Source organism: Brachionichthys hirsutus, chromosome 24 (assembly GCF_040956055.1).
Source record: "Brachionichthys hirsutus isolate HB-005 chromosome 24, CSIRO-AGI_Bhir_v1, whole genome shotgun sequence".
Lineage (NCBI taxonomy): Eukaryota > Metazoa > Chordata > Actinopteri > Lophiiformes > Brachionichthyidae > Brachionichthys > Brachionichthys hirsutus.
Window position 1 is genome coordinate 1,789,398 of NC_090920.1, and position 67,563 is coordinate 1,856,960.

The following is a 67,563-nucleotide window of genomic DNA, read 5'->3' on the forward strand; positions in this document are numbered from 1 at the left end:
AGAACAACCCGCCTGGACGGATGAAAACGAGTAAAAAGAAAAACACTTGCAGGTCTACAGGTATATTCATTACTTTTATTGACGATACAATCCTTGACGTTTCCTGAAGGCAAAGATCAGAACTATTTTCCTCAACTGTAATTTTGACTGACCAAACTGACATTGTTTTTCATTGGCCAGTGATTCATCCAACTGCAAGGTGCTTTCTTGTATTTCACACAACGCTTACCAACGATGAAGGAAAACGACAATTGCAGAGGAAGAAGAGCCCAGATCAGACCCTTGGTGGGATCGTAAACCGACTCTGCAATCCCAACGACGAAGGCACCGCCAACCCAGGAGGCTGCAACAATGAAAATCCATATAAAAGTCATTAAAAGTTTCAGGATATTATTCAGTCTTTGTGACTTAAAACTCACCGGTCATTGTGAATATTCCCACCATCAAGCCGATGCTCCTGTTGGCCAAAAATGAAATCTCGACCTGCCGACTTTGTGCGTTCTTTCCCATTTTCTTAGACTTCACTGATGTCCAGATGCCGATTCCCAACACAAATATGTAGAAGATGACCATCATTATCAGACCTGCTACGTTGAGAGCCATCGTAAGCCAGCCGGATCCTTAAACCTCTGCGCTCCTTTAGCTGGTGTACACGAATGTGTTCGTACCGCATTGACAGTAGCGACTCACTCAAACTGGTTCTTAGTAATAGATTCTATGCAAAGTATGGGTGGAACCAAACTCTCATTTTGTACCCGCTGGACTGACGGCATTTCCATGATCCTATTTGTGCTAATGCGCTGGACTATTGGAATATCTTAGAGATGTTGGTCACAAAGAATGTGATCCAGAAAAAGACAAAAAGTAAAATAATTAAATTCTACTTACCAATTACAAAATCAGCATCTACTCTTGGTTTCTGTGTTACAATGAATGCCCTGCAATGACCCTGCTGTTAACTTACTGTTACAATATGAGTGCAAATAATGCTGGAACTTTCTTGAAGTGTGACAGCAGTATTTTGAACACCCTCATGCAATACAATAATGATTTGGCAAATAGCTGCATTAGAATAGTCAAAATAAACAGTTATTTTTCAGCGAAGCCTCTGCCAGTGGCACCTTTGGCTCAGTTCCTCCTCTTTTAGTTGTTGGTCTTTGCACATCCAGGGTAGGACGCCTGAGAAGCCTGAAAGACACATAAACGTAAAACACCATGGCAACAAGGACCCAAGTGCGAAGACCAACAACTAAAAGAGGAGGAACTGAGCCAAAGGTGCCACTGGCAGAGGCTTCGCTGAAAAATAACTGTTTATTTTGACTATTCTAATGCAGCTATTTGCCAAATCATTATTGTATTGCTTGAGGGTGTTCAAAATACTGCTGTCACACTTCAAGAAAGTTCCAGCATTATTTGCACTCATATTGTAACAGTAAGTTAACAGCAGGGTCATTGCAGGGCATTCATTGTAACACAGAAACCAAGAGTAGATGCTGATTTTGTAATTGGTAAGTAGAATTTAATTATTTTACTTTTTGTCTTTTTCTGGATCACATTCTTTGTGACCAACATCTCTAAGATATTCCAATAGTCCAGCGCATTATCACAAATAGGATCATGGAAATGCCGTTAGTCCAGCGGGTACAAAATGAGAGTTTGGTTCCACCCATACTTTGCATAGAAGCTATTATTAAGAACCAGTTTGAGTGAGTCGCCACCGCCAATGCGGTACGAACACATACGTGTACACCGGCTAAAGGAGCGCAGAGGTTTAAGGATCCGGCTGGCTTACGATGGCTCTCAACGTAGCAGGTCTGATAATGGTGGTCATCTTCTACATATTTGTGTTGGGAATCGGCATCTGGACATCAGTGAAGTCTATGAAAATGGAAAGTAACGCACAAAGTCGGCAGGTCGAGATTTCATTTTTGGCCAACAGGAGCATCGGCTTGATGGTGGGAATATTCACAATGACCGGTGAGTTTTAAGTCACAAAGACTGAATAATATCCTGAAACTTTTAATGACTTTTATATGGATTTTCATTGTTGCAGCCTCCTGGGTTGGCGGTGCCTTCGTCGTTGGGATTGCAGAGTCGGTTTACGATCCCACCAAGGGTCTGATCTGGGCTCTTCTTCCTCTGCAAGTGTCGTTTTCCTTCATCGTTGGTAAGCGTTGTGTGAAATACAAGAAAGCACCTTGCAGTTGGATGAATCACTGGCCAATGAAAAACAATGTCAGTTTGGTCAGTCAAAATTACAGTTGAGGAAAATAGTTCTGATCTTTGCCTTCAGGAAACGTCAAGGATTGTATCGTCAATAAAAGGAATAAATATACCTGTAGACCTGCAAGTGTTTTTCTTTTTACTCGTTTTCATCCGTCCAGGCGGGTTGTTCTTTGCAAAGCCAATGAGGGAGAAGAATTACATCAGTGTAATGGATCCATTCGAGAGAAAGTATGGGAAAGAACTGACTGCAGTTCTGGCCATCGTTTCTGTCCTGAGTGAAGTTATCTGCACACCTGGATTACTGACTGCTTTGGGTACAAATATTCACCGACACTAAAGCACATTCACTTCCTGACTTCCTCATATCGTTTCTTCATTCTGTGCTGTTTATATTTGACCCATCCAGGAGCGACCATGACGGTGGTTCTGGATCTGCCCTTCAGCGTTTGTGTCTGGATCTCTGCTGCGGTGGCCATCATCTACACTGTTCTCGGAGGTCTTTATTCAGTTGCTTACACTGACGTCATCCAGATGTCACTGATACTTATCAGCCTGGTGAGTTTCATCAAGCGAATGTTAACGTTTCAGCTGCAGTCTTCTTCATTTGGGCTTCTTCTCTTCGCAGTGGTTGTGCGTCCCGTTCGTTCTGACGTCTGGTATTTATACTGACCTCATTGAAACAGCCGTCAACAACACTTACCAGGCGCCATGGCTCGGTCGGCTTGAGTCACATGAGATTGGGAGATGGATTGATAATTTTCTATTGATGGTGAGTGACGGTACTGAAGACGTGTAATGAGTGTTGGCTGCATTTGTTCAACAAAGCTGGATGAGTAATTCAAGAACTTAACTTTCCCAAAATCAAAATCCATGTACACTTCGGACCTGAACTTCATCCGTGTCCATGGGGTAGCGTTGTTGGTGGTCGTGGGGTGCTGGGGGGGGGGGGGGCGCTGCCTTATTGGGCCCAGGGTGACAGCTCTTCCCTTTGGTGGAGGTTTCATGCGTGCCAGATCCACCACACCAGCACCGATCAAAACTCAATACAAGAGTTAACTCCTCCCCGCGGCCACTGAGTCAGTGGAGGTTGACCGTGCTTTTCTCTTATGATCTTCAAATAATGACTCCTGCTTTGATCACAAGATTTCCCATTTTAATCTCTCATTTGGTTCATTCCGTGTTTGCATCGTCATAATAAAGAATATTCTGTGGGGCTTTGAAAATCTGGAAAAATGCGTGAAAACTGTGGCGGTCAATAAGCTGAAATTTATTTTAGAAAGTCCTCTAGAGTCAGGCAACAAGCTGCATTAAAGAGCTTCCAAATTCTGACCCAACATTTCTTGCCTTTGTGTGAGCTTTATCTAAACAAGATGATCTTTCTGCTTTAAAATCTTTTCTTTAGAGTATTGGTAATGTGGCTATTCAGGACTTCCACCAGAGGACACTGTCCTCCACGTCCACGTCAACAGCCAGACTCATCTGCTTTTTAGCAGCAGGATGTGTCATTGTTGCTGGAATTCCACCCATACTGATTGGAGCTGTGGCGGCTTCAACAGGTTGGGAATCTCCCGTGGAGTCCAAAAAAATGTTTTCACAAATATTTGAGCAGCGTTTTGTGTTTTTATATTGCCTTTGAAAGACAGTTTGAAATGTTCTTGAATTTACCGATCAGAAATGTACACTACCGTACCGTCTTTTGATATCATTATTGAACTTGCCCTAATTTCCATGTACTTCAGACTGGAACTCCACCTCCTACGGCTCTCCGTCTCCATATGACCGAGGGGAGGGCGCCATGGTCTTGCCCATCACCGTTCAACATTTTACTCCTAGCTATATGAACTTTTTCATCATCTCAGCTGTTGCCGCTGCTGCAATGTCATCTGCTGACTCTTTACTTTTGTCTGCAACAACTGTCTTCACCACTAACATCTACCAGACCATCAGGAGTCAGGTACAAGACAATGGAGTGTGATCCAAAACTCTTCATCAAACATATTCCACATCCATTTGATGAAGTATTTTGTTCTCTGCTCCACAGGCTTCGGATAAAGAGCTGAAGTGGGTGATTCGTTGCTCTATAATAGTTGCAGGACTTGTGGGAACTTCCCTCACCTACCTGAGAAGTGGAATCTTGGTGTTCTGGATGCTAAGCTCAGATCTGACTTACGCTGTTAGTTTTCCCCAACTGATCTGCGTCCTCTTCACTGATGTCTCCAACGGTTACGGAGCGACCGCAGGCTTCCTGGTTGCGGTGGTGTTGAGGCTGTTGTGTGGAGAGCCTCTGATCGGCCTCCCTGTGATCCTGCACTTCCCTCATTGCATTTTAGAGGATGGCGTCTACGTCCAGACCTGGCCTTTCAAGACCATTTGCATGCTGATTACTCTGGTTTCCATTTTAGCCCTCTCATACGTGTTCTCAGTTCTGTTTCAAAAGGGAATCCTTCCAGAGAGGTGGGATGTGTTCAAGGTGAAAACACAGCGAGCATCACCAGCAGAGGTTCAGGGAGATGAAACCGTCTCTGAACCGATACTGCAGGAAATAAATTAAATGTTTTGGTATTATAGCGACGAGCTTGTCTTCAGTGATCACACTATTTTGAAAAGGGATTTTCATTATCATGTTTAAGTAGCGATATGTAATTGTAATTGTTACATGGTGATCTTTCTCTTTGTCTTGACATTATATTTGTTTCCTTTTTCAGAATTTTAATCACTAATATAAAAAAGATCAAAAAGTCACTGTTCACTGTTTCTTTCTACCATTAATGATTTAAACATTCACAAACATAACCAGTGCATTTACAAAATAGATAGGAATTTAATTAATGGACATAAATGCAAACCGATGTGCACAATAAAAAAACAATTTCACTTCCTTTTTTCTTCTTTGCTGTTTTCCTTCATTTCTGAATTACCACCAGCAGTTATGCTGGTATTGCTTAGTTTCAAAGGAGGTTGTGAGTTTGACGCCACTTGTTTGTTTGCTAGCAGGATTGCAGAAAAACTGCTGGATGGACCTTGATGAAGACAAATTTGAAGATGGTCTTCGTGTCACTTGGAGCCCATCAAATATTAAGAGCAATCCGGATACCAGTCTGGATACACACAAAAAATCTGGATTTTCTCATGTTTTTCAAAAAGTCTTCATTTCAAGTAAATTTCTTATAAAATATGCATTCAAGTCACTCACCAACAATCACAGCCATAAAGGGGTCCGATATGAACTATCATGCAAAATGTCTTCTCGATCTGATCCAGAATGAGGTCAGGAAACAAAGTAAAATGTCAACATTTAAAACAACATTTACCAATTCTTCCTGGATCCTTTGGATTTCCTATTGGACAATATCCCGGAGAGTTTTTCTCAGGATCAAAAATTCTAAAATAAATGTTTAAATGGACAGAATGTGAAGACAAGATAAAACAGCATAGACATGAGCATGCTGTTGTTTGTTGAAATAGGAACACCCTGAATCTGTAATTAGGTTTTGTTTTGCACAAGAGAACACATTTCCAAAAGGGAAGTCTTGTGATGAAAGCAGGAGTCATTATTTGACATCTGCATGGTGCCAGTCATTGTTTGAGCTTCATGCACTTTTAATTTATTTACCCCCTTTTATCCAACCACAATTCCAAGAGTCATACCTAAACACCAGAATCGCAAGAGTCTCAAGAGGAAACTCTGGATTGACAAGGTGTCAGGAGAATCAACGTCACGGGTGTTTGAGCAAACAAAGTGGCGTGGCCGATGTGGAGGGCAGACGCGCTTATGATGAGACCTGCTGCTGATGTCTTTAAAATGATGACACGACAAACGGGCGGTGATGCGTCATCTTGGCACGCCAGAGTGAAAAGGAGATGCGATTCTTTAACACTAGAACCACCAAGACCGTCATTTTGACTGCTTTCAAAATATAACTTGGTTTTAAAAAAAAACTTTGTACCAATGGGATCCTGACTTTTTTTGCACAGCATTTTTATCTCAAATCCGGCATCACGCAAATAAGCAAAGCAAATTGGCATCGCAACAGCAAGAGTGTCTTCAGCTGGCTGGCCGCCCCCTCACAGCATTTTGGAACGTTCGTTATAGTTAATAATTGTCATTGTTAAGGTCTAATTATGACTCCAACCTGTTTTGAAAGCAGGATACGTTGTAAGAAAAGAAAAAAGGACACTTGTGTCAAATGTCACAAGGTGGTGCGTGGGAGCTGCACAGAGGGGGGGGGGGGGGTAGCAGGTTACCTGTGTTCACTGTGAGTGATTGACAGCCTCGCAACAGCAGAGTGTCTTCAGCTGGCTGGCCGCCCCCTCACAGCATTCTGGAACGTTCTTTATAGTTAATAATTACCCTCGCCGAAGCGGAAGCGAGGGTATTGCAATTTGGTGCGTTTGTCTGTCTGTTTGTCTGTCCGAGCGCATAACTCAAAAACTAGTAACCCAATCGACTTGAAATTTTTACACAAGCAAGGTTCTGTCCGTGGCTCGGTCCTCCCCGAGAATGGCGTTGATCCGGATCTGGATCCAGATTCTAGAATTATTTTTACATCTGGAATGAGAGGGAGGGACACGAATGGCATGATGGGAAAAAGAGTCCAGAAGGAGTCTTGTAGTACTATTTTGTCAAAATAGCAAACAGATGCTTGCAGGACAGCGTCCGTCATTTCTGTCAAGGGGAGAGTGTCTCTACACACACACACACACACACACACACATGGCGCGATGACGGCAATAATCTCAGGACAAATAAAAAATATTTTGAATCATGAAGGCTTTATTTTACACTTCTCCCTCATCTTCTTGTCACACCGAGACAAACATCTTACAGATCTGAACTAATACGGCGTGTGTGTTTTTTTTAATACAAAAAAACAACTTAACTCATTTCCTGCAGCATCGGTTCAGAGACGGTTTCATCTCCCTTAACCTCTGCTGGTGATGCTCGCTGTGTTTTCACCTTGAACACATCCCACCTCTCTGGAAGGATTCCCTTTTGAAACAGAACTGAGAACACGTATGAGAGGGCTAAAATGGAAACCAGAGTAATCAGCATGCAAATGGTCTTGAAAGGCCAGGTCTGGACGTAGACGCCATCCTCTAAAATGCAATGAGGGAAGTGCAGGATCACAGGGAGGCCGATCAGAGGCTCTCCACACAACAGCCTCAACACCACTGCAACCAGGAAGCCCGCGGTCGCTCCGTAACCGTTGGAGACATCAGTAAAGAGGGCGCAGACCAGTTGGGGGAATATAATAGTATAATTCAGGTCTGAGCCGAGGATCCAGAACACCAAGATTCCACTTCTCAGGTAGGTGAGGGAAGTTCCCACAAGTCCTGCAACTATTATCGAGCAACGGATCACCCACTTCAGCTCTTTATCCGATGCCTGTGGAGCACAAAACAAAATACTTTAGTAAATAGTCATTAAAGAATTTTAGATTAAATCATCATTATCAATTGCAGGTAATTTAAATATTAATCCTGAACTAGTGTAAGAGATCATAACTCTTTCTGTGTTAAAGGTTGTGGGCTACCCAACTTAAGTCAGGACCTGTCCGAGGTTTCTTCCTATTACGATGCAAGACCAGCATCAAAGAGTTTTTTTTTAAACGTGTATTGAGATAAATCTCATTATGGTTAGCGTTAGGGCTGTACAGAAACAACTACGAATATAATTTCAATGGTCCTGTTCAACGCAGTGCACCTGACTCCTGATGGTCTGGTAGATGTTGGTGGTGAAGATGGTGGTTGCAGAAAGAAGAAAGGAGTCAGCAGATGACATCGCTGCAGCAGCAACACCTCCAATGGCAAGGGCAAAAATGAAAGTTGGGGTTGATTGGGAAAGGGTGATGGGCAACGCCATGGCCGATTCTCCACGCTCATATGGAGAGGGGGAGCCGTAGGAAGTGGAATTCCAGTCTGAAATAAAGGAACAATAATTATGAACGGTCTCCAACACCAGAACCAAATGTGTGTTCCCCAAGAATGGCTAATAAATCCATCAGCATGTGTCCACTGGGAAACTCGTGAAACTGATTGTCATCAAATACTTCTTTAGCATTGCATGACTAATTCTTAAATTCACTGCGCCTCCCAATCACACACAAGTAAGTCCCAACCTGTCGAAGCCGCCACGGCTCCAATCAGCATGGATGGGATTGCGGATATGATGACGCCTCCTGCCGCGATGAAGCAGATGAGCCTGGCTGTGGAAGTGGAGGTGGAGGAGAGTGTCCTCTGGTGGAAGTCCTGAATAGCCAGATTACCCAAGCTCTGAAAAGATTAAGAGCAAATCCCATCAAGACGCTGCCCTTGCATTAACAACAGGTTCAGTTTGCCATGTTTATTTGTTAATCTTGTGAAAGAGCACAAGTTCAGGGACTGAACCCTTGATATTTATCCTGGCAAGAGAAAAAATTTAGCACCAATAGTGTTATTAATCTTACCATCAATAGAAAATGATCAATCCATCTCCCAATCTCATGTGACTCAAGCCGACCGAGCCATGGCGCCTGGTAAGTGTTGTTGACGGCTGTTTCAATGAGGTCAGTATAAATACCAGACGTCAGAACGAACGGGACGCACAACCACTGCGAAGAGAAGAAGCCCAAATGAAGAAGACTGCAGCTGAAACGTTAACATTCGCTTGATGAAACTCACCAGGCTGATAAGTATCAGTGACAGCTGGATGACGTCAGTGTAAGCAACTGAATAAAGACCTCCGAGAACAGTGTAGATGATGGCCACCGCAGCAGAGATCCAGACACAAAAGCTGAAGGGCAGACCCAGAACCACCGTCATGGTCGCTCCTGGATCGCTCAAATATAAACAGCACAGAATGAATAAACGATATGAGGAAGTCAGGAAGTGAATGTTCTTTAGTGTCAGTGAATATTTTGTACCCAAAGCAGTCAATAATGAAGGAATCCAGATAACTTCACTCAGGACAGGAACAATGGACAGAACTGCAGTCAGTTCTTTCCCATACTTTCTCTCGAATGGATCCATTACACTGATGTAATTCTTCTCCCTCATTGGCTTTGCAAAGAACAACCCGCCTGGACGGATGAAAACGAGTAAAAAGAAAAACACTTACAGGTCTACAGGTATATTCATTACTTTTATTGACGATACAATCCTTGACGTTTCCTGAAGGCAAAGATCAGAACTATTTTCCTCAACTGTAATTTTGACTGACCAAACTGACATTGTTTTTCATTGGCCAGTGATTCATCCAACTGCAAGGTGCTTTCTTGTATTTCACACAACGCTTACCAACGATGAAGGAAAACGACACTTGCAGAGGAAGAAGAGCCCAGATCAGACCCTTGGTGGGATCGTAAACCGACTCTGCAATCCCAACGACGAAGGCACCGCCAACCCAGGAGGCTGCAACAATGAAAATCCATATAAAAGTCATTAAAAGTTTCAGGATATTATTCAGTCTTTGTGACTTAAAACTCACCGGTCATTGTGAATATTCCCACCATCAAGCCGATGCTCCTGTTGGCCAAAAATGAAATCTCGACCTGCCGACTTTGTGCGTTCGTTTCCATTTTCTTAGACTTCACTGACGTCCAGACGCCGATTCCCAACACAAATATGTAGAAGATGACCATCATTATCAGACCTGCTACGTTGAGAGCCATCGTAAGCCAGCCGGATCCTTAAACCTCTGCGCTCCTTTAGCTGGTGTACACGAATGTGTTCGTACCGCATTGACAGTGGCGACTCACTCAAACTGGTTCTTAGTAATAGCTTCTATGCAAAGTATGCGTGGAACCAAACTCTCACTTTGTACCCGCTGGACTAACGGCATTTCCATGATCCTATTTGTGCTAATGCGCTGGACTATTGGAATATCTTAGAGATGTTGGTCACGAAGAATGTGATCCAGAAAAAGACAACAAGTAATGGCTAAAAATAATTAAATTCTACTTACCAATTACAAAATCAGCATCTACTCTTGGTTTCTGTGTTACAATGAATGCCCTGCAATGACCCTGCTGTTAACTTACTGTTACAATATGAGTGCAAATAATGCTGGAACTTTCTTGAAGTGTGACAGCAGTATTTTGAATACCCTCATGCAATACAATAATGATTTGGCAAATAGCTGCATTAGAATAGTCAAAATAAACAGTTATTTTTCAGCAAAGCCTCTGCCAGTGGCACCTTTGGCTCAGTTCCTCCTCTTTTAGTTGTTGGTCTTTGCACATCCAGGGTAGGACGCCTGAGAAGCCTGAAAGACACATAAACGTAAAACACCATGGCAACAAGGACCCAAGTGCGAAGACCAACAACTAAAAGAGGAGGAACTGAGCCAAAGGTGCCACTGGCAGAGGCTTCGCTGGAAAATTATTTTGACTATTCTAATGCAGCTATTTGCCAAATCATTATTGTATTGCTTGAGGGTGTTCAAAATACTGCTGTCACACTTCAAGAAAGTTCCAGCATTATTTGCACTCATATTGTAACAGTAAGTTAACAGCAGGGTCGTTGCAGGGCATTCATTGTAACACAGAAACCAAGAGTAGATGCTGATTTTGTAATTGGTAAGTAGAATTTAATTATTTTTAGCCATTACGTTTTGTCTTTTTCTGGATCACATTCTTCGTGACCAACATCTCTAAGATATTCCAATAGTCCAGCGCATTAGCACAAATAGGATCATGGAAATGCCGTTAGTCCAGCGGGTACAAAGTGAGAGTTTGGTTCCACGCATACTTTGCATAGAATCTATTACTAAGAACCAGTTTGAGTGAGTCGCCACTGTCAATGCGACACGAACACATTCGTGTACACCGGCTAAAGGAACGCAGAGGTTTAAGGATCCGGCTGGCTTACGATGGCTCTCAACATAGCAGGTCTGATAATGATGGTCATCTTCTACGCGTTCGTGTTGGGAATCGGCATCTGGACATCAGTGAAGTCTAAGAAAATGGAAACGAACGCACAAAGTCGGCAGGTCGAGATTTCATTTTTGGCCAACAGGAGCATCGGCTTGATGGTGGGAATATTCACAATGACCGGTGAGTTTTAAGTCACGAAGACTGAATAATATCCTGAAACTTTTAATGACTTTTATATGGATTTTCATTGTTGCAGCCACCTGGGTTGGCGGTGCCTTCGTCGTTGGGATCGCAGAGTCGGTTTCCGATCCCACCAAGGGTCTGATCTGGGCTCTTATTCCTCTGCAAGTGTCGTTTTCCTTCATCGTTGGTAAGCGTTGTGTGAAATACAAGAAAGCACCTTGCAGTTGGATGAATCACTGGCCAATGAAAAACAATGTCAGTTTGGTCAGTCAAAATTACAGTTGAGGAAAATAGTTCTGATCTTTGCCTTCAGGAAACGTCAAGGATTGTATCGTCAATAAAAGGAATAAATATACCTGTAGACCTGCAAGTGTTTTTCTTTTTACTCGTTTTCATCCGTCCAGGCGGGTTGTTCTTTGCAAAGCCAATGAGGGAGAAGAATTACATCAGTTTAATGGATCCATTCGAGAGAAAGTATGGGAAAGAACTGACTGCAGTTCTGGCAGTTTTTCAGATCATAAGTGAAGTCATCTGCACACCTGGATTACTCACTGCTTTGGGTACAAATATTCACCGACACTAAAGCACATTCACTTCCTGACTTCCTCATATCGTTTCTTCATTCTGTGCTGTTTATATTTGAGCGATCCAGGAGCGACCATGACGGTGGTTCTGGATCTGCCCTTCAGCGTTTGTGTCTGGATCTCTGCTGCGGTGGCCATCATCTACACTGTTCTCGGAGGTCTTTATTCAGTTGCTTACACTGACGTCATCCAGATGTCACTGATACTTATCAGCCTGGTGAGTTTCATCAAGCGAATGTTAACGTTTCAGCTGCAGTCTTCTTCATTTGGGCTTCTTCTCTTCGCAGTGGTTGTGCGTCCCGTTCGTTCTGACGTCTGGTATTTATACTGACCTCATTGAAACAGCCGTCAACAACACTTACCAGGCGCCATGGCTCGGTCGGCTTGAGTCACATGAGATTGGGAGATGGATTGATAATTTTCTATTGATGGTGAGTGACGGTACTGAAGATGTGTAATGAGTGTTGGCTGCGTTTGTTCAACAAAGCTGGATGAGTAATTCAAGAACTTAACTTTCCCAAAATCAAAATCCATGTACACTTCGGACCTGAACTTCATCCGTGTCCATGGGGTAGCGTTGTTGGTGGTCGTGGGGTGCTGGGGGGGGCGCTGCCTTATCGGGCCCAGGGTGACAGCTCTTCCCTTTGGTGGAGGTTTCATGCGTGCCAGATCCACCACACCAGCACCGATCGAAACTCAATACAAGAGTTAACTCCTCCCCGCGGCCACTGAGTCAGTGGAGGTTGACCGTGCTTTTCTCTTATGATCTTCAAATAATGACTCCTGCTTTGATCACAAGATTTCCCATTTTAATCTCTCATTTGGTTCATTCCGTGTTTGCATCGTCATAATAAAGAATATTCTGTGGGGCTTTGAAAATCTGGAAAAATGCGTGAAAACTGTGGCAGTCAATAAGCTGAAATTTATTTTAGAAAGTCCTCTAGAGTCAGGCAACAAGCTGCATTAAAGAGCTTCCAAATTCTGACCCAACATTTCTTGCCTTTGTGTGAGCTTTATCTAAACAAGATGATCTTTCTGCTTTAAAATCTTTTCTTTAGAGTATTGGTAATGTGGCTATTCAGGACTTCCACCAGAGGACACTGTCCTCCACGTCCACGTCAACAGCCAGACTCATCTGCTTTTTAGCAGCAGGATGTGTCATTGTTGCTGGAATTCCACCCATACTGATTGGAGCTGTGGCGGCTTCAACAGGTTGGGAATCTCCCGTGGAGTCCAAAAAAATGTTTTCACAAATATTTGAGCAGCGTTTTGTGTTTTTATATTGCCTTTGAAAGACAGTTTGAAATGTTCTTGAATTTACCGATCAGAAATGTACACTACCGTACCGTCTTTTGATATCATTATTGAACTTGCCCTAATTTCCATGTACTTCAGACTGGAACTCCACCTCCTACGGCTCTCCGTCTCCATATGACCGAGGGGAGGGCGCCATGGTCTTGCCCATCACCGTTCAACATTTTACTCCTAGCTATATGAACTTTTTCATTATCTCAGCTGTTGCCGCTGCTGCAATGTCATCTGCTGACTCTTTACTTTTGTCTGCAACAACTGTCTTCACCACTAACATCTACCAGACCATCAGGAGTCAGGTACAAGACAATGGAGTGTGATCCAAAACTCTTCATCAAACATATTCCACATCCATTTGATGAAGTATTTTGTTCTCTGCTCCACAGGCTTCGGATAAAGAGCTGAAGTGGGTGATTCGTTGCTCTATAATAGTTGCAGGACTTGTGGGAACTTCCCTCACCTACCTGAGAAGTGGAATCTTGGTGTTCTGGATGCTAAGCTCAGATCTGACTTACGCTGTTAGTTTTCCCCAACTGATCTGCGTCCTCTTCACTGATGTCTCCAACGGTTACGGAGCGACCGCAGGCTTCCTGGTTGCGGTGGTGTTGAGGCTGTTGTGTGGAGAGCCTCTGATCGGCCTCCCTGTGATCCTGCACTTCCCTCATTGCATTTTAGAGGATGGCGTCTACGTCCAGACCTGGCCTTTCAAGACCATTTGCATGCTGATTACTCTGGTTTCCATTTTAGCCCTCTCATACGTGTTCTCAGTTCTGTTTCAAAAGGGAATCCTTCCAGAGAGGTGGGATGTGTTCAAGGTGAAAACACAGCGAGCATCACCAGCAGAGGTTCAGGGAGATGAAACCGTCTCTGAACCGATACTGCAGGAAATAAATTAAATGTTTTGGTATTATAGCGACGAGCTTGTCTTCAGTGATCACACTATTTTGAAAAGGGATTTTCATTATCATGTTTAAGTAGCGATATGTAATTGTAATTGTTACATGGTGATCTTTCTCTTTGTCTTGACATTATATTTGTTTCCTTTTTCAGAATTTTAATCACTAATATAAAAAAGATCAAAAAGTCACTGTTCACTGTTTCTTTCTACCATTAATGATTTAAACACTCACAAACATAACCAGTGCATTTACAAAATAGATAGGAATTTAATTAATGGACATAAATGCAAACAGATGTTCACAATAAAAAACAATTTCACTTCCTTTTTTCTTCTTTGTTGTTTTCCTTCATTTCTGAATTACCACCAGCAGTTATGCTGGTATTGCTTAGTTTCAAAGGAGGTTGTGAGTTTGACGCCACTTGTTTGTTTGCTAGCAGGATTGCAGAAAAACTGCTGGATGGACCTTGATGAAGACAAATTTGAAGATGGTCTTCGTGTCACTTGGAGCCCATCAAATATTAAGAGCAATCCGGATACCAGTCTGGATACACACAAAAAATCTGGATTTTCTCATGTTTTTCAAAAAGTCTTCATTTCAAGTAAATTTCTTATAAAATATGCATTCAAGTCACTCACCAACAATCACAGCCATAAAGGGGTCCGATATGAACTATCATGCAAAATGTCTTCTCGATCTGATCCAGAATGAGGTCAGGAAACAAAGTAAAATGTCAACATTTAAAACAACATTTACCAATTCTTCCTGGATCCTTTGGATTTCCTATTGGACAATATCCCGGAGAGTTTTTCTCAGGATCAAAAATTCTAAAATAAATGTTTAAATGGACAGAATGTGAAGACAAGATAAAACAGCATAGACATGAGCATGCTGTTGTTTGTTGAAATAGGAACACCCTGAATCTGTAATTAGGTTTTGTTTTGCACAAGAGAACACATTTCCAAAAGGGAAGTCTTGTGATGAAAGCAGGAGTCATTATTTGACATCTGCATGGTGCCAGTCATTGTTTGAGCTTCATGCACTTTTAATTTATTTACCCCCTTTTATCCAACCACAATTCCAAGAGTCATACCTAAACACCAGAATCGCAAGAGTCTCAAGAGGAAAGTCTGGATTGACAAGGTGTCAGGAGAATCAACGTCACGGGTGTTTGAGCAAACAAAGTGGCGTGGCCGATGTGGAGGGCAGACGCGCTTATGATGAGACCTGCTGCTGATGTCTTTAAAATGATGACACGACAAACGGGCGGTGATGCGTCATCTCGGCACGCCAGAGTGAAAAGGAGATGCGATTCTTTAACACTAGAACCACCAAGACCGTCATTTTGACTGCTTTCAAAATATAACTTGGTTTTAAAAAAAAACTTTGTACCAATGGGATCCTGACTTTTTTTGCACAGCATTTTTATCTCAAATCCGGCATCACGCAAATAAGCAAAGCAAATTGGCATCGCAACAGCAAGAGTGTCTTCAGCTGGCTGGCCGCCCCCTCACAGCATTTTGGAACGTTCGTTATAGTTAATAATTGTCATTGTTAAGGTCTAATTATGACTCCAACCTGTTTTGAAAGCAGGATACATTGTAAGAAAAGAAAAAAGGACACTTGTGTCAAATGTCACAAGGTGGTGCGTGGGAGCTGCACAGAGGGGGGGGGGGGGGTGGGGTAGCAGGTTACCTGTGTTCACTGTGAGTGATTGACAGCCTCGCAACAGCAGAGTGTCTTCAGCTGGCTGGCCGCCCCCTCACAGCATTCTGGAACGTTCTTTATAGTTAATAATTACCCTCGCCGAAGCGGAAGCGAGGGTATTGCAATTTGGTGCGTTTGTCTGTCTGTTTGTCTGTCCGAGCGCATAACTCAAAAACTAGTAACCCAATCGACTTGAAATTTTTACAAAAGCAAGGTTCTGTCCGTGGCTCGGTCCTCCCCGAGAATGGCGTTGATCCGGATCTGGATCCAGATTCTAGAATTATTTTTACATCTGGAATGAGAGGGAGGGACACGAATGGCATGATGGGAAAAAGAGTCCAGAAGGAGTCTTGTAGTACTATTTTGTCAAAATAGCAAACAGATGCTTGCAGGACAGCGTCCGTCATTTCTGTCAAGGGGAGAGTGTCTCTACACACACACACACACACACACACATGGCGCGATGACGGCAATAATCTCAGGACAAATAAAAAATATTTTGAATCATGAAGGCTTTATTTTACACTTCTCCCTCATCTTCTTGTCACACCGAGACAAACATCTTACAGATCTGAACTAATACGGCGTGTGTGGTTTTTTTAATACAAAAAAACAACTTAACTCATTTCCTGCAGCATCGGTTCAGAGACGGTTTCATCTCCCTTAACCTCTGCTGGTGATGCTCGCTGTGTTTTCACCTTGAACACATCCCACCTCTCTGGAAGGATTCCCTTTTGAAACAGAACTGAGAACACGTATGAGAACGCTAAAATGGAAACCAGAGTAATCAGCATGCAAATGGTCTTGAAAGGCCAGGTCTGGACGTAGACTCCATCCTCTAAAATGCAATGAGGGAAGTGCAGGATCACAGGGAGGCCGATCAGAGGCTCTCCACACAACAGCCTCAACACCACTGCAACCAGGAAGCCCGCGGTCGCTCCGTAACCGTTGGAGACATCACTAAAGAGGGCGCAGACCAGTTGGGGGAATATAATAGTATAATTCAGGTCTGAGCCGAGGATCCAGAACACCAAGATTCCACTTCTCAGGTAGGTGAGGGAAGTTCCCACAAGTCCTGCAACTATTATCGAGCAACGGATCACCCACTTCAGCTCTTTATCCGATGCCTGTGGAGCACAAAACAAAATACTTTAGTAAATAGTCATTAAACAATTTTAGATTAAATCAACATTATCAATTGCAGGTAATTTAAATATAAATCCTGAACTAGTGTAAGAGATCGTAACTCTTTCTGTGTTAAAGGTTGTGGGCTACCCAACTTAAGTCAGGACCTGTCCGAGGTTTCTTCCTATTACGATGCAAGACCAGCATCAAAGAGTTTTTTTTTTAAACGTGTCTTGAGATAAATCTCATTATGGTTAGCGTTAGGGCTGTACAGAAACAACTACGAATATAATTTCAATGGTCCTGTTCAACGCAGTGCACCTGACTCCTGATGGTCTGGTAGATGTTGGTGGTGAAGATGGTGGTTGCAGACAGAAGAAAGGAGTCAGCAGATGACATCGCTGCAGCAGCAACACCTCCAATGGCAAGGGCAAAAATGAAAGTTGGGGTTGATTGGGAAAGGGTGATGGGCAACGCCATGGCCGATTCTCCACGCTCATATGGAGAGGGGGAGCCGTAGGAAGTGGAATTCCAGTCTGAAATAAAGGAACAATAATTATGAACGGTCTCCAACACCAGAACCAAATGTGTGTTCCCCAAGAATGGCTAATAAATCCCTCAGCATGTGTCCACTGGGAAACTCGTGAAACTGATTGTCATCAAATACTTCTTTAGCATTGCATGACTAATTCTTAAATTCACTGCGCCTCCCAATCACACACAAGAAAGTCCCAACCTGTCGAAGCCGCCACGGCTCCAATCAGCATGGATGGGATTGCGGATATGATGACGCCTCCTGCCGCGATGAAGCAGATGAGCCTGGCTGTGGAAGTGGAGGTGGAGGAGAGTGTCCTCTGGTGGAAGTCCTGAATAGCCAGATTACCCAAGCTCTGAAAAGATTAAGAGCGAATCCCATCAAGACGCTGCCCTTGCATTAACAACAGGTTCAGTTTGCCATGTTTCTTTGTTAATCTTGTGAAAGAGCACAAGTTCAGTGACTGAACCCTTGATATTTATCCTGCAAGAGAAATAATTTAGCAGCAATAGTGTTATTAATCTTACCATCAATAGAAAATTATCAATCCATCTCCCAATCTCATGTGACTCAAGCCGACCGAGCCATGGCGCCTGGTAAGTGTTGTTGACGGCTGTTTCAATGAGGTCAGTATAAATACCAGACGTCAGAACGAACGGGACGCACAACCACTGCGAAGAGAAGAAGCCCAAATGAAGAAGACTGCAGCTGAAACGTTAACATTCGCTTGATGAAACTCACCAGGCTGATAAGTATCAGTGACATCTGGATGACGTCAGTGTAAGCAACTGAATAAAGACCTCCGAGAACAGTGTAGATGATGGCCACCGCAGCAGAGATCCAGACACAAACGCTGAAGGGCAGATCCAGAACCACCGTCATGGTCGCTCCTGGATCGCTCAAATATAAACAGCACAGAATGAAGAAACGATATGAGGAAGTCAGGAAGTGAATGTTCTTTAGTGTCTGTGAATATTTTGTACCCAAAGCAGTCAATAATGAAGGAATCCAGATAACTTCACTCAGGACAGAAACGATGGCCAGAACTGCAGTCAGTTCTTTCCCATACTTTCTCTGGAATGGATCCATTACACTGATGTAATTCTTCTCCCTCATTGGCTTTGCAAAGAACAACCCGCCTGGACGGATGAAAACGAGTAAAAAGAAAAACACTTGCAGGTCTACAGGTATATTTATTCCTTTTATTGAAGATACAATCCTTGACGTTTCCTGAAGGCAAAGATCAGAACTATTTTCCTCAACTGTAATTTTGACTGACCAAACTGACATTGTTTTTCATTGGCCAGTGATTCATCCAACTGCAAGGTGCTTTCTTGTATTTCACACAACGCTTACCAACGATGAAGGAAAATGATACTTGCAGAGGAAGAAGAGCCCAGATCAGACCCTTGGTGGGATCGTAAACCGACTCTGCGATCCCAACGACGAAGGCACCGCCAACCCAGGAGGCTGCAACAATGAAAATCCATATAAAAGTCATTAAAAGTTTCAGGATATTATTCAGTCTTTGTGACTTAAAACTCACCGGTCATTGTGAATATTCCCACCATCAAGCCGATGCTCCTGTTGGCCAAAAATGAAATCTCGACCTGCCGACTTTGTGCGTTCTTTCCCATTTTCTTAGACTTCACTGATGTCCAGATGCCGATTCCCAACACGAATATGTAGAAGATGACCATCATTATCAGACCTACTATGTTGAGAGCCATCGTAAGCCAGCCGGATCCTTAAACCTCTGCGTTCCTTTAGCTGATGTACACGAATGTGTTCGTACCGCATAGGCGGTGGCGACTCACTCAAACTGGTTCTTAATAATAGCTTCTATGCAAAGTATGGGTGGAACTAAACTCATTTTGTACCCGCTGGACTGACGGCACTTCCGTGATCCTATTTGTGATAATGCGCTTGACTATTGGAATATCTTAGAGATGTTGGTCACAAAGAATGTGATCCGTAAGAATTCTTGAAGAAGACAAAAAGTAAAATTTGCTTATTCACTTTGATGACATAATTCAAGCAGGAATCTGTACATTATTGTTTTTATTTAAATATATTTATATATAAACTACTGCTATCCTATCGTATGTCTTCTTATCAAGTTTTGTCAAATATATATATAAAGGAGTCAAATATGGTCTCTAGATATAAAGTCTACCCTTTGTTCAACTAACTACCCCGAAGCTGTGCAATTATGTTTTGACTCAGATGTGCAAGCTCATCATTGCGATCAGAATTTTTCATTTCCTATGTTCTCTTATTTTGTTTAAGAGTTTTACAGTCAATAATGAGTCAGGCTTATACAACGAATCCCGTTTACTGAGCGTTTTCAGTCGTTACAAAGTTCAACCTACGCCCCATTAACCTGCTTATCCTCCTGAGACCCAGCCCAACTAGCATGTCCTCTGTAGTGGACATTTGTCCACTACAGAGGACGCATGTTAGCGGGCTGGGTCTCAGGAGGATATTCCTGCTTAGAATAGACACACGAAGGAACACCATTATCTGGAATCGTGCCTTTTCCTTTGTCAGTGGGGCTGACGTCATGCAAAAAGCAACCAAGGAAAAGGAATGAGGAAAGATCGTCTCTTTCAGAACCGCTATACTCACAATTAGGGTCCAATTGTGAAATAGCTAGAAAAGCACTCAGAGAGCGCAGACCTCCGCCAAGCAGCTCGTTCCCCTCCTAACTGGATTTACACCGTCCACATGGTGATCTCGATCTGGATCACCACCAAAAGGTTCTAGATTGTTCTTGTTATCTTCACACACCAACCATGAAAAGTCAAAGTGAATCAGAGTTGATGAGTATTTTTCACTGATGTTTGGATCCTGATCCAGATGGAATTCGGTGGCGAGATGGAGCCTGTTAGAGTTATTGTTGTATTTTCATTGTTTCATTGTAGAGTTTTTAAGATGGAGGTGACCACGAGTGTTTCTCTAGGTAGAGATCCCTTTGTCTCTAGTTTCATCGAAGGGGGTAGGGATCTATGTAAATACCTGAGACCACCTACTTTCACCGTGTTAATAAAAGGACCGTGAGGTCCCGGGGGGGAGGTCTTTTGGTCGCAGCCGCTGGGCGAGCAAGGTCCCTCCTTACCGGTAAAGTATCAAAGTTTGTCTGCCTGATTCATTTTGTGTGCGTTTAATTATTTCTTACACAGTGTGTCAGGGAAAAACCCCGACAGAGCCCCACCCTACATTACATGTGTCAAATTCCATTAACGTCGGCCAATAATCGACCGGCAGAAATGTTGCAGAAAATGTCAAACTGATCCAGAATTCAGGATCTCTTCTGGGTCATCACCAAAATGTAATCGTCGGTTCCTGGCAACATTCCCAACATTTCCTGGAAATTTCCTCAGGAACCTTTTGAGTTATCTTGCTAACAGGCAAACCAATCAATGCCCCAGATGCCGCTCACCTGTGACACCGCCTCCAGCTGGTGGCGATCAGCCTCGTCGAGAGGTCACATAAGGCGGTGGACGCTCCTGTGCTCTGTTTGGATCTTCAGGCTGCGGCCTTTTTTTTTTGTTAGGTCCAATTTACGAAGCAAATTCTCATTTTCACTAGAAGCGACAGGAGGCATTCGGAGCAGTGTGCATAATATTCCGTTTATTTAGACGTTTCCTGAAATGTTCTGACAAAGAGCGTGGTTTCATCAAACATTGCACAAAGACACGTCACAGTTAAATGGAACGTCGGCAGTTAAATAGGCTGCTGACAAAAAAAACACACACACACACACGCACGGACCTGAACGCACACAAGTTAAAAGACACAGTCTGTGGTCACAAATCAAATGTTCTGAGACAACGCGAATACAATGAACGGGATGCATGTGCAGTTCTACTGAAATACCCCACCGAATATATTAAAAGATAAGACGGCAATGTAGCTTTAGCGATCAAATTGCACACGGAACTCCAACAACGTCCCACCCGAGTGTGCTCCTTGCTGCTCCGCAAAGCTAGTTAGCTTTAGCAAGAGTTTTAGTTTCAACAAAATTCGATTTGATTGAAAGTCTTGAGAGACATTGAGAGACAATTCGAGTAAATGAAACCCTGAAAAATAAATGTGCTGCAACATAAAACGTAATTCCTTGCCGCTGGCCCTTGTGATCACATGATTATATTTGTATTAAAATAGTTTCACAAACATTTATTGTACATTTGCTGTATATTCATCAAATAAAATGGCACCCATTGGTTTAGAATGGCTCTTAATAGACCGATTGTACTTTATATAGATCTCTGTGATATAGACATGTTTTACATTTAGATGTGGCTTTAATTAGTTAAATATCAATGCTTTAAATGTTAGATCTGAGGGTGAACGCCCATCTCTTGGGGGGGGGGGGGGTATGCAGCCATAAAATCAGCTAAATGCTTCCCATGTCGAGATTCAATACTTAAAGGGAATGGTTTGGGAAATGGAAATTCTCCTGTCTCTACATTCCCGGTATCACACATGGGACTCGTCCAGGTCCAGGTCCACGGGGGAGATGGGCAGGGCTGACCGGCGGGGTGAGGGAGGAGACAGCAGCGGGGTGAGGAGGGGGTTCTCTGTGCCGCCGTCGTCACTGAGCTGCAGCAGGGTGTCGCTGCGCGGCAGGAGCGCTGTTGTGTCCTCATCGCCGGGACTTTCTCTGATCCTGGTTGGACCCGGGGCCGGAGGTGGGGGATGCGACGGTGGCAGCGGGGGAGGTGGCGGGGGGCCTGGGGCCGGCGCTGTGCCCAGCACAGGGAGTGGTGGTGGTAGAGGAGAGGAGGTGCGGGAGAGTGGGAGAGGGGAACAGGTGCGGGAGAGGGGGAGTGACGAGCAGATGCAGGATGGAGGCGTTGGGGTGGAGGGGTGGGAGAGGGAATGGGGAGGGGAGAGGCTGCTGCGGAGGCCCCACTGCTCCCTCTTCTCCTTGCTGCTTATGGTCGGAGGGACCTGAGTGGGAAGACACTTATCATATTAAACACCAATATCTTTAGAGCAGGAGTGTCAAACTCATTTTCTACAAGGGCCACATTAGCATTATGTTTGCCCTCCAAAGGCCAAATGCAAACCGCAACACAGTAAAAATTGTGTACAATAAAATATTCAGTTTTTATATCACTTTTTTAAAAGGTTGTAACTTAAAAAATGTGAGAGATAAAGCCATACTGTAAATGAGAAATCACAAGTATGAACCAAAGTTTGTGATGGGAATACATTAACACATCTAGTAATGTAGAAAGGTTCCACGGATCCCTTCCTGCCTCTGGTCCACTCCCCTCACCGCTGATCCTACCTGTGTCTTAGCTGGGCGGTGCAGGTCTGTAGTGACCGTGGGCGACGAGGCAGAGGGGACGTCCAGCGTTGGGGACTTTGACAGGGCAGGACTGGCCTTCCGGCCTTCAGCTGGAAGGTCGACAGCGCCGGCGGGGGACGGCTGCTTTCTTTGACTCTCCGTGAAGGTCACCGACCTCTTTTGGTCTCCGTGCGCTGTGGGTATGCACGCAATAGGCATGCGGTCAAAACGGAGACGGTGGCACCGGAAAAGGACGCGTCAGCACCAACAGAGAGAATGGAGGTAAGGATGGGAGAGGACAGGGGTAGAAAGGGACGCAAGACAGACATGCAGAGCACCCTATTGGATTGGATGAGGGTTGCAAATAAAGGGGCGGGCTGTTGCAGGGCGGAAAGGAAGGGGTTACGGGTTGTGTCTCACCTTCACAGTCCAATAAAGTTTCTTTATTGTGAAACAAAAGGCACGAGACAGAAGAGTGAGAGTCAGTTTGGTGACGGCAGCAAGACAAACAGCATTGGAACAAAGAGGCTACGAAAGGGAAGGAAGTGTCCGTCCAAAGTCGGCACACAAACGCAACCTTTTTCTTTTACTTTTTAAATCGGATTTTATTTCACTTTTATAGATTTGGTTTGTTGTGTGCGTAATCTGAAGCTGACGGTGCGTTCGGGCTGTGTCACCAGTGAAATCACTTATTTTCGGCAAACGTGCTTCCATTGACAATTTCCGACAAGCATTAATTTCCAATCATCGTCAGCATGAACACACACACACACACACACACACACACACACACAAATGAAGCCACCACGTTACCCATCGGCTTGTTCTTGGGCTGGTTGCTCCTACGGGTTGTAGAAAGCCTCGCTCCGGATCGACCACGCGGTTCGTTCTTTGGGATGGACAGCAGGGGGCGACGTAGCTGCGGGAAATGTAAGTGTTCGGGTTCGTCTTTTAGATGTGAGTTTTAACCCTTTTAACTCGAACGAGTGAGAGAAGATGAAGATGACGCTACCTGTCTGAGGCCTCTCTTTCTCCCTAGCGGAGGCTGGATGAGAAGGTTCTGCTGGCCCGGTTCACTCTGCACACTTGCCACCCTGGTGCAACCAAACGAGATGGACACATACAGAACACAAGAAAAGCATGACCACCAGAACCAAAAGGGCTCTTCATCTCCAGCCGTGCCCATCGACTGACCACGTCTTCGACCACGATGTCGTCGGTGCTAATCTACTCCCAATGCTCAGCTCACAACACACACGTTAATCACAAGACACCCAACCACGGAAGAAAACGAGGGCTGCAATGGTTCATAGGCTGAAAACACAGCGGGGTAGCTGGGACTGGGGTAGCAACACAGATGGATCGCAATCAAAACGTACACCTGAAATGGGCCTGGGTCAGATTTGGAGTTCTCCAAAGCAAACTTGGACAAAGAAGAGACTAGTGTCCCCTTCTATTAAATACGGTTGCCACCCCAGTGCCCCCCTTGCCCTGACAGATTGGTATCCAGGGTGGGACGCCCAATTTGAATAACGAGAAGCCTGAAAGGCACAAACATGAAACACCATGTCACCAATGACCCAAGTGCAAAGACCAATAACTAAAAGGGGAGGAACTGAGCCAAAGAGCCCTGACCCCCCCCCCCCCCCCCTGGGGCTGAGGCCTCTTATTGTTTGGTGGTGTCTGGTTAGGATGGCGCAGCGGATGAGCTGAGAAGATGAGGGTCAGTGTGAAGCTGTGGGGTTAGGGGACAGAAACAAGGCACACTGGACCCACACAGAAAGAGAGAGACAGGTAAGTGGGAGGGTGACGGGAAGTGCGACGAGCCAAGTCGATCTGACTGGATGTAAATGAGTGACCAAAAGCGAGCCGGCCAAATAGGGGAGGCCGTCCCGTACAGCGAAGCCTCTGCCACTGGCAGACGGATGCAAAGATGCACCGATGGGACACAGACAGAGAAAGGGCCACTGTACCTAGAGAGGTTACCCTCCTGCAGGAGGCCCTGGGATTCATCTAGCACATTGGGTTCACTGTAAAAAAAAGGGACGGGGGGGGGGGGGGGTGCGAAGGATTTAAGAAATGTCAATGAGATCCGTCAAGTCCCTGAGCCTCGAACAGCAGGTGGGAGGCCAGGGCTCTGACCGGTCTTACCAAGATACAGCCTTAGGTACTGTCCTGAGACTGATGAATAAAGAGTACAAATCAAGATATGCAGAAAGAAATGACTGGTTTTGGGACACGTTGGGTCTAAATATTACACAAGCAGAACATTTATTGGAAGCCTTGCTGCACTGGTTGAGTTTGTTGGGTACACAGTCAAAATATACTTCTAGCATGTTTGTACTTGTTTATTTCAGTGTGTATTCAAGTGTACGGTAATTTTACCTGTGGCTGGGCAGCATGGTGGTTCGAGGGACCTCCGGCTGCGAGGCGGCGTGGCTGGAGAACCGGCGCTGTGCCATCACTCTAGGCAAGAAGGGCTCGTGCTCGCTGACTACGCTGGGGATACTCATGGAGTCATCTGGGAGGGGAATGGAGATGGAGTTCAGTTGGGAATTCCCATTGCTAAAATAAGAAGGGAAACTGGACGCAAGACGGGAGTGTTTCTGACTCTCTTCATCATCCTCGTCGGTGCGGCTCAATGTGTCCTGGGAGGGCTGGCGTGACGGTTGGCTGTCCTGCTCCCAAACCGTGCCGGTGCCCGTGTTGGAGCGCGACATCGTGGCCAAACTGAGGCGATAGGCGGATGTAGATGTGCCCACTGTGCTGATGGATGTCTTGCCCTGGTAAGCTGCAGGAATTCAGGTTAAAAAAAAAAAAAGAAGAGTTAAAATCCTAGCTATTTGGCCACATGCGCGGTTTGTTCTCGCAATCTCCGGATGCAATCCAGCTGTGCATTTAAGCTAAGCGGCTAATGATCGAAGTAGCTTCAAAGAAAAGACGGATTTAAACGTCCGTGAATAGAGAATGTTTGTGCGTGTATCTGACCAGAGCCACTGTGCACTGCCTCCTTCAGGATTTTGAGTTCATTGTTAAACTCGGCAAAGAGGGAGCTCTTGCAAAGAGGTCTCGGGATGAAGCGTCGCTCCAGCTGGTCAGCGATGTGGTGCCGTGCCGTGATCTCCTCCTGGGAGTCGGCAGGCTGGGTCAGCAACTACGGAAAACACGAATCCGTAAAGTACAGACCGGTGAGGAAGGCAAAAGCGCACGAGGATCTTGTGCAGGCGTTTGCACGCACGCCTGAAAGAACAAAGTACCTTGCACTGTATGAATGGTCTCAGCAGGACAAAGATGGGGACGCGGGTGCGAACGATGAAATCAATAAAGTCCCAGAATGCCAAACCGCCGACCTTTCTCAGAGCCATTTCTTTCACTTGCAAGGTTAGCCGATACCACTGATTCCCCAACGAGCGCTCGAAGCAAACCAGCACCACCTTCAGAGCTGCACGAAAAAGGGGGGGGGGCATGAGGATTCAAAGACTACTCAAGGTTCCAAACATTCGTTCATACCCAGATACGCCGCCTGGCTGGTGGACTCCGCTAATCCCTCTCTCCTCAGATCCTTCCCGGTGTCGCCCGGGGTGGAGCAGTGAGCCGGGGAGGCGTCCAGCATGAAGTTCTTAGTGCGGGAGGTGGAGATGATCCGGGGAGGGAGGAGGATGTTGATGACCGTCTGGAGGAGCAGGAAAATCTCCGTCGGCTCCAGATGGGGACTGTCTGCCAAGGGACATAGAAGATATCAGTCGGCACTCGGATTGGCTGACTGCTACTGATTTGGAAATGATGAGTGCGACAAATCAGGGGTTTCTCTTTTTGAAATTAGCAAGTAATTACGCGATGGAGACAGCAGAGGTTTACCTTTGCTTCCTGAGCCCACTGTGAGCACGAAAGGGATTAGCAGGTTCAGTAGCATCCCCTCCCTCCTCTCCTGATTGGTGAAAGGTGAGATCACGTGGCTGAGGGGAAAATCCTCCTTCAAGGCCTAAATATATATAAAAAAAATAAAAAAAGGTGGCAATGAGAATTTTGAATTCAGTGTTGGACCGAGGAGTCTGAGCAACGGGGAGGACAACCTGTATTTGCAGAGCTACAAGTCGGACCACTGCCGTGCTGAAGGGTAGTGGAGGAGACAGATAGGGGCTAAGGTGGAGGAGAGGAAGACCATCGGCCACACTGGAGGGACCAACCACGCCCATCACCTGACGACACAAGCACAGAAATGCTAAAAAATAAAGAAAATCAAATCAAACGTAAGAGTGCGCGAGTCATTTTGCGTGGATTCCCGTACCAGGTTGACACAGACGTTGATCAGCGAGCGAAGGTGTGGGAGGAAAGAGATGATTGGCTGTCTCTGCAGCGTCAGGCAGATCCCCTCAATCAGACTGCTGGCCGCCTCCCACTCTACCTGTCTCCTGGAGAACATGCGCCCACAATACCACCAGCCATGCACACACATAAAATCATTGTCACAAATTTGTCTTTTTTTCTTTCTTTAAACGATGTCTCGTTTGCATGGCGTGGGATTAAAATGAAACGCCGCTAATCTTCCGTCCCGTCCCAAGTGACAGATTATCGCCCTTCGTGATTGGAAGGCAAGGACGTACTTACAGCAAAAGCTCACAGACGTAGCTAGCTAAACACTGCAGCGACACATCCTGGTGTCAAACACACACACACACACACACACACGCCCCGTGGCCAGTGTTCCTTCAGAGCCAGGCGGCCCCGCATCAGGAAGAAGATGTGGGGCCGCGCGTTGATTCGGTATCTTGACCAAGGAGGTTATTGTTTCACCCGTGTCAGGGTGCCATCACAGTTTATTTGCTGAATGCATTTGAATATTTTTATGTTATATTTAGTAGAAGAGACAGATATTCACCAACATTTTCATCAGCCGCCACCACCACCCCATCCACAGGAAAAACAATGTGATTGCCTAATTATCACGGGTCATGTGCTGCAATAAATTATTCACCCATATCGCCTCTTTTGGGGAAAAACCTTTCAATTAGCATTTTAGTTTTTAATTGGTTTCGGAAAAAAAAGAAAAAAGTTCCATGAATTTTTACGAATCTATGAAAGTTGATTTCTTTCTGTATTAAATCACTCTGTGTCTGCCGGCAATCAAATCTGTTCATCTTTTAGGAGGCGCTGGCTTAGTTGGAACACGGCTAGGAATACGTTGTTAGCACACGCACGCACACACACACACACACACACACACGCATCCTCGTACCCGCTTACGCCACAAAGCCACAGCAACACTTACGGTACATCACCCACGAAGGCAGCACGACAGTGGACAGCGCCGAGAAGCCGCCTATCTACTGTTCACATCGCGGCATCGGAACAGCACGAGACACTCGGCGACACGGCGAGGTAGGAAAAAGGGATTCAACAGACCTGGTGCACAATGCCTGTGGGCGAGCGCACCTGAGCGTGGGCATTTTGTGAATCTTGTTGAACATGCGGTCTAGCCTCTTCAAGATGAGGATGAGGGCGGGCCGGACAGCCTCGGAGGACCAGTCGGTGATGGGCAGCATCTCCATGATGTAGCGCCGCAGCCCTCGGCTCTCCATGGTGAGGGTGTCATAGGGCGCCAGCTTCAGAAGGGCGTGGGCGATCTCCGCCAGTCTGAGACGGAGACACGCCTTCAGTGCTATTCGGGGCATGTTGCTTCCGTGACGACTCGGCTGCTGCAACTGGGACACTTCAAATCAGAAACTCTCATCACCTCATGTGAGATTTGATGTCCAGCAGCTCCAGGGCTATGACCCGCGGTTCACCGGCAACATTCTGCAGGATTTTGAGCCGAGGTCCGCAGTGTTTGTAAAACTCGGTACAGATGTTCAACAGAGATTCGCGGGGCCGGCGGAACTCCTCCCTGGCGAGGCGCTCGTCCATCTCCTCCCTCGGCATGCCCTGGGCTTCCTCCAGGAGGTGGAGGTTGTCCCTGGACAAAGACGCAATCGTGCTAACCGTGGTCTTCCGGACTCGCATTCTACTTCTGACTTGCGACGGTCCTGACCTCGTGTTGGCCCCTCCTGACATGGTGTGGTTCGCTGCTGTGCCTCCTTTATGGCCCTGGTCGCAGCGGGACATCTGTGGGGCTGTCATGGGTCTGTAGACGGCAAAATGAAAGAGTTCGATCAGCTGAAAGACAAAAAAGAGGAGAACCCCCAGACCTGTTTCTTTGTTGCACGCGTCCCACCTGGTGAGGGTTTCTGAGCTATAGAGGAGGGCCTGCAAGGATGTGGCCAGAGCAGCAATGGCCGCAATCTCGTCCCTGGCAGCTGAGGCCGACTCCATCGTAACGGTGTTGCTCTTCAGCTTCTGGAGGTGGCAAGGCACTAAGGCCTCCAGCACCATCAGCATCTGGAGACTGGAGAGGGACGTTACAGGATAGGAGACGAGATTTCAACGAAAAAGATGAGTCTTCCGTACCTCCTAAAGGATTCCGGTGCATAGGCGACGACGGTCACGCACAGCTTGATGGCCTCGCTGATGGAAAAGGCCAAGTCTTCGTTGCCGTAGCAAAAATCTGCAAGGAAAAAGGGACACGTGTAAACACGGCATTGTTGCTGCTTCAAGAAACGGAAGACCCACAATGCATCGGCGAAAATGACCGAGAGAGCGCAAAGGTTTCTCGGCCTTGACCAGCTCCAGAGCATCCAGGGCGTCCTGGGTTTCACCCTCCAGAGAGACCAGCAGGTCAAACAGACACTGGGAGGACACGCCTTTAGACAGCCCAGTGCTGGTGTTCGTCTGAAATTTGAGACAAGCAGGTGAAATCTATTTAAGTTGTAGTATGTGTGTGTGTGTGTGTGTGTGAAAGAGGTGTCTTACTGTAAATTCCAGGAGTGGAGCCACGCTGGCAAACAGCTGCAGGATGAAGGGCTTGCGGTGAAGGATGTAGAACTGCCGGCAGGAGAACTCAATACCCTGCCTCAGCAAAGGGTCGCTCTCGTAGTCGGAATAGACCTGGTGCAAGAAGGCGGGCAAACGAAATCCTATTTGTGTTAATTGGCTGAGCCTCTCCGGCCGTCCCTGCCATTGGCTACCTGCAGCATGGTTGGCAGGATCCACTGATACCCGCTCAGGGAGAAGAGGTGGTTGAAGTGAACGGCGGTGTTGATGGCGGTGGCGGTGTACTGCCTGAGGAGGGAGCTGTCCTCCGGGTGAAGCAGCAGCGCCCCGTTGAAGACGTTGAGGAACAGCATCATCTCGTCCCCCCAGGGGTACTCGCTGGGCATGCCCAGAAACATCTCCTCCAGCAACTTGATCCACAGCACCTTGTGGAGGGTGTCCAAGCCAAACAGCTCCTTGCCTGGGAGAGAAGGGCGACGCTGGTCGGCTTCACGCCGCTTTTGATTCGCTCGTGGCCAATCTGGAGTCTCTCTCACCTTGCGGCTCATTGACCAGCGAGAACTCCGCGTCGATGGCCGTCCGCGGGAAGGACGGCAGGCGGAGGAGGTCTTCTTGCAGCAGCGAGACGTGGGATTGTTTGTGGACGGCTGGCATGTGTTGGGTGAGCGAGATGAGGAAGAGGACTCGGCCAACTTCCTCGAGTTTACGGGAAAACACCTCGAGGCGGAACGGAGAAGTAGAAAGTCGCGTCGGTCGCTTCTCTGGGGATTTTGATTTCATCGGGCCGGATTGTTGTACCTGTTTCTGGATGAGCTCCTGGCCTTTCTCAGGCAGCATGTGGACCAGGTTGAGCTGAGGAGAGACCGATCTCCGAAAGGGGTAGATATCTCTGACGTATGTCTGCATGAGAAAGATAGCAAAGCTCGTACTGGAGGGTGAGAAAAAAGCGCTACCTCAAAACGGTCATCGGGATTTTAGCCAACGCTACGTCTTGTTTCACTGAAAATTACCGCTAGCGGAGCGCTAACATTCGTCGCCAGCGCTAATTACCTTGCTGTAATGGATGAGGTTCCATCGTTTGTCCATGAGGAAGTAGTTTGCCGATCGGGCCTCGGGGATGTTGAAGAATTCCAGGCATTCCTGGAATGTACATTTCTTGCGTTTTTATTGACACAATTGGCTTTTGGCACCGTTCGGTGTTTCTCATACATCGGAGCCATCGTTACCTTGAGCAGGGCTTCGAACTGAGTGTCCTCGTGGACGGGAAGTTGTGTTGGGATGTCGCACTCGTTCTGCCCGTGCACCACGAGGGTCTTTGTCCCTGCGTCAACATTGCGCGAGAATATCCGGAAAGGTTTTTTCGGTGTATTTGACATCATGTACTTCTTAAACTTGGTCACACAGGCCTCCACTATAAAGGGTTTGTCGTCGATCACAATCGACTCGGCTCACCTGGCATGGACGCCGTGACCAGCAGTTTGACCTCACACTGCTCCTTCTTCATGGTCTGCTTGAGGTCTTTGAAGAAGAGTCCCTCCACGTAGCCGACCACCTCCCAGAGGAAGGTCAGCGTGGCAGAGATGGCGTCCATTCCCCATTCGCACGGGGTCCGCACGAAATACATGATCAGTCCCACCTAGAAGAGATTGGAGTTCGCGGACCGACTGCTAGCTGAGTTTAACAATTGAGGCGAAAGTCTTTGGCGCCCACCAGGTAGTTGAAGAGGATGTGAGACGTCTGCGCCGGGAGATCTCCGATGTTGAGCAGGAGCTTCCTCAGCATGTACATCAGCTCATCCTGGCACATCAGAACCAGGGAAGTCAACTCGCACTGCGTTTCGCATCCTATCCGTTTTCATTCTGGGTTTTTTTTTTTTTTAAAGAAGTCTCTCAAACCTGCCGGTTGCTCACTGTCAGTTTTTCCAGGAAATGGCGGAGAACAAGGGCCGGATCTTCAATCAGGCAGTTCCAGAGGATTTGCTGGGCGACGGCACTCACTTGGAGAAGCGTGGAAGAAAGCAAGGGTTTACGTCTATTATGCGAAGGCAACGCAAAATCCATCTGCAACTGGAGATGCCTACCAGCCACACCGTCCTCCCGGACCTCCCCGTCCTCCATGAGGTGCACGATCGGCAGGACGGCAGCGCAAATGCACGCCGGAAAGACGGCTTGGGGCGGCTGCAGCATGTGGTGCGTCGGGGTGTGATCCGTTGTGTTCTCTTCGTCTGGGGAAACAAAACCCAAACGCCCGCCTTTAAAGATGAGCTCGGGCGCCGCACGATTGCGGTTCTCGTTGCGGCTTCTGCATTTTTTGGCACCTTCGGCGCTGGCCAGCGAGCGGACGGACCACACGGAGCCCCGGCGGAAGGAGTAGTTCCTGTGGGAGTTACTGGAGGCGCAGGAGGGGCTGACGGACAGACGGCGGGACGCCAGGTTCACCACTTCTTCTGCTGGCATGGCAAACATGCAATCAGGCCTTCGCCACCTCCCTCACAAAACACGACCTTATGTTGAATTGGAACCCCCCCCCCCCCCCCACCTTCCTCCTCCTGCTCGGGCGGCGGGCTGCACGTGGGCTCGTAGCAGGCCTCCTGGGCCACGGGGGTGGCCGTGATGATGCTGGCCTCCCGGCCCAGTCGCCGCTTCTCCTCCTCCTGCTGCAGGTTCTTCAGGATGTGCTCGGCCCGCTGGTGGGAGCGCGACACCGCCCGCGCCGAGAAAGATTTCTGGAAAAGGGACCGGCGTCGACGAACAAAGACAGGTGAATCGATTCGACATCCTGTCACAATCGTGCTTTTTAACAACAACAACAAAAAAAGAACAAAGGAGACTCAGGCTTACAGACTGGTCTTCGTTGATCGGGTCCTGGACACTGCCTGTGTTCTGGGGCACCCAAGGTGGGTCAAATATGGGGACACAAGGCATGCCCAGTATCGGCGAGGGCAAGGTGAAGTTGATGCTGGGCGGAGGGATCTGAGGAAGCGGGATAACGTTTCAGGTAGACGCCGTGGAGATGGAATGTGCCCGCTCGATTTGAATACCTTAAAGATCTGCTGGGCGCCTTCCTCCATGCGAGGCCACACCTGGTAGCGGAAACGCCACAGCGTGTAGAACTTGAGGACGGAGTGGATGCGCTGGCACGCCTCCGGGTGGTGGAACTCCGCCATCATCATTTCGGTCACCGCATCGGGGACCTTGACGGCGCAGAGGAGGAACGTGGCAGCTGGAGGACGGGAGGCGGGAGAGGGATGAGGAGACACGGCGTGACGCAGGAGGACAAAATGAGACACCCACCGGCGGCGGCGGCCATGTGTTCGTCCACGCTGAGTAAGAGTTCCCAGGCTGCGGGCTGGATGTCTCCGTACATGTCTTCGGTCAGGATGGGGGCTGCCTTGATCAGCAGCGAGAGAGGAGCCGGCGACAGGCTCATTACCTGAAAGATGCACCGGCGATAAAAACGAATGACAAATAATTTAGCTTTCAGCTGCAGAAAAGTTCAAAACGAACGTTCGGTCGATCGCACATTCAAAAAAAAGAGGCTGCAATAAGCACAAAACATCACAAGAAATGTTTTTCACCTGGTTGCGAATGTACTTGAGCATCCCTGTATCCCTTTTCCCTTCTGTGTTGGAATCGGTGGGACGTCTCTTCATGGACGGCGTCCTCAGGCAGGACTTGTCTGGACACTGGCGACACAGGAAACACCACCCCCCCCCCCCACCGTCAACCAAACGGCTCACAGTTTGAAACGCACGTCGGCCGTCCGATCCCCACCTCTTTGCTCTTCTTGGGGCGGCCCGCCACGTTGCCCGAGGGGCCGCCGTCCTCCCTCAGGCTGTCCACCGTCTCGCCGTACACCAGCTTGACGGCGCGCACCAGGCGGGCGCAGGAGCGGCTGTGGTGCTGGTAGCAGCGTGGGTGGCAGAAGTCGATGTGGGTGCAGATGAAGCTCTGCTGGTTGCACAGCAGGATCATGATCTGCGGAGGAGAAGCCGGGGCGCGTTGTGAGGGGCACGCGCGCTCGCAAAAAAGTCGCGTTCGTGCGACGCTTCACGGCACGCACGTGCAGCCAGGACATGTTGCGGTGGTAGTTGTCCTCGGTCCCTCCTGAGCCCTGGCCGTCTGGTTCTATACTGGGCTCACTGGTGCTAAACGGACTTCCTAAAAAGGAGACGGCAAGAAAGTTTGGTTTGATCGGCCACGCCTTTATCGGAAACATCTGGATCGGGTCGGCGGCGTTCCCTACCGAAGTCGGTGACTGTGTCCCTGCTGTGCGTCTGCGACAGCAGCCCCTCTTCGTTCTCCGACTCGGAATCCTGCCGGGGCAGCTTGGTGCTCTTGAGGCTCCCCGCCCGCCGTACGGACGACAGGGAGCCCCCTTTCTTGACCCGAAAACTGCGAGCGCCTTTGATCTGCAGCAGCCGAGAGCCGCCGATGCGGATCTTGCGGATGGGCGCTGGGGAAGAGGGAAGCGGGGAGAGACCATCTAATTCATTTATATTAAAATGCAGGGCAGGGGGCGGCGACGAGCCAAATGGCGTTCTCCGGTTTGAATCCGGATCTCACCTTGCGCTTCCTGCGCCTTCTTTTCGTCGGCGGCGGTGTCCGACTTCAGCGTGTGGCTGCTGCTGTTGAGCGAGTCGTTTCCGTCCTCGTCGTCGAGGATGCCCGCGAAGCTGATCTTCCTCTCGTAGCGATGGCGTCCGAGCTCCGGGTCCAGGCGCAGGCGGCAGCTGTCCAGATCCTGCGGTGTTGAGACAAAACTTTGGTGAAAACCTTTCTGATGCTCTTGAAAGCCGGTAAAAGCGACACAAGAGACGACTGGCGTGGAGGTTTCACTACCGACCACAAGCGGTTCGGTGCGAGGGCGGGGCAAGCAAGGAAAGGTCTCCCGGAGGAAGGTCGTGATTTCCAACAGCAGCTGGCAGGCGGCCATTTTTAGAGCGAAGGGACAGCCGCACTTTGTAGGGTTGACTGTGTCTTTGCAGAGAGGATGGTTGAGCAAAAAAAACAAACAAAAAAAAACACGTTTAGCGTGTCTGCGCGAATCAGGAAGCACCGTCAATGCATTTCAATTCGCTGAACCTCCCCTTGTGACTCACTATCGTCCAAATAGTCCTCTTCCTCGTCCTCCTTCCTCATTCTCCGCTTGGTGTCCTCGTCGAATATGTAGCCCAGGATGTTTGCCGGGCTCTCGCTGTCCGAGTGGCAGAGTTCGCTGAGCCTCGTGCCGATGGCCTGAGCGTGAGAAATGCACGTTACGCTAAAGCAAAATGAAGACTTTTTTTTTTTAATCTGTCGCTCTTGGATGGATAATAAAGTTCCCTCACATCCCCCCACTCGCAAAAATGCTTGGCAGCGTTCCACTGGAGCTTCTGGTTCCTTTTGTTGCCCACGATAGGCGACCGGCCCCTGGACAGGCCCCTCTTGGTGATGTTGACATGGTGGCCCTTCATCCACTCCGGCCAGTTGCCTCGGTTGCAGCGGTGGACGAAACGGGCGCACTCCAGGAAGAGGGACGCCCGAGCCACGACCGGCGCCTCCTGGAACAGCCGGGAAAGTCGAGAGCTTTAGGGGAATGCGCGGAAGCGACGTTTGATTTGCCAAGCGCAACCAACCAGATCCAGGGCGGCGGCGAGGATGGAGGCGTCGGGTATGGTTCCCGGCTCGCAGCAGTTCAGCAGGAACTGGAAGCGTTTCATTCCCTGTCGTATGGCGCCCAGATTCACCACGTTCTTGTTCTTCATGGCCTCCTGGCTGGCTGCGAGCCGCTCCTGGAAACCGTGCGGACCTGAAGGGAAGCGTGATCGGATAGACGAGCAGGGCGTGACGAGAGAAGGGGCGTTTCTTCAAAGCAAGCATCAAAGCATCGCCATCGCCAGGACATGAAGCACAGAAGCGCCACTGACGCGCGAAGCAAGAGCAAGCGATGGACACGCCGCCATTAGCGGCGGCTACGCCGGGAATGTGAGCAGCGTGTGGACGTTCGGGGGAAAACGCCAGACATCGTCACGGAGGAGACGGAGTGAGCGCAGACCGAGGCGGCACAGGAGAAAGATGGTTTAGTCGATACAAGTTGTCCTCCGTCACGCGCTTTTCCTGCCCGACGTGGAGGAAAGCGGAGGGACGGGGGGGTGGGTGGGGGCTTGTGATTAGGCGAAAAGACCGTGAAAAGACTCGGAACACTCGTCGAATGACGAACCTTCAACCCTTCTGAAAGTCTAACTTTGTGAGGTCGTTGGACAATCGAATCACACGCGGGACGATTTGAGGACGAACGGATCCGTCCCGGCCGGATCCCGTTCTGACACGCCGGGCATGTGCGTTTGACAGACTGGCAGGCAGCGGCGGTGCAGACAATGGAGGGGATGGCTGAAGGGCGGGACTGGCAGGAGAGGAAAGACCACAACACCACGGGGACAAACAGGAAGTGAGACAGGAAGGAACAAAGGGTGATGGCGTGGGGCAAGGGGCACCCCGGGGTGGGGGAGGTCTACCATCTTTCTCTTCTGTGTGGTGAAGCTTGGATGGATTCCTCCTGCCAGACCTCCATTTACCGAGCCGCTTGAAGAAATTCTCCTCCTCGTCCCTGACGTACTCCGGCCCCACGGCGCCCCCTTCTGCCAGCTTCACCGCACTGGTGAACTTCACCTACGACAGCGACACCATATAAAAGCTCGGCCCCCCCCTCCCCGACAGACGGCAGGCAATGTGCACACAAATGTCTTCCCTGACCTTTGAACTCTGACGTATGAACGACAGCCGGTCCACCGAGCTGATGTCCAGCAGGTCCTCGACGCCGTCGGCCAATCCGGAGAGAGAGGAACGTTTCAGCCAGTTTCCTGGAGACACGGGATGAAAAAGAAATTTTACGTGGCGAGGCAACAATTGGGGGGGGGGGGGGGGGGGGGAGTGCACGTGAACACAAAGGACATTGGGAAGACTAGCATTCCTTCATTATCATTCAAACGATCGATCAAACTATCGGGTCTAGGAGGTCGTGCACGCCGGGGAAGGTGACCCACACAACGAGACAACGGTTTCGCGTCCACATACGTAAGACAGAGCGAGTGAGTGGAAGACGGACGGTCCCACGGCATGCTAAGGGGACACAAAGCAGACCCAAGAGATGACGTGGCCTCGGTCCGATGTCGGACAGAAAAAACATCGGCGCCGAATGTCAACGCCGTCGGCTGAAACACAAGACGCACGTTCCCGTCGTCCTCGAGGCTCGACTCGGTCTTACCGATCGGGAGCTTCAGCTTCTTGCGAAGCGAAATCCGCCGGGACCTGGAGCGGGAGCGCCGGTCGGTGGTGGTGCCGGAGTGAGCCGTGGTGCAGTCCGAGGTGTCCTGCTCCGATTGGCTGCTGGTGTCGCTGGCGGCGCTTTGGGACTTGAACATCTTCCTCCAGAAGTCCTTCCTGACCAGGAGAGCACCGGGGATTTGTTCATCGCTGAAGGTGTAGGGAAGGGGGTGGGGGTGGATGGATTTGAATGGATAGATGTCAATGCTCTCTTTTTTTTATTTTTTTACTTGGTGACTTCATAGGGGGGGGGGGGGGGGGCAGCGTTTGCACCAGCTTTCCTATTCCGAGCAGAGACATAGATGGTGCTACATGGAGATGCTTTGACACTCACTGTTCGGGGGTCTGGGGGGGTCTACTGGAGATGTAGCTGCGACACTCATCTGCAGCGCCGGACACCTGACCCTTCTCCCCGGACACACCCGTCTCTGACCTGCACACACCCCCAACACATGGACAAAGGACTCAAGCCCGGATTGGGGAGACCCCCCCCCCCCCCCCTCCCGACACACACGAGCCGCCTCCACCCCAGACCAGCCATGCGGTCCCACAACCTAAAAGTTCAAACTCAACCAATGACCTTTGGATCGACTCAAAGAGGTTTGCTGTTGCCGCTCTGGTATGGTCGGCCCAGTTGGCGGGGGGGGGAGGCGGCTCCTCGTTGGGGCGTGGCCGCCGCGCCACAGACATACAAGAATGGCGAGTCAAAAAAAAAAAATGCAGACACAGACGGGACGGAGGGAACTTAGGGAAATCAAAACAGCCAGCAGCGATGAGAAGCGGCGCTCCGACGTGTTGAGGAAGACGCTGTGATTGGATGTGGAATATTTGCTTTTCAAGTATACGTGGATGCAAAAAAAAAAGTTTCTCGTCGATCGAACTTCGATCCACCAGTACCTCCGAGGTCCAGACGGTCTGGCCTCTTCCTTCTCCTCGGGCTTCTTGGCGGTGGGCACCTTCTCGGCGCTGTCCAGGAGCGCGCTTAGTGCCACCCGGCGGAACACGTTCCCGTGGGCCTCCTTGATGAACTGCACCAGCTGGCGGATGTCACAGTACAGACCCTGGGAGGGGAAGAGCCGGGGGGGGGGGGCAAACGGAGCAAGATTGAGCGAAGGCGTGAGGGAAAGCTCGCCGTCGGAAGTCGCCTGACTGACGGGGCAAGCCCCGCCCACGCCGACGCCACTCACCAGGTTCTCGGGGCTGTGAAGCTCGTGCGTGGTGGAGGCGCAGCGGGTGATGAGGGACTTGAACATGCAACCCACCACGACCGCCTCCATGTTCTGCGCCAAGGACTTGTTGTCCCCCGTGGTGAAGTTGTTCCCGAAGCCCGCCTTGTCTGGAAGCAGCGGGGGGGGGAGATGACGGATCAAACGGGGAGGGGTGGTTAAGTGGGAAGTGGGGTGGGGTGGGGGGGGGGCATTATTGACAGCTGACCGGGTTGAGCATCGAAAAACATTGAGCCCGTACAACAGGAAGGAAAGAAGGTGGGACAAAAGGAAAAAGGGTCCATAAAGCATATGGAGGGGGGGGGGGGGGGGCATACTGAAAAGGATTCTGGGTAGGGAGTAAGGAAATACATGCAAGTGACTGAGGCCTGCTGTGAAAGACGGATGCTAAGGTCCAGTTTGGGGTCATCGGCTATGAAATAGAGGTCAATGTTGGTATTGCAGGCGAGTTTTGTCACTTTGGGAGGGAGTAATGGGTGCAGCGATGGAAGCGGTGCCGAGGGGAGGGTCTCATCTGGTGACGAGACTCTATTGATTGACTGTAATTGATTTATTGATCAATGTGTATCTACCGCTGTTTCTTTTTTTCGCCCTCCTGGACCTCTCACCTGCACTGCCGTACTCTGCAAGAGAAAAGAGGCGGGGGGGGGGGGGTGAATTTAAAAGACGCACACACACACACACACAAACACTCAAAAAACAAACGAGGTGCCCTGTTCACTTTCAGCTTTTAAAAGCGGTTCGGTAACTTGCCAAAGCGTACAGAATTTGTTCATTGCCGTGTCGGAAAAGCACGTGGAATTTCAGCGCAAAACTGAATTGGCGCGTAGAAATGTGTTTCTCAATGCTCGGCATCGAAGCCGCCGATTGGGCAGGAGCGTCGGATTGGCAAGTGTACAGAAAGGATGCCTCGAGTAAGGGAAGGTGGGGAGTCGGTAACAACGAAGCGGATGGAGATAAAGGAGGAAGAGGGAGGAGGAGGCGAGTGACAGCTCACCTACGCAAACGCGTCACTTACTGTCGGTGATGGGCTCCATGCAGAAGCCCAACAGTGCGTGCAGGAAGTCCACGATGTTGTTGAGAGAGTCCTTGTTGACGTAGTCGCGCATCGTCTGTCGAAACTGAACCTTGTCCAGCTTGTAAAGGCTGGTCAGGCAGTTCTGGGCCTGAAAGTCAAACACAAAAATAAAAACCGGCTGAACTCCCCGCTGTTACAATCCAGCAGAGGAGCAGAACCGAGCGCACGAAACGGTTCTGACCTGCATCCTAAGGCGGTCTCCAGACAGCCCGCGGTGTCCCTCGCCGCAGCCGTAGGCGCAGCCCAAAGACTTGACTATCTTTATCAGCATGGTCAGCGCCAGGCGGTGGGCGCCGAAGCCGGAGCCCTCTTCCTGTCCACGGCGACGGATGCAAACATCGACGTACACAGAGAGTTCACGTCGCTGCTTCCGGATGGACTTTACGAAAAACGCGACTTGCGGTCTTGAACGCACCTTTTTGTCATTGTCCTTGTTGTTCTTCACATCGTCCCGGCTCCCTTGGCCACTCCCTCCGCCGCTTCCGCCGCCGCCGCCTCCACCTCCGCTGCCTCCATCTCCTCCGCCTCCTGCCCCGGGGACGGCCCCTCCTCCGCCGAGGCCCTGGCACGCCGGATCTTTCGCCCGCGCCTCCTGGTTCTCCTTGTTGTCGGGCTTGGACAGCTTCTTGCCCATGCCGGGCACCACGCCCAGCTGCAGCAGGCAGTCGATGATGTTCAGGGCAACGTCGCAGATTCTGGAGCTAATGTCGTGGCTGAGGACGGCATAGAGAGCCCGCAAGATGGCCTGAAATACAAAGGGAGGGGGGGGGGGGGGGGGTGCTAAAAAAACAATGCTTGAACTACAAAATACGCAATGATTAGAGAGCAAAGAAGGAGATTTGGCGCTTCTACAAGAGCGCCAAACACTCACGGTGAGGTCCAGCATGCCGTTCTTCAGCACAAAGTTGTTTGTCCCCTCGATGTTGTCCCCCTCCTCCAGGAAGGAGTAGTTGATGCAGGAGTCGGTGAAGCTGCGGGGCAGGTTGGCGCACGCCAGGGGCTCCACGGGCATCTCCGGCACGGCGGCGGGGTTGCAGAGTTTCTTCATGTGCTCGGTGAAGAAGTCGGCGTAGCCCACGTTGAAGGACGCCACCGTCGTGTTGAACGCCGCCATGGTGATGGTGGAGATCTGAGACCGCACTGAGGGGGGGTAAACGCTCCGGTGGACGGGAGGCAGGCAGACGCGACTTTTGCACCCCCCCCGGAATCGGATTTAGCTTCCGTTCTCGCTCGGCTGCACGCTAACGATGCGGCGTGGAGAGGAATATGGCCGTTATATAACCCTGCCCTGATTCTGCTCGCCGCAGGAGCCGGCGGCGGCTGACATTTGTTGCCGCTGATGGCCAGGAATGTGATTAAACTTTAAAAGTGTGTGTTTTCATAAAAAAACGTGCACGCTTGATCTGACTCTCAGAGCCTCCCGGAGGTCTCTCGCCGTGGATCGGCTCTCTTCTGGGTTGCCGCCCCGCCCCCCCGGGCCCCGCCCGAGGCCTTACCCTCTTTGACGGTGTTGTCGCCGTGGCTGTTGCCGTGGTCCGGCATGTCTCTGAGCAGAGAGTGGTGGGAGTGGGAGTGCCCGGCGCTCAGGCTGTCGGCGTCCGCCGCCGTGTCGGTGCTGCCCCTCCGGGTGAATTTACCTGGGGGACGTGGCGCCACAGGTGAATTCGCGTGGCCGTCAAAGGCGCGGCGCCCCCTTCATGCTCTCGTCCGCCCCGCTCACCCATGATGGTGGCCTGCCAGCCCCCGCGGTCCAGCGGCCGCCGGTCGTCGCCGAGGCCGGAGAAGCTTCCGAAGGAGAAGGTGCTCTGGGTCGGCGAGACGTCCAGGTGGTCCTCGTGAAGCAGGAACGGAACCCCCATCCGACGCTGCCGCTTCTTCCCCGTGTAATGGAAGGGGATGGACCCCTTCCTTTCGCGGTCCTCTCGCCGGTTCTTAAACTGATGGAGGAAGCAAAAATGCTCGACGAACGCCTCCCGGTAAACGTTCACGTCGGGACGACTCCGGCTGGTATGTGGCTCTGACCTTCTTGAAGATGTTCATGCCCAGGTCGGACGCGAGGTCGGGCACCGCCTGGCGACGGAGATTGGTCAGGGAGACCTTTGCGAATGTCTCCGTGCTGAGAGACGTCTCCTCCTCGTTGCATTTCAGACTCATGTCCTGCAGGAAGGCGGCAGCGGCTTAGGAAGGGGCGGAGCATCCGCCGCAAAAAAAGCGACTTTCGCTTCTTCCTGGCGTCACCTGAGTCTTGTGGGTGTTGACCAGCGAAGGCGCGGCGGCCACCATGGAGCTGCTGCGGGGTCGCGGTAAAGGCGTAACCAAAGGCTCTGGGGGGCGCTCGGGCCGCTCCTCCAGGATCTGCCTCAGGCGCTGCAGGTAGTACATTAAGGACCAGTGCACGCCCTCCTCCGTCCAATGCGGCTGCAGCAGGCAGCGCAGCACCGCCACGTCAAAGTAGGTGGCGTAGCGGGCCCGCTGCGCCAGGGACACGGGCAGACCAGCCGGGGCTGATAACCTGGAGGGAGACGGGCGCGATGACAAGGACGCCATTTCCTGTTCTGTTACGCAACCAATGAGACGCGCGGCAAGCCAGCCCACGTCCGCAGCATCACCTCCCGTTAATGCATCAAAGGAAGGAGACAAGGGGCGGAGCCTCCTTCCGGCGGTTCTCGGGGAGAACCGGAGCTCGAGGGCAGCAGGGCGGGGGGGGGGGGGAGGCATTTAATCTCTGCAGCCGTGATAAACGGAGCAGGAAGGGATGGCCGATATTCCCATGAATCACTCAGAGGCGATCGTATTCCTCCTCTCTTGCCTGCTGCTGTTGTGTCAGGTTGCCACGGAGACCGAGTGACGCGTGGCGAGAGAGCCCGGGGGGGAGGGGGGGTTTCTATGGTAACTGCCTCGGCGTGTGTCAGCGTGTGACTGATGATAGAGCTGCGTGAAGCGGAGGATCTGAAACGGTGCAGCGAAGAATCAGAGGAGGAGGTGTAACCCCCCCCCCCCCCCCGGTGCTTCAGGGACACCGGCCTGAGAGTTGGGATTAAATCCCGCCCTGCATTCTCTGTCAGCCGCCGACACTTACAGTGATTGTGCAGCGGGAACAACGGGGATAAATCGCTCTCCTCATTAACCCCTCGGTGTCTGGTGTGTGAACACAGAACTCGCCTGGGGGGGGGGGGGGGGGGGATTTGCACCACTCTCCCAGCCTCCTGATTGGCCAATTTGGGACGATGACAGAGCAGCGAGGGATAATCTTAGCAGGGAACGCCCGCGCGCAAAATGCGTTTGACATGAATTTTCGACGAACGCTACCCGGAAATTCGGCGCGCCTCGGATGACATCATTCCTCCGTTCTCTCGGTATAAAACGATATCTGCTGCAGAAGCGCAGATTGAGCCCTCGACGGGCCAAACCGAGCCAGGCGGCGTCACGCCGGGCCGGACGCGCTTGCCAGCGTCTGACACGTTTGACACATTACTTCAGGATAATTAGCCTGGATTTGCAGGCCCGTGTCCGAACGGATCCAATTGGACAGCCCAGCGGGCTCGTCTTCAAACCGCGCGGCACCGACGAAGAGGACCTGCTCCCGCTTAGGCCGATCGACGCCGCTCACTTTTTCTTGGACGACCCCTCTGACCGGCGTGGGTTGCTGCGAGGGGCCGCCTTTCTCCACAGAGTTGCCACGGCGACAGCTCTGCTCTCCAGCGGTCGGCGAGGAGGGATCCGATTGGGCGGCTTCGCACACCACCTGGAAGCCCTGCGGGAGGGCGGGAGGGCGGGGGGGCAGATAGTGGAGATAAACTGGCAGGAAGCCGTAGCGAGGTTTGAGTCATGACCCCCCCCCCACCCCCACCCCCACTAACCCTGCTAATGCTCCCACACGGCTAGTGCTAATGACAGTGAGCAGACAGATTCAATCAACAAGGGAGGCAAAGTCGGAGCTAAAGATGTCACCTCACCATGGGACCCGGGTTGCCGGATCCACGGGGGCTGCACTGGTTGTTGACTGGGGAGTTCCTCTTTGCTGTTGGGACGCGCAAAGCAGATTACACGTCTGAATTATCAAGCAGAGGTTGTAATTACCACCCCCCCCCCCCCCCCCCCCCAGCCATCCACCTGTCACAATGCTTCTGACGGGCTTGATGAGCGCGGTGAAGGCAGAGATGTCCGGCTGGCGGTGCTCCCACATCGGCTGCCATATCGCCAGGCCGCTAGCCAATCGGAAGGTCAGATCCGACTCCTGAAAAGTCAAGTCGAAGCTCGTTAGTAAGGGAGCGCTGCATGAGAAACGGTCGGCGCCGCTTCTCATCCATCTACGCCGTCCGAGAGGGCCTCAGAATAGATTTCGTCGCGTCGCCAGATTCGCACGGGAAATGTTCCCGTTGGAAACGCGCCGCGATCCCACGAGGGCTGTAACCCGAGTCTGTTCGTGGCAAACGGATCAATAATCACGGGGGCAACCCTGGGAATGTGTGGTTGAGGGTTTAACTCTGGAGAACGAGCCGCCGCAGTCGACACGAGGTTAAACCGGATGGCGTCGCTCCGGGACATTCCCCTCCGGGTTCAGACCTTGATCCGATGAATCAGCGGCGCGAACAGGAACACGAACAGCTCCACGGTGGACATGCTCTTGTGGAACAGCTTGGTCCGGGTGTGCTCGTCCTCCTCCGGAAGGGAGCCGCTGTGCCGGGACCCCGAACCGCCGAGAGCCGAGCCGGAGCAGGAGCCGGGAGCCCCCGGGGACGACCCCTGGTTCCCGACGGGCTGGAGGAAGGCGCTGCTGCCGCTGCTGCCCGCGGACCAGCCGTGGCTGAGGCTGGGCTCGTGGTTGCATTCCTGGGCGGCCTCCAGGAGCATCCAGTGCAGCGTGTGGAGCAGCTTGGTCTCGGCCACGCCCAGCTTGTCTTGGTGGCCTGTCAAAGGTCAGGGGTTAACGCTGCGGTCTGAAGCCGTGGTGCTTTGCGTTTCCCGTTCGCTCTTACCCAGCTTGTTCCTGTTCGACAGCAGGATGGAGGTGCAGTGGAGCACGTGAGGCAGGGCCGCCTGGACCAGCTCCCAGCGGGAGATGCTCTGGATGGCTTCCGACAGGGCCGGCGACAGCCCGTGGAGCTTATTCTCCACCAGCACTCGCTCAAAGGACTGGGGAGGGAGCCAAAGAGGGGAAACGAGACATCAGACGGGGACTAAAGCTTCATTCTTCGGCTATGGAAATAGCCCACATTGCTCCAAGGGAGGCGATGCCTGTGAGCGGGACAGTGGAGACTCTGTTTGGATCCGGCAGGATCTGGAGAAACGTCATTACGGATGTGAGTGTCCACAGGAGGGCGCAAGGGGGGGGGGACTAATTTACTAAATGCAAAAACAAGCACCCAGTAGATTTACAGGTGAATTAAGGTAAGAACAGATTAGAGGGGAGGGATTTTCTCCCATCATGCATTGCATTTCGAATGAACTCACCACACAGGATGCTTCATACTGTTTCCCCAACTTCGGACGCAGAAATGCACTGAAAGAAGAAGAAAATGGAGAAAATGCTCATTTCTGGATTGCAGCGTTCAAAATGTCCCGCGTCACAGAAGGAGCATCTTCTGCGGACCCACGTGGTTCCACTGCAGCGGCAATGTGGCCCACTTTACAGGTGTGACATCACCGAATCTGCATCCGTCTCCGACCCCCCCCCCCCCCCCCCCTCCCCGACCCCCCCCCTCCCCCGATGCTGAAACGCACCTTCCTCCATTCAACACGATAAATTACCCAGAACGCTTCCACATCCACGAGTCGAATTTCAGTGAGGTTTTACACATTTTGACGCTTACTGCGCTAAAGACGCGCGCCGTGCGCACCGACGCGCAGCGGGTGGCGCCTCATCCGTCCTTATTTTCGCCCATGTCAAACACCTGTTATCGTTCCCCACGAACCTGGTCTGCCTCCATAGGAAGGTCTGGATGGGGAACGGGATGCCCTTCCCGCACTCCGGCTCGTTGTCGTCCAAGCTTTTCCTCTTCACCATCTTGGCCGGACCTTGCGCGCACACCCGCCCGGGGACGCGCGGCGGCCGCTGGCTCCAGGTGACCAGCGGAGCTCCTCTTATGACATTGATTGGGCGCTCGTCCTGCGTAAAATGGCTGCAAGTGTCGGTCAGCAAGCGAGAGGAGAGAGAGAGAAGAGAGGGGGGGGGCAAGGAGGAGAAGGAGGGAGCGCTTTTATTCCAGCGCCTCCCTCTCCGAGCAGCGACAGTTGATCGGCCCCCAAATTTATCAGTTTAAAGACGCAGCGCGCCGCCGAGCCGCGCGTCCTTCCAGGATGGCGCACTACCTATGAATAAAACACCGGATGCGGGAAAAGACGCGCCGGGTTCCATCCCGATGGCGCAAAAGCCGCGCCAGGGATAACAACAGGTTGTTTAATCAGCCGGTCAGCAGCAATAAAAGGAGCTCGGTGTTTCCAGTCCATGTTAGAATGACAGAGAACATCAGCTGTTCTAATAATGAGATCCAGGGTCAAAGGTCATCCCTGCCGCCCCCAGAACTGGTTTAAAAATCACACATGGCCGCATTCTGGAGGTCCACAACATTCCCACCTGCACACGGCGGTCAGTTTTCTGGCGCGGGGGGGGGGGGGGGGGGGGATAAATTCATTTTAGATGTGCGAGACAAAAGTGATTCAGGCCGGACGAAGACGAGTCATTTTTCATTTTCTTTATTCTCTGTTGTCAGCCTTGTTGGAGCCATTTGTCATCAGTACATGTCAAACATCGGGAAACGTATGTGCACACATTTACACGGACTTTTAAATACACTTACACAGGCAAAGATGGGGGAGGGGGGGGGGGGGGGGGCAACAGTCTAGGAAGCACAGAAAAACACCAGGACACAATATGCTAGATAGAACGCTTCTGTTGGGGGGGGGGTTCCTCTTGTTCTTCAGTTCATTGAGGCGCATGAAAGGGCAAGAGCAAGGAAATACTTTTAAAACACACTTTGGGCCCAGCGCCCGTTCAAACGGATCACCGCTCACTCAAAGGGGAAGGTCAGGAGAAGGTCAGGGGAAGGTCAAGGGAGCGTGGCGCCGTTGCTCGCCATTTGTTTTGTTTGCCATGCCTGCATCACAGAATTACAGCCGAATGCAAAAATCACAAAGCTACAGTAGAACCGAAAACCAGAACGTCTACACTGGAAAGCTACCGGTTCTATATAGAGCTCGAGCTGCGATGGTCGTCCGCGTTCAAGCCGGGGGGGGGGGGGGGGCAGCCGAAGGGAAAGGTGCAAAACCGCGACGACTTCCACCGTTTATGAAAAGAGAAAGCAAGACGAGAATATTCCCAACAATTCAATCAGGAAATGATCAAACCCACCAACAAGCAGAAAAAAAAGGTCACATTTTAGACGTCGGGTAGAGTTGTGTCTTTAAAGACTGGCCTCTAGCGTCTAGCATCCGTCGGCACCGTGTACATTTTGAATGGAGGCTTAATCCCCATCAAAGTTGGAACGGGATTGCTTTCCGAGACTAAAACAAAAATCGCTGCAGACTCGCCATAAACCTTCCTCGGGACGCTCGAGTCCGCTCGAGTCTGAGCATTCGGAACATCTAGAACGGGAAAAGAAAAGTCCATGGAAAATCAAAATCAGTCTTGTGCGGGTCAGAAGGACTCGGTGGCGATGCCGTGGAGGGCCTTGGGAGAACGCCGGTTGATGGTTGATGGGGGGGGAAAAGAGCCGTGATTGGTCGACTGATTTGTGTACTAGCGGAGGCGGCCTTCTCATAATCCCTGCTTGGCCAGGGCGGCGGTGACATCGTGGGCCAGCGTGGAGAGCTGGGGCGACTCCAGGAGGCTGATGCTGCCGGCGGAAGACAGGTGAGGGGAGGTCCCTCCCACCTCCACCCCGGGGGGGTGGGTGACGACGATTTCTGCACCGTGATCCACTCGCGCCTTGGCCGTTTCCCGGAACATGAGCTTATGGCTCTCGATCTGATGAGGCAAGAGATACAGAGTGAGGGTTTAGGTCCGGTTCTGTATATCTCTACATAAAAGACATCGTGGGGCGCCTCTTACCATGATGTTCCCGCCCCCGGGGGTGTGGCTGGTGTTGGACAGGGAGCCGACTTTGGCGTAGGCTTTGTCCTTAAAGTCCAGCTTGGTGTTGTCAATTCGCACGTTGCCTCCGCCTGAGGATGGAGAAGAAAGGAGTGAAACCCGTGGGGCACCGCTCGCCTGCAGGGCGGTGCTCGGGGCAAAGAAGCTCACACACACACACACACACACACACACAGCGGCTTTCTTTGTCATTACGCTTGAATGCCTTTTCTATTGGTAACATTTTTCAAGCCAGCTTTATATAATAGCTCCTCTAAAGAGCAGACGTGTGCAAAAAGTGAGCTAAATAGCGATTAAATAGCACCTGGTCTGTGGTGAATGTTGGACATGGAGCCACATTTGGCGGTGACGTGGCTCACATCGACCTTCTTGGTCTGGATCTGGACCTAAGAGCAGCACATATGTGAAGTGTGTTCACCGGAATAACCGGAGAAGGTCCTCGGGGGGGGGGGGGGATCTTTCACTCACGTTTCCTCCGCCTGCCGCGTACTGGATTTTGTCCAGGGAGCCACATTTAGCCTGAACGTGGCTGAAGTCCAATTTGACGCTGGGGATCATAACCTGGGAATGACAGCAAAAAAAAAAAAAAAAAAAACACTTGAGGGGCTTCCCAAACCGGATCGGCGAGGGGAGCGGGGGGGGGGGGTGCTTAAAGAAGCCGACTCTAAAGTCATCCCGTAAAAGCATCCTCATTTTAAATCCTTTTTATCGATGGAGGGATAAAGGCATTTTATCGGAGGGCTGAAGCTGCACTTTTAATGCTGTAATCCGTGGAGTCGTCGTTTCTGTCCCTTGTTTTGCGTGTTTTTAAAGAGCGCAACATCCTCTGGCACAAAGACAAATGAGATAAAAAGATGGAACTGAAGATGATGAAGCAGCATCGGATGGATGAGAATGGAGAAAGGGGAAAAGAGAGAGAGAGATGAGGCGTACATACATTTCTTCCTGTGGGCGTGTGCTTCAGATTATCCTTGGAGCCACACTTTGACTGAACATGACTGAAGTCCAGTTTCTCGTGCCTGATTTGAACCTTAAAAACAAAATGGAATGGGAAGGGGGAGAAAAAAAAAAAAAGCAAACACTATATGTGTCTTATTTGAATAAAGGTCGGTGCAAGGAGAGAGTTTATGCAACCAGACGGGGGGGGGGGGGGGGGGGCGATGAGGCAGCAACGACGCTCGAAGAGATTGATCGGAATGCCTGAGGGGGCGGAGGGAAACGCTGACCTGGAAATTTTTTTTTTTTTTTTTTTGAGAGGAGGAATTTGAGAGAGGTGAGGAGAAGGAAGACAAAGAGGAAGTCAGGGGAACGGGCCAAAGGCAGCTGATGATGAAGATGAGAGCGGACAGGAAGAGGAGGTAATTTAGAAGCAGGCAGGCAGCGATAGTGAAAATATGGGGGGAGGTATTTGGGTATTCTACATGACATTTTCAGAGATATGGGATCATACACGGATTTAGCATCTTGTGTGTAATTAGCGTCTGTGTTTCAGCCATGATGGGAAAAACCCACTTCCTTTTATCGAAGAGTGAAATTATACCATCACATGTTCAACCATGAAAGCAGGAGTCTTTCTTTATCGGTACTAAATAACAAGAGAAAAGAAAAACTCGAATTCTTTGTCCTTTTTCAGGTATTATTACTCAAATGCGCCCTTTGCTGCCCCCGTGTGGCAGGATTAGGTCAACAAATGGCCAACTGAAGCGCTTAATTACCCAGAAAACCTTAAGTTTGACATTAGTTGATGAACCCATGTCTTTTTCCATGCTGCTTTAAATAAACTTTGCATCTTGGAATGCATCTGTTTCTATGACTGTCCTTAAAACACGCGAGAGTTTGATGTTCTACGTGACATCAGCTCTGTTTCAGCGTGGTTACCTGTCCGCCTTTCGGCTGGTGCTTGAGATTGGCGGTGGACCCGATTTTCGACTTTACATTCTTCAGGTCAGGCAGTGGTTGATTGAGAACCTTTAGCTGCCTCTGGGCGGAAGAAGGAGACTTTGGCGGGGTCCGGATCACCGCCACCTTCTTTTCCTGGAGGACGCTGAAGGACTTGGGCGTGTGGCTACCAGGGGTACGAGATCCGGGGGTGCGGCAGGAGTAGCTGGGCGGGGTGCCGGGCGTGACGGCGGAGCCAGGGGTGGAGGCGCCGCTCCGGACGGATCGGGAACGAGCTGATTCTGTGCCTGAAGAGAAGATGCGACAATGAGGTTGATGGGGGCGTGGGGGGGACGCTTGAACTGTGGACAAAGAGAAAATGACAGAATGGAAAAGAGAGGCAACAGACACACACGGGAACACAGCAAGGAGTGGAGCATATGATCCTTCATCCGGTTGTCATGAATAGTTTCCAGAAACAAACACCCCAACTCAAACAAGCGTGTTTGACAAGGGGTGGGAAAGCACACACAGGCAGATGAATTACGACGTAATGGGAGTGGTTTGTCGCTAGGATACCGGTGCAGGACCAATGAGGATAGCGATAGAAGCAGCATCCTGTTGTCATGGATCCCACCGGGTGCCTCTGATAAGGCCTCTGCAGGTTTGACAAAGCCAATTAAACAGAATTGGAAAAAAATAGCGTTGACATTTTGAGACCTGCAGAACACCATTTAGATCAGATCTGAGACAAAGAGGATTACTTCTGTCCAGGATCTAAAGTCAAATGGAAACCGGACACTCTAAAATATATGTTAGGAGCAAGGGTGCGATGGGTGTGGGTGCTACCAGGAGGTATAGGTGGTCTACCTGCCATGCCGGGGCTTCTCCCAGACCTGTTGTCCGCTCTGGACTGGAACGCTTCGGGGGGGGGGGGGGGGGATGCAAGGTGGACGGAGTAAAAGTTGAGTCAAATGCGATCAAGGAGAGAGAGGCAAACTGTCTGTGGTGAGTTTGCGTACTTACAGGTTGGCCTAGAGGGGGTTCCGCTGTCCTCTTGTTCGGCAGCAGGTATGTGGCGTGTCAGAGATTTGGCCGGCCTGGGGAGGGATGACCTCTTCTCCGGACTTCGGTAAGATCTCTCCTGAAAGGAAACACAAAGCAAGTCAATCAAATCAGGTCGAATCGGACGCTGCCGGATTCCGGCCGCCTTCGGATTCACTTGTTTTACCTTGTCTGCGCATTTGTTCGGCAGAGGGGCTAGATGAGCGCATGCAGAAGTGGGACGGACTTCGATAAGCTCCGCCTCCACCAGGGGGTTCCGTTTAAGACTACAGGCAGAACGGGGCCGGGGGTGACCGGACGCCCGACGCTGCAGCGCCATCTTTAACAGAACGGCCCTCGTGGGGCTCTGGGACCGCGACAAGAGGCAGCAAAGCAGGCGGGATGTGAGGATGGCGCATGCAGGAGTGATGGATGAAGGGAAGGATGGAGGAGAAATGAAAATGTTTAAGCAAATGTGTTAATTCAAAGGATGAAACATTTAGACGGATGCAGAAGAGCATTTTCGTACACAAATGGGAAAGATTAAAGATGGAATTAAAGGCATTTGCGAAGACTCCTTTTGTCCTGGCCCCTAGAGCGCAAATTAAACCCCCTCCTCAAAATCTGCCTGTCGTCTTTTCTTTGACTTAAACACGCCGACTTTCTCTGTTGAGGCTTACGTTAGGGAAGAGGAAGGCATGCGCGACAAAAAAAATCAATACTCACACCAAGGAAAATGACAAAATCGGGTGGACACATGGAATATGTCATGCAACTCTATCGCTTTTATTATGGTCACACTTACTGCGGTCCTCTCCCTGGATTGGTGGGCCACGCTGAGGGGGTACTGGCTTTCTACACCTGCAAAGAGAGCGTCTTGTTGTCGGCGGTCGAGGCAAAACCAACAAAGGCAGGATTTTATGCGAGTGTGAGCTTTCACACGACACAACTCGCACGACCAGAAATGCACGACCGACGCCAGCCAGCCGGCCTGATTTCCAATCACCAGCTGAGCAAACAGCCTCCAACATGCACCCATGTCCAGAAAACGAGAAGGGACATTCAGCATTTATTCACACTGGCATGAGTGAGCAGAAATAAACGAGGCAGGGCGGCAGGAAATACTCCAAGTCTGAGACCAAGTACAAATATGAACGCAAAGATGCAGAGTTCTGAAACAAAAAGTAAAAGTATTTCAGTATGGGTAAGCAGCACATGATGTTTGCCAGCTACATTGCACCTGCGTAAGTCTTCAATAGAGAGAGAGCAAATATCCTTTAGCATATCTTTAAGCGTGGATTCAATTTCCAGTTGAATGACTATTTGCAATTACAAGACAGTATTTGGATTGTTGTCTAAAATGACAGCTTGCAGTGTGTACTTTTAAAATCTGCATGCGCTCTCTCTATCGACAGCATCCGTTCCCGGGGATGTCTTCACCTGTGGCCTTGCGCCTAGCAGAGCCGTGAAGCGGAGCAGGCCCAGGGTGCCTGGCCGCCGCTCTGGCTACACTGATTCGAGACGGGGAGCGACTTTGGAGGGCTGACAATCTTTTCTGCTCAGCCCTCCTCACGCCTACTAGCAAAGAGGAGAGAGAGAATGACACCAGCATGCAAATCTCAGGAAAATGCGCTGCAGAAAGTGACATTGCTCAAATGTGCCTTGATTGAAACATCACATTTCTTTTAATATGGGATTGAAACCTTTCTTCTTCTTCATCTCCTCTCTTGGCGGATGGTGGCTGGTTACTTTATGGATTGCTTTACGCTCAATGGTCCCAGGACAGTCCCTTCCTCTGCCAGGGGCCCGTTTAGCGGGTCTGTCCACCACAGGAGCACTGGGAGGACTCTGGACGTGAGGAAGGGCTTCCATAGGCTCAGTCATGATCGTTTTCTCATCATCTGCAGTGGAGAGGGATTAAAAGAGGACTAATGCGCCGCACGCCCAGGTAGCTATGAGATGCAGATCAAGACGTATTAGCAACAAGCTTTATTGTGTATGGAACTATGTAAAATGCATTAATAACTGACTAAAACATTTGTTTTACAAACATTAATTTAAGGAGTTCTTGGTACCTTGTGAATCCATCCAGCCACTGTCTGAATCTAGGAGCGAGACGTCCACGGCAGTTTCATCATTAGCTGCTCGACTGGTCTGGCAGACAACGTCTGAGGTCTCTTCCACCTCCTGGCCAATCTCAACGTCTTTCCCCTCCTCCTTATCCTCTTCGATCCTCCTTTTCTGCTCTCTCTCTTCATATACCATGTCAGAACCAGCCTCATCCGTTACTTGGATCCCAGTTCGGTCTTCCTTTAGTGCGATGCCTGCCTTGTTCTCTTCAAACACATTTATTTGACAGTCTTCTTCTACCTTATCCTCAGCTGTGCCTTCGTCTCTGGCACCTCGATCAGAGAATGGGGATAAGTACGAAGTATCTGTCGCAGGTTCTCCATCACTGTTTTGTGCACTATGACTCCATTCCTCTCCCCACGACTTGGGGTCTTCTTCCGCCATCTGATCGCCGACCACCAGCTTGACCTGCTCTTGAACCTGCTCCTCCTTTCCAACTTGTTTGATTGGACGTTCTTCTGTTTGATGTGTCACTAGAACTTCAGCTTCCTCTATGATCTCTTGGGGCTCTTCCGCGATCTCAATGTCATCATCTGCATCTTCCTCGACTTGTGCTTGAGGTTTGCCGATGACTGGAGAAGATACGTGTGGCTCTTGGACAGCCTTTGAGGTCTCTCGTTCATCAATTGTTTCCAATCGTTTAGGGGTCACATGCTCAGTTTGAATCTTCTTGACATGCATTTCTGAGCTTTCTGATATTTCTTGTTTGTCGTTTTCTGACTGCCTCTCAGTTTCGGGATGATTATCTGCTTCGATTTTTGGTAAGTCGTCTTTCCGTGCCTTCTCTCCATCAGTCTGTTTTTTTGACAGTATATCCTTTGGGGATTCGGGGGAGGTAGGATTTGCGTAAACCTTGATTTCAGTTTTCGTTACACTGAAAGTAAAGGAATTATTGGGTGGAATCGGCGAAGCTTCTCTAGAAGGGTCTTTTTCAACGTCTACCTCTGGGATTGCTTGGATTTTGATGTCCCCAGGCAAGCCGCTCTCCAAACGCAACTCAGTCAGTCTGTCTTTTGAAGATGATTTTGGGATTCTTAGCCGATCAGGTTTGACTCCACCTGTCACAGCTTTTTCGAGAATCAGGAAAGACTTTACTGGTACATCTTTCTTTTCAAACATTATCTTCTGAGCAACTTCGGGACTAAAACCTTTACGATCTTGTTGCATTACTCTTTCAACACCTCCAACCTCTGTGGCGCCAAGCTCTTGCTCAAAGTCACTCTTGATGGATGGTAAGCGTTGGTGTGGAGCATCCCCAGGACTGGGTGCATCGGCAGGAGAAGGCATTGGCCCACAATACTCACTGAAGATGCAGTAACCCAAGTCCTCAAATTGGCTTTCCAAAGAATTCCCCACCAGAGTCGATGCATCGGCAGGCATGGACTTTCGCCTCATGTGGTCAAGCCCCCTCTTATCCAATGATGGCTGAAGCAGGGCTCCAGCCAGATCCAACATCTCAGTGAGGCTTCCTGAACGTTCAAGTCTAGAATTGTGCTTGTCAGAAGGCAAAGGAGTCTCTCTCTTGTCGAGATCTTCTGCGAGTTCTTTGGTCGCCGGGTTCACCGAGGCAGTTGGAGAAGTGGTACTCTCCACAGGTTGCTCAACGCTTCCACTGATAGGACTTAACCTATCTGGGAAGGCCTGTTTGGTCTGTCCCTCTGAAGACCCAACGGTGATGTTTAGGGAGGGACCCCTCTGTTCCGATGACATCGCAACAGGAAGTGATTGTTGTCGTCTCTCCCCGAGCGTTTGTGTAATACCTTCAGTTTCTCCTCTTAACTTCCTCTCCGCTGTCGCGCTCAGTTCATAGTAGCTCTGGGTTTTTGATGAATGCCCTTCTTGATTTTTTGAGGACGTCTCAATGCATGTTTTTGCTGCTGACCCGTTGTCAGCAAAAATAACTGACAAGACTTCCAACTCTTGAACAAGCTCCGGATTGGGACTGAAAGCTTCCTGCTTTTGATCTACTGTTCTAAAGTCATCTGATGGTATCTCAGGCATCCTCGTGTCTCCACCACCATCTCGGCCCTCCACACTTATCTCTTCAGCGGCTGTTGACTTCTCCGAGATATAATCCATATGGGCTTCAGGCTTTGCTCTTTCAACTTCAAACTCTTTCTTGTGCAGCAGCACAACTTGAGTGCCATCATCTTTTTCAGCGGAGTCAGACGATGCCTTATTGATAGATTCTTCTGGCTGGGCTGTGAGTTTGAACGATAACCGTACAACTTTCTGCCAAGTCACATGAGCTAAAAATAAATTTCTTGAATCAACCACAAAAGCTAGCCAATACAGTCAAGCGGAAGCCTTTGCACACGCAGCAGCGTATTGTGTAGCAGGCCACAACAACGCAGGGGAAGGGATGGGGGCACAGCACCGAGATAGCGTGCAGAACTGGAATGAAGGAATGAGTTGCTTGATGTTAGATGGCAAAAATGTACTTAAATACTGTTCCCATTGCGGTTCGTAATGACTGGCTCCATAGCCTGAGGAAAAAGTAAATGTACTTTTGGTTGAAATAACCCGATCAGTAAGGATGAAGAGACGCGTCCAACGAGGTTGGGTTGTTGTTCTTTGTAACAATAGGAGAACAGAAATAGTCTTTGCCTTGGATGGAATGAAGCCGATACAGAAACTCAAAGCAAGCGATAACAGATGTAAAATACATTCAGCGCTGATCCACGAAGTACCGGTTTCATCGGAAACTTCTTCTTGCACAGAAGAATTTAACAAAACTTACATAGAGATATAGAAACGACATCCTAGAGTCTGCAATGCTTACGATATTTGCATTTGCAATGTAGTTGGCAATAAAAAAAAAAATGCATAAATGATCAACCACGACATGGTTGATCAGGCGTTCCGGTGTTGCACCAATGACGAGCGAATGGTTATGCATCTGCGTGAGAAAAGCTCAATGCTGCGTCGCGTCATCATCTTGCGGATGGAAACTGCTGGCGTTGAAGCAAAAGATGAAGAGGAAATTGGGAACAATAAAAGCCGTGGGAAGTATGACAGCGGAGCCCGAGCTACATCACATTTCACAAGTCAGGGAAATTCTCTTTACCTGGGAGCAGAGGCAATGGATAGACATTCACCCCAACACACTTTCATTGTTCGTCCACATGGTGTGGATGCACACAAAATTCACACACACACCTTTTTCTGACGGGCTGTGTTCACTCTGATGACTTCCACCATTGACGACCTCAGGTGTCTGGGCTTGCTGGCAGCCCAAAGCCTGGGGTTCTGTTAAAAAATCTGTCTGTTCTAAGAGGGCGACTCCCGACTCCTCATGCGCCCCTTCCTCCCGGTAACTGTGTGGCCCCTGCGGAGCCTCCTCCTCATCCTCAACCTCTACTTTACCTTCTTTGAGCAAGGAAAGGAGACACATAGGATGAGACGTGGATGACAAGAAACACTTTCAGCTCTGAGGGAGATGCATGGGATGCAATCGACACATCCTAGTCTAGTTTGCACGATGGCAGAGATTAATAGCTTACCTCGTTTTAGCCCTAAAACATGCAGGGAGACAGTTTGGTGATTGATTGCATGCTACATGCCAGGAGGAAATGATTAGACACACTGCTATCGCTAAGTGACGAGCTGAAAGCCGATCTCTGATTCCCTCACTGAGGAAATCAAGAGACGCGTCGGGCAAAAGGAGCGACAGACTTCGTGAAAGGGAAGCAGCTTCGCGGCAGGTGACGCCCTAGCATAAAGGGTGGAAGGACTTTGGCTTTCGGGATGTGTTAGAAAACTTAGAGGAAACAGGAAGTGTGGCGCATGCTGCAGCCTCCTGAAAGGTGACAAAGGTGCAAAGCGACAGGTGGCCCTGGCGTTAGACGCTAAGGGGCCAGAGAGCGTTTCTAACCATGCAGGCGGCCGCTACGCTGTCGGGGATGTGATCACTTAGAACCTTATCGTGTTAACGCTGGAGACGTTTTCCACCACTCTCACCACCGTTCACGCAGTGTGGCTGAAAGTGTGTCGGTGTACCTGTCGCCACCGGGCCGATCTGCTCAGCGGCCGGAGAGGGGGGAGGGGAGGGAGGCAAATTGGTGGAGTCATCCACTGCGAAGGGAGAGAGAGAGAGATAGAGAGATAGAGACAACACTGGGATGACAAGACATGGATGGGAAGGAGGAAATGAAGACTGGATTTGTCCTGATCATTGGCGCTTCTTCCTCTTTCTACGGAGGATCCATTCCCGGCTGACATCACTGTCCTGAAGCTTCCCATAGATAATAGATTATTTTACCTGTGCCAGATCTACAAACAAGACTAACGGGATTTGTTCTCCCAAGTTTGTTTTTGGGAATCGGTCCCCCTTCTCCTGGCATCTTGGGAAGCGACGGCGTTAACCCACGTCCGTCTGGTAGGATGTAAAGTCACATCCCAGGTGGAATGCCCACCTGATGCCACACATTCTCACTCACAAGCGCGCTGCACCCGTGTTCGTACCCGTCGTTCCAGGATGTGCGGCGGCCCCGCCGTGGTACCCGTTCTCCCTGTAGGCGGAGTATCCATTCTCGCTGTTCTCCGGGCCGTTGGAGGACCAGTGATCGTCCGGCTGCCGACCATCTGCCATGCCTGCCTGCTGGGACACCAAGTGGGGGGACAGGTCACCCATCGGAAGGAAAAGTGAATGCATGCAGAGGAAGGAAGGGAATTAGGGTTGTCTGGGATTGTGGCATGTTCACAAATCAGCCACCAGAGGGAGGACGGGCTGCATTATTCCAATGCCGGCTTCGCCTTTGTCTCCACAGCCACGTGCTGAAGGACGGGGAGGGCGGAAAAGCTGCACCCATTCGCTTTTAAAAGTGTAGCTCTATTTGTTTCCGACTCTTCCACTCTTCTTCAATGCTCCTTAAAATACGATGCATGCACAACCCAAAGAAAGATGTCAGCCGATGGAATGGGGGGGGGGGGGGGGAAACAACACGAACACACCTCAGCGTAGATGAGGAGGTTGCTACCATGGCAACCAGGACTGGTCCTCTGGGGGGGGGGCTGTCGGATCCCAATACGTCCGAGCATTTATCCCTGCCGGATGGATCCCTCTGAGGCGAGAAGGTGTCCCGGCAGGCCGGAAGCGCCCCCCCCCCCCTCCAGATTCACCGGGCTTCCCGCGACACTTGACTCAACCCCAGTCAATAATCCGAGCTCCCGCCCGCCATCACGCAATATGGGTCACTCGTCACGCCTCCGTGGAGCGCCGCTCACATCGGAATGTCACCACGCATTTAGAAGGGAGGATGGAATCTCGGGCAGCCAAGTCTTAGTAGGCCAACCTGGCCTTAATCCCTAGCGTGAGCGCCCAAGTGTGTGTTTGTCTGTGTCTGGTTGGAACCTTGTGGCCCATCTTCAAAAGCTAAATATATATTTGTTCGAATAATCCGTCATTTCAACCTGATTTCAACTTGATTCGGCTGCGAATGCGCCGTGTTTGGGAAGCCTTGTCGAATGAGGCAGGAATTTTAGAAAAAAAAAAGAGCCAATAGAAGGTGATGGCGGATTACGTTTCGCCGACTCAACACGACGTGTGGGAGCTCGGAGCATAATGAGCTCTTCCGACAAAGTGTGAATTCACTGTGTATGTGGTGAACGCAATGAGGAGCGCGCCTCCCTGTAGAGGAGGTGCTGGGAGGACTCCCCTCCCTGCAGATTAAGTACCGTACTGTGCGGAGTGGAGGAGCAGCGAGATTATGGCTCATTCGCAGGGTGTGAAAGAGGCTCCTTTAAATACAGTATTTAATCTGGGTAATCTGGATTTGCGTGTTCACACAGATTACAAAGAAGTACTGATCAATGGATTTAGCGGTTGTTTGTCCACAAAAACAAATCCTGCAAAATGCCGTCGGCTCCTTTTCAGCCTTCAGATCCCGTCGGAAGAGTCGATCCATCACGGCGCCCCCAACCCCGCGCTGATGTCACTGTTCCCATGGCGACATAAGAACAAAGGGTGGGCGGGTGGGATGCTGGCTGTAGGAAGCGGCCTGTGACCGTGTTATGGATTGTGAAATGGGTCGCGGTCGAGCTGGAAAATCACAAAAACACGAGCTCCCGCCCCGAATCAATCGCCCTTGGAGATTCCCACGTGTTGCCGAGCGTAATCCCGCCTGTATTATGTATCCGTGGGCAGCCAAAGCTAATCATGTGGCTGAGTGCCGCCACTTGGACCTGACTCCCGGGCCCCATGAGTCATGGGAAAAGTGAGTGTGGAATGTCACGGAGTCGAAGGAGTGCATAGTTCACCCTCTGGCGACGCTCCAGACCTCGATGTTCTTGCTTTTTCTTTTGGTTTCTTTTGAACAGATCGTACAAAAACAATTTTTACGAAAATGAAGAGTTTCGAGTGGCGGCAAAACCCTGCAAAAGAGCTACTTTTCCACGATTTATTAAATCACCAACCTTGAGTTGCTTCCTTCGCTTACGGATGCAATGGGGAGAGCGCTGCGTCGGGGCGTCCTGTCAGACCTGCAGAGGAAAGGGAATGCAAATGTCAAAAATACGGCGTTAAAGGCGATTCCATTAGCTAATTGATGCTAATTCTTGTGCAAACAGTAGTATATGCTAAGCTAAGATAATAACGCTCTAAGTATATCTCACAAAGTATGAGCTCAATGTGCTTCCAATAATGAAGCCTTACTTTAAACCTTGGGGGGGGGGGGGCAAGTTAATTATCGTGACCACAGAGGTCAGAGGAGGAATGCCAGTCACGTAAAAAAGCAATAAAAGAGACTATTTCTCATCAACAAGTGGATTACAAGTGAATATGTCATCCCTGTGCCAGCGAGACGGACTCTCCCTGAGCTGTTTTTGGGATTTGTCAAATTCTTGGATGGGTCCTTTGGGGGGGGCGATCTAAGGTCAGCCTGAGGATCAGGCCAGACATGAAGAAAGACGGATTTGTTCTGGTTTGGGACCGTAAAAGAGGTCGAAAAGGGAGCATCCTGTTAACATTAAAACTCTGAAAGGACCATCGGGATGGGGGGGCTCTGGTGCCAAAACCGCAGTTTGGCTGGAGGAAGAAAGAGATGGACGATGAAGACGAGGGGCGGAGAGAGAGGGATTCTCCAAACAGGAAGGAGCGTGATTTATTGGGGATGAGAGGCGCCTGCAGTGTGGAAGAGAAGGAAATGGAGTACACAGTGGAGGGAAGACAAGTATTCCGACTTACAGATAGTTCCTGTATATCGCAAATGACTTTTCATTTGTCTTTGCTTTGGATTTGTCAAAATAAAAGCATGTCTGGTGAGCTTTTTGGTCTTGCGTTCCGCCGCACTCTTGGCGTTTTAATTTGAAGGGGCTATGCCAGCGCAACGGAAAGCAAAAAAAGAGGATGTGGATTGAAATTGACATTTAACCTTCTCAAAGACGGCGAGATGGGGAAGAAAAGAACGAGACCACAGTCTCAGCAGAGTCATCAGCCGCCGCAGCCCGCCTCTGGACTCCATGGCAGATCTCTGTTATAATCGCTATCTTGACGTCCACCGAAGACCTTCGGGACGTGTTGCCCAGTTTAAACGGTCCAGACCTGCAGACGCACGGCTCATTCAGTAGATTAAAAAAACGAAGCTAATCTGTGCGTTCTAAATCTACAAGCTCAAAAACACGTGCAAACAGCTAGCTGCCGGCAATCCAGGCATGGACCAGGTGCGGGTTCACGCACCGCGAGGCAACAGCTGCACTTGAGTCTTAGATGGGTGCCAGAACCGGTTTCCGTCAATCTGCATTGGAGGGTTCTGAATGGCCTCGGGGAATCGCACGTCGTCAACCAAAGCGAGAGGAGAAGCTGGCCCGGAATGACGCCTGCAGGCCAAGATTTTGACATTCCCATTCGCTTCGCCCCTTCTTTACTCTGACTTGGACTTGAAAAGGCCTTCAGGACATTCCCGCTCCGGAGCGAGGCTTTCTAAATTCTGCTCGGGACGTTTGATTTCAGGAGGGGGGCTTCGCCACGTCTGAACACAAGAAGTGTTTGTGTCACATTAATTCGAAGGGATACGGCGCTCATCCCCTCCCAAGGGAATGGAGCTCCGAGATAAAGCTCTATCCGAGAAAAGAAAATCCTGTGAAGCACGTTTCATTCTCCCTCGGGGGGGGGGTCAACTGAGGGTCGCATTATGGATGCATGAAGCCTTCAAATGGTGCAGCGTTGGGGTATATGGGGTATGTCTTCCTGTCCTGGCGCACATTGGGAAGCATGGGAAGCACTGAGACAAAGAAAGAGAGCGGGAATTCCCGTCCCGGTTCTCACGTGGCAGGTTCGCGAGTTTATTAACGTCAACCTGTCCCTGACGGAGGAAATAAATGAGCCCATAAAAATAACAACAGTATGGCGAGACTGGATTTCCAGAGACACTCCCGAACACGATGGCCAAACCTCACGGCGACCGCCGACGTCGATGCGAGGCTGATTCATAAAGGAGCGAGTCATGCAGTTCACAAAAAACCACTTATAAAATTAGAGGAAGAGGAGGAATAACCCGAGGCGGGCCTGCTCTTTCCATCCCACATCACATCCTCTCCCAGTCCCATCATTAGCTTGTACTGGGAGGTCATTAGTGGAAGGCTGTAATCAAGCTGTCAGGATCGGGGGGGGAGTTTAAGCGAGACAATTCAAATGTCACAGGCAAAATGATGCTGCGGTAAAATCAAATTACGAGTTTCAAGAAGCCGAGGTTTTTGCCGGTTTGGGGGGGGGTAAGAGGAGGGAATAAGGGAAGGTTGGGTGGCATGGAAGGGAGAGGCTCGGCGCTCCGGTGAGCGAGCGACTGCAGGCGCCGATTAAAGAAGGAGGCCCGTTCTAGCAGCTGCAGAGACACTAACGTCTAATCTCCCTCCGGCGCCTGGAGTTCGTCGCACAAACGTTAATCGTCGGCTGCCGAACTGTCAGCGGGCAAAGTTTCCAGCTGCACCTGCAGCGCTTTAGCTCGATGCTAAACAGAAATGTTTTTTTTTTTTTTTTACTGCCAGCCTTAGCCTTGCGGCCGGTGCCACCTTCACACGCTCGCCCGGACACGGACCTGGTCGCCCCTTTCGGACTTTAAAGGATCTGATCGACGCTCTAGCTCTGCATCTTGGGCGGGATTACAAGAGCAATCTCTTCACGGTTGGAGGTCAAAGTCTTATTTCCAACAGCTGACCCATTTGGCGGACCGTTATTTTTTTTTTTTTTTTTGGTCGTTTACTCCCGAGAGCAAATCAGATCCAAGACAACGGCAGTCCTAATTGGCTGAATCCCATCTGATCCGAATGTTTGTTAGCAGCCGCTCGTCTGCCACAAGAAACAGACAGGAAGTGGCGAGACGCAGCCACGTGTTTTTTATGGGCTTGATGAAGCTTGTGTCGGTTTTACGACATAACATGTATATGCCAACTGTGTAAACTGGCTTCGCGCTGACCACAGGGTGTAGCCGGATCCCAAACGGATCCACGGGAAAAAAAACGCTGCCCTCTCTGTCGTCCACAGTCGCGAGAGAATCCCGGAACTGGAAGGACAGGCGAATGACGGAGCTCCCTGTTTCCAAGCCACTTCCTGGTGATGGAAGTCCGGAGACGGCCTCAATGTGCCATCTGCTCTAAATTAGCGCCTCCGCAGGGAGAGCGCGGCGATACCGGTGATCCGACGCAAAGGGTTTGCAGCTTCGGTTAGAAGGTTTCTTCTTCTTCTACTCTTCTTTATTGCATTTCTTGAAAGTGAACACCTTTTTTTTTTTTGTCCTGCTTGAAATGCAAGAATTCCAGACGGCGAGCAGAACATATCCTGTAGCTCGGAATCATTTGGGCATGGACTTAATCCTTCCTGGATAATAACTGGGTGTTTCAGTCGCCTGACTGGACCCAACTGTTGCCTAGGCTTTTGGTTATGCTAATGTTTCCCAGGGGGTTCTGGGGTTTGGCATGGATCATCCATGTTCTGCCCAAGCTTTTCCTCACTCCCAGCAGCTTAAATATGGGAGCCCCGGTCCGGGAGCGGTTTGCTTGCCAGCGTGACACGTCCCGGTCCGCCGATTCGGGACTTACATTTGCGGTCTTGGCCGTTTTCACCGCTACCTTTTTTGAGCAGTGAAATTCTATATAATCCTCTCAAGCCAAAAAAATACGACGTGATCCGCAAGCCAAGTTCGGCACCTTCAGGGTCAAACGGTCACCAGTTTCGTTCTCAGCTCATTGCTGAATAAATCGATCCAGACGGGGGCGTTAATGAGCGGCGGGACGACCTCAGACGGTGGGAATAGGGATGGAACTTTGGGCGTTCATGTTTCATCCAGCAGTTTTTAGACTAATAGAAGTCACGCAAATGAAAAGAATTGTTTGGGTTATTTCAAATAACGCTGATTAAATGGGAATAAAAGGCCAAATGATTAAATATGTCTGTTAGTTAATGTCCTGAGTTGAACCCAAATCAAACTGAGGCCTTTTCACAATCCGAAAGTCCTGCTCTGCGACATTTGATTTGATTTATAGATTTCCCGACGTGACTTATGTCTGCAGACAAACCAGATGTGAGTCTTTATCGTTGCCTTCTGCATGTGCAGAACTGATGTCGGAGGCGGAAGTCACCGGCCGGGAGTGGAAACATCTCGCTTCTGGCATCAAGATGGGGGGGGGGGGGGGGGAAAGCTCGAGATGCTGAACACAAGAGGCGTTGGACGAGCAAGAGCGAGGAATAAAAACGCTAGCTACACACCGGCCGATGTTTCCGATGGACGCCCATATATACCAAATGCACGTCAGTGGAGGCGGGGCCGAGATGCAGGCGTGCAAGCGAGATGCTGCCAAGTGTAAACGCCAATAAACGACAAACAAGCGCCCGTCGGAGTCGACGGCTGTCAAACCTCGAGGGGCGACGCCGCCATTCAGGCCGGGCCGGAGAAACCGCGCCGTCAGTGAAGCATCCAAAACAAGCAAACTCTTTCCCTCCGCTCCGATCCCGCCCCGAAGGGAATGAGTCATTGTTTGAAGCCCGGGAATAGAGACGTGTTGATACGTTGGGTGAACGGGGTCAGCGGCGGCGTTATGAATGAATGCAATGTGTGGGGAAATAAATCCTGGAAAAGCAGGCCGTCGATTTCCTTTTCGACCGTTGAGTTGAGCGACTCCTTCCTCTGTAGCACGAGTCTGGATCGCAGGCGGTGCAGACCCGAATATAACATGTCAAACTAACCTCCTAACAAAAAAAACAAAAGTAATCAAACCCGGGACTCAAACCGTGACGTCATCCAAACAGTGAATATTTGACACGTAGCCGTCTTTGATGCTTGAAAACCAAAAAAAGGACAACGAAACAATTGCGTGTTTAAAAAAGCGGGGCCAAGAAAGGCGAGTAAAGAAGCTGGGACGATAAACACGTAAACAGGAAATGGATGCGTCGAGCGCCGCGGCAACCGGTTTGAAGGGACCGGAGGCGGCGCAGGAGATGCAACGCGACCGCTCAAACAGCGGGGCTTTCCCTCGGGGGGGGGGGGGGTGACCGCAGGCTATTAGAACAATACCGAGGAGGAAGAGGCTTTCCAGTTTCCATTAACAAAATAGGATGAAGATGGTGTTTTCCAGCGTCTCCTGTCTTTTTAACCGGGACAGTTTTTTTTGTTTTAGCCTGTATCGGTGGCGTCCGAGAGACAAATGTGAAGCTAGGCTAGCCCAAACGTTTGCCGCTTCCAGTCCGGATGATCAAAGCGGGTCTGTGGCCTTTTTTGTGGTTTCCACCTCAACTGGTCTGTCGACGGCAGCGCGGCAGGAAGTGGACGGCAGACAAAGCGCATTCCCATGTCTCGCCAGGAGACGCGGGAATTAGCCGCGAGAGGAGAAAGGCCGGTGAGAGAAGACAGGAGGCTTTATTCAAGGAATTTGTCTTTATGTCCTTAAAAAAAAAAAAACATGCTGTAATATAAAATAGAATTCCTCTCTTCCCGTGAGGTCATTCCCAAACATCTGCTGAAGCTCTGTAGCAAAACCAGCAGCTCCTTTCTCTACTGGGATTTATGCTCCGACTTAATGATGCGTGTCCTTCAGCTCTTTCTACCACTGATCCAACGCCGGACCGGAGATATCCCTGTGTCCAGTCCATTCCCTTTGTGCCATGCGAACACTGTGAGCCTATTCGGGGGGGGGGGGGGGGGGGTTCTGGAAGAGGACACAAAAACACATGACTAGGCTCCTCCCTGCATCCTCTAAATGCAGACTGGAGCTCCACAGAGACACGCTGGTCCTCCAAAGGGTCATTCCTTTGAGGGGCCGGTTGCCATGGCAGTGGTTGCTGTGGTGAGGGGGGGCTCGATGGTCCCAAAGGGGCAGCGGGAACAACGCAAAGCAAAAGTCCTGGTGGGATTTACACAGCCTTCGTCTCCATCTTTCTCCAGCTGCTGCGTGTCCAAGAGAGGATGTGAGATTTGTTGGTAGGACCCTCTACAGGCTGCATTCAGGGGCGGTCCTGGTAACCCGGACCGCCCCTGAATGCAGCCAGTCCGGATAAAAACAGACCAGCAGGAACCGGCCGTGCATCTGCTTCGCCGTTCCGCACCGGTGCTAAGGAGCTGCTGCGTGGGAATCCGGGGGGGGATTTCCATTCATCCCAAATACCCCCCCTCAAAAAAAAAGCCGATGCACAGAGATAGAAGTGGACATTCCAGCAGGAATGGACAAATTCATTCCAAATCGTTTCCCTCATTGCGCTCAATTTGTCTAAACTATAGCGTCGGAGCGAAGGATCGATCAATAAGTCTCATTGATTATCGGCCGGGGACTGCTGGTCAAAAGCAATCCAGCTGTTCGGCCGCAACATCTGCAAATTCCGTCACACGCTGTCCTCCACCTGCAGGTCAGTGTGCTATCTGCGTCGCTAACCAGATTAGCCCAATCCCGCCGGCTCCTGGAGAGCAGGAAGGTCCCGGATGGGATGAAGGCTCATCCTGAGGCCTCAAACACCTGCGATCACGTGTTCACTGAACCAAAAGGGCCAGCAAACATCCCATCGCTGCGCCCTTCAACAACCAATCCGATCGCTCCCTGAGACGCTCCAATGAAATCCCTCCCCAGGATGAGGATGGGGCTGCAGGGAACTCGCCCTGTGGTTTCTGGGACTTCAATCCTGGGACCTTCCCTGGATTGACGTTGGGAAATATACGCAAGTTTTCCCACATGGATCGGAGGAGGATCGGGTTTCCCTGATTGGTTGGAATTCCACGGGATTGACACCAAACATAGGAAGCGTGCGCCTCCAGACCTGCTGCTGGTTTGTGATTAAGGTCATTTCAATTACTCCATCTGAGATTTAGCCTCCAGGCTTGGAGGAGGAGCAGGAGGCGAAACCAAGCGCACCCAGACTTTAATGCACTTTGTCGGCTTCGATTTGGCCCCGGCTGAGAAACACAAAATCCAGGTCTGACAGGATCAAGAGGGATAAATAGAACCCCCCCCCCCCCCCCAAACCCCAGTGTTGGTAATTAACTGTTGCTTCTAATGGTGCGTTTTGGAAAAGCATTTTTCCAAATGTTAGAGCTTATAAATATGTAGAAACAAGCCCATCAGGTCGTAACAACAGCGACATTATCAGGCTGCCCCCCCCCCCTACAAACCCGGGCTACTCCCCTGTCCACCGGGCACCCCCCGCGCCTTTCACGCTCAGGCCCTGCTCCCCTGCGCTGCAGTGAAGCCGGCAGGTTTCAGCACCGTGCAGGCGTGGACCAGAACAAAAGGCGCAGGTTGCTGCAGGACAGAGAGGCGCGCCAGGACGCACCGGAGCGGCGACCAATAACACACAACTGGGCGCGTTCTGTTTTTTTTTTTTTTCTTTTTCATTTGCATGAGAATTACAATCCACAATCTTCCCTCTGAAGGCGCCTCGACATTCAAAGTCCCGGTTTAGACGCAAATACATCATTTTATGTCTCAATCCTGCGCATGGCGCGCGCATTACGCGTCTGCGCACCGACGTGATGGATTACATTTGCAGCAGAGCATCATTACGCTGTTAAAAAAAGAAGCTTTGACAGCAGCTAAATCATTAATCAGACTCGGAGATCCATGCTGGCAGGAAAGGAGACGTCGCCAGACAAAGAGCTGCAGCTCTTACCTGCAGGTTCAGGCTGCTGAGCGGCTCTAAAAACCCTCGTGCGCGCGCGTGGGGGGCGCTGAAGTGACAATGAAGAGCACGGAGGGATCCTCCGAACCCTCCCCGTTGCAAATGATTCTACCGTAAATGCGCCTGTGCGTGCGCAACGGGATTACGCAGCTGCGGCGTGCGCGACAGGCAAACCCTCCCCCCGGAATCCGTGCATCATTTCTGAGGGGGGGGGGGGGGGGGGCGCAATGAGTGGAAGGAAATGTCAAGTCTTTGTTCTGCGTGGGGAGCTGGTTTTGGTGTGGAAAGCCGCGCGCGGGGGGGGGGCGCACTCTGTCTGCAGTGGAGAATGGATGGAGAGCCGTCAAGGGTGTGGCTGTTGCTGAGGAGAAATTGGGGGGGGGGGGGGGGGGGGGGTGGAAGGAGGAGGGGGGAGGAGGGAGGAGACGCATCCCTGGGCCTTAGTGCAGGTGACGCGGGGGCGGGGCGGGGGGGGGGTGCAGGATGTGGATCTTCCTGCACCTGATCCGCGGGATTTGAACGAAACTGAGGGGGGGGGGGGGGGCGGAGCTTTAGGGAGGCTTCACATTCAACAGTCGGCTTCTGCAACGGGCTCCGAAAGGAACCGGGATCATCCGTCAGTCCTCCGCTCGGGCGTTTTACGTGCATTTTACTGCCTCCTCGTGGTGGAGACGAGACACTGCGCTTCCATTCAACGCTTTATTGAGAACGTTTCATACCTTTGCATCACATCGTTAAATTGATTTCTCCATAGTAACTATTGACACCAATTTACAAAACTATTCCAAGTGTTATTGACCAGGAAACTGATTACTGATCTGATTAGAAGAATGAAGGCACATTTAAAGCCCACCCTTTACCCCCCCCCCCCTCCTCTTCATCCCTTCTGGCTGAAGATGCTGCGAGCGATGAGCTCCTTCATGATCTCGTTGGTGCCGCCGTAGATGGGCTGAACGCGCGAGTCCACAAATGCCCTGTGGGGGGGGGACAGACACAAACATGGTTCAGGAAGATGTCTCGGAACGTTCCTGGTGGCATGGTGGGCGCTCCGCTCACTTGGCGATTGGGAATTCCCACATGTAGCCCCAGCCGCCGTGGAGCTGCAGGCACTGGGTGGCCACCTTGTTCTGG

General features: G+C 50.2%; 7 protein-coding genes across 7 annotated transcripts in view; 1 reads left to right on the forward strand and 6 right to left on the reverse strand.

Annotated features, from left to right (window-relative positions):
- Positions 1-603, reverse strand: part of LOC137912256 (high affinity choline transporter 1-like) — a 3,258-nt gene extending 2,655 nt beyond the window's left edge. Inside the window, exons 1-3 of the mRNA XM_068756605.1 lie at positions 420-603; positions 230-343; positions 1-12 (exon numbers count right to left, since the gene is read on the reverse strand). The exon at positions 1-12 is cut by the window's left edge and continues 144 nt beyond it. Coding sequence (XP_068612706.1) covers positions 1-12; positions 230-343; positions 420-603 — 310 coding nt within the window. The remainder of the gene's footprint in view (positions 13-229; positions 344-419) is intronic.
- A 6,499-nt stretch (positions 604-7,102) lies between these two features.
- LOC137912257 (high-affinity choline transporter 1-like) lies at positions 7,103-9,875 on the reverse strand. Its single transcript, XM_068756607.1, has 8 exons — positions 9,692-9,875; positions 9,502-9,615; positions 9,129-9,284; positions 8,887-9,035; positions 8,673-8,816; positions 8,346-8,499; positions 7,931-8,145; positions 7,103-7,612 (listed from the first exon to the last, which is right to left on the reverse strand). The coding sequence occupies exons 1-8, from the start codon at positions 9,873-9,875 to the stop codon at positions 7,103-7,105; spliced, it is 1,626 nt and encodes a 541-aa protein (XP_068612708.1).
- A 1,199-nt stretch (positions 9,876-11,074) lies between these two features.
- Positions 11,075-14,052, forward strand: LOC137912258 (high-affinity choline transporter 1-like). The gene is made up of 8 exons (XM_068756608.1): positions 11,075-11,258; positions 11,335-11,448; positions 11,666-11,821; positions 11,914-12,062; positions 12,133-12,276; positions 12,904-13,057; positions 13,241-13,455; positions 13,543-14,052. The coding sequence occupies exons 1-8, from the start codon at positions 11,075-11,077 to the stop codon at positions 14,050-14,052; spliced, it is 1,626 nt and encodes a 541-aa protein (XP_068612709.1).
- A 2,327-nt stretch (positions 14,053-16,379) lies between these two features.
- Positions 16,380-19,152, reverse strand: LOC137912259 (high affinity choline transporter 1-like). Its single transcript, XM_068756609.1, has 8 exons — positions 18,969-19,152; positions 18,779-18,892; positions 18,406-18,561; positions 18,164-18,312; positions 17,950-18,093; positions 17,624-17,777; positions 17,209-17,423; positions 16,380-16,889 (listed from the first exon to the last, which is right to left on the reverse strand). Exons 1-8 carry the CDS (start codon positions 19,150-19,152, stop codon positions 16,380-16,382), a joined length of 1,626 nt encoding a protein of 541 aa, XP_068612710.1.
- A 2,752-nt stretch (positions 19,153-21,904) lies between these two features.
- On the reverse strand, positions 21,905-45,203 carry LOC137912018 (protein unc-80 homolog). The gene is given in 65 exon segments (XM_068756367.1): positions 21,905-22,378; positions 22,722-22,915; positions 23,142-23,162; positions 23,535-23,640; positions 23,734-23,815; positions 24,695-24,751; positions 25,107-25,242; positions 25,333-25,512; positions 25,710-25,875; positions 25,979-26,163; positions 26,232-26,438; positions 26,580-26,703; positions 26,795-26,920; positions 27,010-27,133; positions 28,125-28,355; positions 28,456-28,674; positions 28,750-28,842; positions 28,933-29,103; positions 29,166-29,262; positions 29,348-29,486; positions 29,568-29,702; positions 29,783-30,048; positions 30,125-30,305; positions 30,387-30,488; positions 30,639-30,728; positions 30,815-30,909; positions 31,041-31,224; positions 31,299-31,385; positions 31,484-31,584; positions 31,669-31,812; positions 31,906-32,037; positions 32,127-32,313; positions 32,429-32,560; positions 32,629-32,810; positions 32,882-33,020; positions 33,166-33,273; positions 33,362-33,565; positions 33,651-33,748; positions 33,834-34,043; positions 34,154-34,331; positions 34,434-34,567; positions 34,690-34,825; positions 34,918-35,130; positions 35,206-35,378; positions 36,085-36,238; positions 36,323-36,429; positions 36,834-37,042; positions 37,227-37,325; positions 37,790-37,953; positions 38,080-38,228; positions 38,691-38,741; positions 39,137-39,284; positions 39,378-39,509; positions 39,612-39,941; positions 40,068-40,336; positions 40,693-40,833; positions 40,917-41,133; positions 41,219-41,353; positions 41,435-41,700; positions 42,800-42,950; positions 43,153-43,217; positions 43,310-43,433; positions 43,763-44,332; positions 44,651-44,699; positions 45,112-45,203. Coding segments are annotated over 65 exon segments (10,365 nt in total).
- A 1,540-nt stretch (positions 45,204-46,743) lies between these two features.
- LOC137912260 (microtubule-associated protein tau-like) lies at positions 46,744-56,931 on the reverse strand. The gene is made up of 17 exons (XM_068756610.1): positions 56,805-56,931; positions 56,340-56,414; positions 55,500-55,709; positions 54,101-54,217; positions 52,395-53,998; positions 52,286-52,364; positions 51,914-52,111; positions 51,624-51,788; positions 51,016-51,071; positions 50,398-50,628; positions 50,193-50,310; positions 50,037-50,087; positions 49,167-49,474; positions 47,757-47,849; positions 47,593-47,674; positions 47,247-47,359; positions 46,744-47,162 (listed from the first exon to the last, which is right to left on the reverse strand). Exons 1-17 carry the CDS (start codon positions 56,929-56,931, stop codon positions 46,953-46,955), a joined length of 3,837 nt encoding a protein of 1,278 aa, XP_068612711.1. The 3' UTR covers positions 46,744-46,952.
- A 10,194-nt stretch (positions 56,932-67,125) lies between these two features.
- acadl (acyl-CoA dehydrogenase long chain) overlaps positions 67,126-67,563 on the reverse strand; it is a 2,509-nt gene continuing 2,071 nt past the window's right edge. The window contains exons 10-11 of the mRNA XM_068756611.1: positions 67,489-67,563; positions 67,126-67,406 (exon numbers count right to left, since the gene is read on the reverse strand). The exon at positions 67,489-67,563 is cut by the window's right edge and continues 12 nt beyond it. Coding sequence (XP_068612712.1) covers positions 67,310-67,406; positions 67,489-67,563 — 172 coding nt within the window. The 3' untranslated portion in view covers positions 67,126-67,309. The remainder of the gene's footprint in view (positions 67,407-67,488) is intronic.

What these genes read in the sequence shown, in the direction of transcription:
- LOC137912257 (XM_068756607.1), bottom strand. Translation starts at nt 9,875, where the DNA reads ATGGCTCTCAACGTAGCAGGTCTGATAATGATGGTCATCTTCTACATA. An exon ending in GGGAATATTCACAATGACCG is followed by an intron (nt 9,616 to 9,691) that starts GTGAGTTTTAAG and finishes TCATTGTTGCAG; the next exon opens with CCTCCTGGGTTGGCGGTGCC. An exon ending in TTGATCATTTTCTATTGATG is followed by an intron (nt 8,500 to 8,672) that starts GTAAGATTAATA and finishes TAATCTTTTCAG; the next exon opens with AGCTTGGGTAATCTGGCTAT.
- LOC137912259 (XM_068756609.1), bottom strand. Translation starts at nt 19,152, where the DNA reads ATGGCTCTCAACATAGTAGGTCTGATAATGATGGTCATCTTCTACATA. An exon ending in GGGAATATTCACAATGACCG is followed by an intron (nt 18,893 to 18,968) that starts GTGAGTTTTAAG and finishes TCATTGTTGCAG; the next exon opens with CCTCCTGGGTTGGCGGTGCC. An exon ending in ACCAGACCATCAGGAGTCAG is followed by an intron (nt 16,890 to 17,208) that starts GTGCACTGCGTT and finishes TGTGCTCCACAG; the next exon opens with GCATCGGATAAAGAGCTGAA.
- LOC137912260 (XM_068756610.1), bottom strand. Translation starts at nt 56,931, where the DNA reads ATGGCAGATGGTCGGCAGCCGGACGATCACTGGTCCTCCAACGGCCCG. An exon ending in ACACAGCCCGTCAGAAAAAG is followed by an intron (nt 54,218 to 55,499) that starts GTGTGTGTGTGA and finishes ACAACGGGTCAG; the next exon opens with CAGCAAAAACATGCATTGAG. An exon ending in AATCCAGGGAGAGGACCGCA is followed by an intron (nt 50,629 to 51,015) that starts GTAAGTGTGACC and finishes ATCACTCCTGCA; the next exon opens with TGCGCCATCCTCACATCCCG.
- LOC137912258 (XM_068756608.1), top strand. Translation starts at nt 11,075, where the DNA reads ATGGCTCTCAACATAGCAGGTCTGATAATGATGGTCATCTTCTACGCG. An exon ending in CACTGATACTTATCAGCCTG is followed by an intron (nt 12,063 to 12,132) that starts GTGAGTTTCATC and finishes TTCTCTTCGCAG; the next exon opens with TGGTTGTGCGTCCCGTTCGT. An exon ending in ACCAGACCATCAGGAGTCAG is followed by an intron (nt 13,456 to 13,542) that starts GTACAAGACAAT and finishes TCTGCTCCACAG; the next exon opens with GCTTCGGATAAAGAGCTGAA.